The sequence below is a fragment of the Dipteris shenzhenensis genome, chromosome 5, assembly GCF_047967505.1.
Source record: "Dipteris shenzhenensis isolate YYH24624 ecotype China chromosome 5, Dip_SZ_1.0, whole genome shotgun sequence".
NCBI classification, from domain to species: Eukaryota; Viridiplantae; Streptophyta; class Polypodiopsida; order Gleicheniales; family Dipteridaceae; genus Dipteris; species Dipteris shenzhenensis.
Window position 1 is genome coordinate 6,512,683 of NC_141600.1, and position 72,089 is coordinate 6,584,771.

General features: G+C 41.8%; 2 protein-coding genes across 2 annotated transcripts; one reads left to right on the forward strand and one right to left on the reverse strand.

Annotated features, from left to right (window-relative positions):
- The first annotated feature begins 4,229 nt into the window (after window positions 1–4,229).
- Window positions 4,230–5,680, forward strand: LOC147901558 (signal peptidase complex subunit 1-like). The gene is made up of 2 exons (XM_087375238.1): window positions 4,230–5,031; window positions 5,172–5,680. Exons 1-2 carry the CDS (start codon window positions 4,733–4,735, stop codon window positions 5,257–5,259), a joined length of 387 nt encoding a protein of 128 aa, XP_087231364.1. The 5' UTR covers window positions 4,230–4,732; the 3' UTR covers window positions 5,260–5,680.
- A 36,915-nt stretch (window positions 5,681–42,595) lies between these two features.
- On the reverse strand, window positions 42,596–44,318 carry LOC147901559 (uncharacterized). Its single transcript, XM_087375166.1, has 4 exons — window positions 43,934–44,318; window positions 43,527–43,822; window positions 43,204–43,428; window positions 42,596–43,093 (listed from the first exon to the last, which is right to left on the reverse strand). Exons 1-4 carry the CDS (start codon window positions 44,313–44,315, stop codon window positions 42,596–42,598), a joined length of 1,401 nt encoding a protein of 466 aa, XP_087231292.1. The 5' UTR covers window positions 44,316–44,318.
- Window positions 44,319–72,089: the final 27,771 nt, after the last annotated feature.

The following is a 72,089-nucleotide window of genomic DNA, read 5'->3' on the forward strand; positions in this document are numbered from 1 at the left end:
AAAAATCAGCTACCATGACTTCATGTGCTTCTGCACTTCTGTAGACTACAAGCAATGGCTCAAAAAAAATTTAATCGCTATGCTTAGACAATCAGTGCCCCCTACTTTCTTCGTGACATTATCGGTAGCAGAGAAACTATGGATGCCTTTACTGTCATGCCTACATACATTAAACAATGATTTCACAACACAAACAAACAAGATCAACAAAATTGACATTTAAAATCTCATTCGTTCTGACCCAGTCACTACAACTCAATATTATGTCCATAGATTCCAAACGTTGAAACCTTTGTTGCATAGAGATGATGGTATTATTGGGCCTATCAACGACTTCTTCTTCATGACAGATTTCCCACACAGGGGGAACCAACACGACCATGCCCTATTGTGGGCTGATGGGGCACCAATGTACAGATTATTAGATGATGATGAGATTGTATCATATGTCGACCAATACATCACAACGGACATCACTCGTTTGAAACCAGCACATAAAGACCTACAAAAACATAGCCATGGGAAGACGTACCGATGAGTGCAGGTTTGGATTTTCAAGGCCACCAATGAGAGCAACTATGATCATCACACCACTTGGAAGCCCCACAATATTGAGTCTGTACAAGTGCAAGTACATGGAAGTTTCAACTTTCCTGGCCTAGTGTGCAACACTACTGCTTACTGTCAATGACTTAAGTCTTCAATCAAATCAATGTTGAAAGAAGAGTACATACTCTCACTCCGTTGTAGCATATCATAGCAACCTACAACACTACTGCTTACTCTCAATGACTTCGTCAATCAAATCAACATGTCGGAAGAAGATTACTTACTTTCACTCCATTGCAGCATATCGTAGCAGTCGACTATTTTCTTGAGATGAGAATCAAAAGACATGTACACTAACAATTTTAACCCAATGATTCTTAGGTTTGAGGCACTAATACAAACATTCATTTTATGCTAAACCCACATGGTGCTACATCGTATTGCATGTCATACATAGCAAAAATTGACAAGGAGACAAACGATGTAGTAAAAACAGCGTTGCAACAGAGCCTGGAACCAAACGCTCCCACAAATGAATACATTAGAAAAATTGGTAATGCAATCCTCAACACGCAACATGTTAGCTCTTAACATACCTATCACTATAACTCCTATTAAAACTAACACAACCAGGGAATTCATTAAATCAACACGAGCATGGCGAAAGAATGAACTCTCCTATTAAAGCGATGAGCACAACTAGAGGAGATGAACCCAAGCATTAATGACATTTTCTTCAATGACATCATCGCTAAATAAATGAAGCACAAAGAGAATCTTGCAACAATTTTCCTCAACTTTCGCAAGGGAATACATAGCAACAGGTTGTCAAACTCGCCAATGAAAAAACCCAAAGATAATACAATTCAACAACTACAGCAAAGCGAAGGACCCTAAAAACCACTACAAAGATCTCTACCTGCCTTTGACTACTATGGAAGAAACATTGACTGATGACATTTCCACATGGCACAACGCCTACATTAAAAACAAGGGTGCATGTATGCACAAAAGCATTGGATTTGGCCTATGCGGCTCTATCAATTAAGTCTCTATAGAAAAAAAAATTAAGGACAATTTCTGCATCATTTAGTTGAAAAAATTCAAGGTTACTTCAAAATAGATAGCCTCTACTTAACCTTGAGAGACCTGCTTATTGTCACTAACAACTCTCTATATTTCAAAGTTCCTTTTTGTCATGGAGCACATAACTACAATCTTAAATTAAAACTTGAATCCTACCGTTTGATGAAAATATCATAAAGAGAAAAAAAAGAATGAAAAAAATATAAACATGAGTCACGACATAGGTTTTCTGACAAAATGGAGCGATGGGGAGACTAAGAACTGAAGAAGTGGAGGGAGGGCAATGCGGGAGGGTGAGGAGAGGATGGAAGCAATGGAGATGGAGATGGACATGGGGGATGGACATTGTTGGTTGATGGCAGAAGACAAGCAAGAAGAAGAAGAAGAAGATCAGCAGCAGGGCTCAGGCAATCTCGATATCATAGATGGTATTATCAACGGTGCAGATGGAATATTCAAAGCCGCAGATACAAGCCGCCCATTGTTTGGATAGAATTTGAACAACGACAAGAAAAGAGGCGCACGCAGACACACAGACTTCAAGTCCCTTTACAATGCAAGCACACGGCCATCATGGACTTCAATCTTGCATATTCTTGATACTACATACTTGCAAGCAACATTCTTGACTCTGATCTTGCAAGAGAGTTTTAGATAGGGAGAAGCCATCTCAACACAATCTCAAGGAAACAATTCTCATTACAGCCAACAACTATAAGAACCATTCTCAAGGACTATCTATAGACCACCTAGCATTTGACCCATCCAATATCAAAGCCCATGGGCTAACCTACACTGCTCTATTGGGCATATGACCCAGCTAATCTATGTATCATGAGTAGAGAAGTGAAACACATCAAAGTGGACCCACAAGTACTAAAGGAAATATCCTGGCTAAGAAATGAGTCCACCTTGGCTTTTGACCAAGTCCAGCTACAACACCACGCTAAAACAACGGTAACATTGCAAAGCCTAAACAAAAGGTCGATGCCAAGTCACTGTGAAGACTTGCTTGCAACAGAAAGCATACTCCATGCCACATTCCTTTGCCTACAAGAGACACACGATATCCCCTCACAACATTTCCCGCTACCTAGTTTTCAATGTATCTCATCTAAACAAGGTGTTGATACCAAAACATACTTCAAAAAAACAGTGCAACTAATTCATCACAAGGAAGCGTGGAACCAAGGTGTCCAATGCCTATTGACCACATTCAAAAACGAACAAGCAAAGGAAATATCAATAGTAAATGTCTACAAGAGCAAAGGTAACAAGCTTCATCCAAGCATTGGAAAACCTATTCCAAAGCACCTGGCAAAATGTTTTAATATATTGCGTAGGCGACTTCAACATTCACTACAACATTGCTTCGACATCAACAACATCCCTTCAACAACCCATGACCAAACGACAAATGAAACAAATAAAAGACCTACCCCCTACGATCCATGGAACAACCGTCGACCACATCTGGATGAACAACAACACTAACAACATAAGAACTGGGACCAACTTCATTTATTGGTCCGACCACTCCTTGCTATATGCTACTATCCCCAATACCTGCTCCACATACAACTTCCAATAAAACTTCAAAGTATTTCAAGGGTAGGCCTAATGAATAAATTCATCTTGTTTGAAAAATGAAGGTGTGCTTAATGTAGCATATAAATCTAACAAAGAAAGAGATGTCAACTAGAGACCTCTTTTTTTTTTGGGGACAAAGGAGACGTGGAACTCTGAAACTTTATTTGTATAAAAAAAGGTTGCAAAAGAAGGCCCGCTAGGTTAGTCAATCGCTTGTACTTTAGAAAATTAAGAACACCAAACAATATTGGATTATCATGATGAAGAGGCCTAGTAAAGATGAACATGAGTGAAGGTGATATGAAAGGCAAGATAGATAGTTACTTAGGAACATTGAGACCTAAGGCATGAATAGGGTTAGCACGTAAAAATTGCTTATCATGACAAGAGCCATGAGCATCGTAAACCAAAATCCTTGAAAAACATAAGGGTAGTGAATTGGGCACCCCACTTTGAAACACGCTACTCGATGATTGGCTCTTCGGAGCAGACGATGAGCCGATCATGGTGCATGTCTTAAGACCTTTCATGGCAACTTCGGTGTGTAGTGGTAAAGAGGGTGTTAGGTGGAGAGGGTGTAGGCGGTGGGGTATAATTAAGGGCCTAAAGATATGTATAGGTGCCTACCGTACCTACCCAACATAAGAAGACACTCAAAAAACACGATGAATGATATGTATCATTCAATAGGCTTGTCCAAGAGGAGGAAGAAAGAGAGAGAAAGGAAGAGAGGGAGTCTGGACTCGGAGGGAGGGGCGGAGAGACAAAGAGAGAGAGAGAGAGAGAGAAGAGGAGAGGAGGGGGCTAAAAATGTGGAGAGAGAGGAGCCCAAGAGGAGGAAGAAAGAGAGAGAAAGGAAGAGAGGGAGTCCGCGGGTGAGGGGGCTAAAAATGTGGAGAGAGGAGACTCGAAATTTTTGGGCAAATCTAACAAAATGAGCTTCTTAGGCCTCCATATATGGCAGGCCAAAAAACATAAAAAACACTTATTCTTGTACGGATGCAAATGCAATGCGCACAGAATTTGGGGATCTGTCGCCCTTGCCCTCGCCCTCGCCGCCTCCTTATTAGTCCCTCCCCGCATTTACTGTTCCTCCGCCCGAGTGCTACACACCAGTGGCCACACTCTCTCGTGTCGCGAGTTGGATGCGCGCTGCGCGGTGCTTGTGTGCACATGCAGCCCACAGCACCCCTCCGAGCTCGCGGCCTCTGCCTCTCGCTTGCATTCAAGGCGTCTGCTCTTCGGTTCGCTCAGCGGAGAGCGAGTCATTGCAGCCGTTAGCTGAGAGACAGCCGTGTCGCGTCTGCCCTCGGCGGGACTTGGCACTCCGCTGGACTGCACTGGTGGTTCTTCGTGACGCAGGGTCGCTCAGAGTGGAGTTCAGGCCGAGCCCGTGGCTGACCTAGAGCGTCATGTTTTTCTGCTCACCGACACTCGTCCAGGTTCCGCCTTGCTAGCCTTGCGAGCAGCAGCAACGCGCCTGATTTAGGTTCCTGTGTTGCGTCGGATGATCGTTATGGACACCCGAAATCAGAGCTTCTATGATACTTTCCTTCAATATGCCATTATTTCTAGTGCCGTGATTGCACTGTGCACTGGCTACCTCACTTGGTCCTTCAAGCGCATGGTTATTGTTTACGCCATCGGAGTCGTTTTGACCATGATTGTTGTCGTCCCGGATTGGCATTACTTCACCAAGCGCCATTTTACAGAATGGACAGAGCCCATGGCTTCTGACGAAGAGAGTAGAATCTTGCAAAAAGCCAGGTTCCCCTTCTTGAAGAAGACTGCCAAGTACGCCAAAAGGTACGTCCTTTTTCTGGTCTGCGAGTTTTTTTGTCTTTTGTGTTGCTTCTGTTAAACGCAATTGGACGGTGCTGGTTTTGATTTTTCCTTGAACACTTGAGGTGGCTAGTAAGTTGAAGAATGCGTCTTTCTATGTGCAGGGAAGACATACACCCATTTGGGATTTTCTTCGCCTTAGCAGGCTTCTCATGCTCTGTATACTATGCTTGGAAGTTCGTCGTAAGCTGAATTAAAGGTCCCAAATGTTATTATAATCCTTGGATATGCATTGAATCTGACGTTTTAACGATTTGTTCCGTCTTAAGATCAGGACATCTGCAGCGTGGAGACAGACTGATACAAGTTGGAATGGAAGGTCGTGATGTAGTTTTTCCTGGTCGAAAAGAGCGCAGAAATGTTTAGATGCTGAGTGGAGGAGCAGCGTGTACCGATGTAACCATGCTTGCACAAGTGGTTCTCGTTTGATACAAGCTCGAGAGAAAGCTTTTTGAAAGATTTTTTGCAAGTTTGAGCTAATCTCGATGGCTCATAATTCTCGGTTTTGTAAGACATGGCTGCCACATTGTTGATGTGTTCTTTAATAAAGTGAGACGTCCCGTATGAAGTGAGAGAACTACAGAATTTTATTGATGAGTGGAATTTTGATTATTTATTTCAAGAAGTTTATCGCTTGCTGCAGCGCTCAGCAGAAATCTTCTCATAGTTACAGCGCGACATGGTACCTTTCGACGATTTGAATTTTGGGCTGCTGCAATGCTCAGCATTTTCTCATATTCCGTGCTTTGATATTCTTCTATTGTCTCCTTTTTACGTTTTTCTTGCTCAAAATTAACGACTCTCAATGCTCAGCTCATTGGAGATGTTGTCCATGTTCGTTAGGTGGGTCAAGGTTGTGTTATGTGGTGGAAGCATCCCACGATTAAGCGTGCACGTGAGACACCCTTTTTTTCTCTACTTATCTCTGTCAAGGCATGGACTGCTGTGTTGAAGTTCTATTTGGAGGGAGCATCAAGCATCGATCATTACCTACTGGTGAGAGCAGTTCAAGTTATCCGGAGTATTAACTCGACGGCGTTCATCATTGTATTCAAGGGAACGTGTGTGTGGGTATCGCAAACCATGCTTATGGAAAATGGTATGGTAACTGCTCCTAGTAGCGAGTTTTCATAGGGTAGGTGGCTTGCTTGCATGTATGGTTTTATGTGTCATTAAAAAACCGTTGGTGGTTGGAGAATGCAGAACTGCATTCTGCTAATGGATTTCCGAGTTTTTTGGTATATATATATATATATATATAGAGAGAGAGAGAGAGAGAGAGAGAGAGAGAGAGAAGGGGGGGGGGGGGGGGAGAGGGAAGGAGAAATGACATCGAATTATCTTAAGCGGATGCAAAAGCCCCAACAGCTAAACAAATATTATTAAAAACTGTAAAATTGTACGATTGGATATATTCTAGTCTTACAAGGTATATTTTTCTATCACAGTAGTGGACATGCAAATTCTTTGAATTTTCCTCCTAAGGGTGATCAGCTATTTAACTACATCAAACTATCTTACGCGGGTGCAGAAGCCCCAATTATAGCAAAAAATTTATTATTACAAACTTATTTGTACGATTGGATATATTCTAGTCTTACTAAGGTATATTTTTCTATCACCTTCGCAGAGATGCAAATTCTTTGAATTTTCGTCCAAGTGGTGATCGGCTGTTCAACTACGTCGAATTATCTTACGCGGGTGTAGAAGCCCCGACAGCTAAAATATTATTATTAAAAATTTCTAAATTTGCACAATTGGATATATTCTAGTCTTACAAAGGGATTATTTTTTATCACCTTAGTGGACATGCAAATACTTTGAATTATCTTACGCGGAAGCAGAATCCCCAACAGCTGAAAAAATATTATTAAAAACTCTAAATTTATACGATTGGATATATTCTAGTCTTACAAAGGTATATTTTTCTATCACCTTAGCGGACATTGAAATGCTTTGAATTTTCGTCCAAGTGGTGGTCAGCTCTTCAACTACATCGAATTATCTTACGCGGGTGCAGAAGCCCCGACAGCTAAAAAATTATTGTTAAAAACTCTAAATTTGTATGATTGGATACATTCTAGTCTTACAGAGGTATACTTTTCTATCACCTTACTGGACACGTACATTCTTTGAATTTTCGTCCAAGTGGTGATCAGCTATTCAACTACATCATATTATCTTACGTGAGTGCAGATGTCCCAACAGCTAAGAAATAATTATTAAAAACTCTAAATTTGTGCCATTGGATATGTTCTAGTCTTATAAAGGGGTTCTTATTCCTATTTGTGGTAGAGGATCTGAGAGAATTAGGGTCAGCTCCCTGTTTGTAAGAGCCCAAATGAGGAGAGCATGAGACAATAACCCCTGTAGCATGATAAGGGGAACATGGAGGGAGAGAGGCTGAGGGTTACGTATGACCCACCTTTTAGGACAGATCTGTCATTGTACAGACAGACATCGTGTTGACCATTCATTGGGCCACACATGAGCCCTGATTTAGGGCAGGTCCGCAGGCTGCACACAGGCCTTGCAGAGGGGCTTAGAGCACGTTCCCACGAGCCTGCTGTTTCCACTATTCGGAACATTTGACGTCACTCAAAATCTCCAGCCAACCGGAGAATATCGCCCATTCCAGGGGGTGCCCTTTGGCACCCTCTTGCACCCCGAAAATCCTACTCGCGAGTTTTCTCCAATTTTAGGTCCATGGTTAATGCGCTACCATGGTCTGTAGCACCTGCGCTTGCTAATTTTAGAGCGTTCACGTTTTCGAGATTTTGCTGCTACGAAATACCGGTCACCATGGGGACAAAGCATATTTTACTTTGCTCGGAGATTTCCAGCGGGTCTCCCTTGCTTCTCCGTTGCATGGGAACCTGCTCTTATTGACTGCAGAAGAAGTCTGGTGGGCAAAGACCCTGCAAATAGGCGCAGGTGAGGAGGTCTTTTATTATCTTCAAAGGCCTGGTCTTTCTTCAGAATGGCAGCTAAAATTTCTTTAGAACAACAAAAATCTGGATTTTCACGACTGGATATATTCTAGTCTTACACAGGTATATATTCAAAGGCCTGGTCTGGTCGGCCAGCATAATAGGCTGGTCGGGTATACAGCAGGCTGCCAGGTCTGCAGACCTGCAGACTGCTCGGTAGACCAGGCTTCCACTTGGTCAGTTTTAGGGGCATTTAAGCTCACATTGTGGGGGGAGCATATGCATCCATCTGCAGGCTGTGTTCCAGCCCTCCAGAAGTGTACAGCAGGCACTAGAGGAGCAGTAGAAGGCAGCCGCAGCACAAGTCAGGAGCAGCAGCAGCAGCAGTATAAGGCGGCAGCAGCAGCAAGGCAGTGGTTCCAACTCATGTTCCAGCCAGCAGCCAGCAGGAGTGCATTAGGAGTACATTAGAGCACTGAGCAGGTTAGCAGCAAGAGGGCATCAGAGCATGGAGGCTGAGGTAGCAGCAGGGTGTAGCAGAGGCACCAGCAGCCCTTAGCCTGTGTGGAGAGCTCCTGACCATTTCTTGGCAAAAACGGAGAGTTTTGGGCTCCTCCCATAGCCACTGAAGTCCTCAACAGAGGCGCACAGAAAAAGGAGAGAAGAGCGGATTAGAGCAAAAATGCAGTCATAACATGCTGTGGAGAGTAGGGTGCTGCCCACTAGTGCTGGATCTGAGGCCACAGCGAACATTTTTGCAATACATTTTGGCTTCAAGTATGGTTGTCATATCTTTCTGTCTATTCCAGATCTGAGCAAGATTTATACTTGTGTATGTGCGCACATCCCCAGAAGGATCTAGAGCTCTCAGGTGATCTTGTGAACGATTCATTTTTTGCTGTGTGTTCTAACATGGTACTAGGACTTGACCTAGAAGTACACGCTCAGACATTACTCGAACATGGTATTTGATCCAGTTCACGATTCAGATATGTAAGAGCCAAGAAGGTGATTGAGCTCCAAGGACTCACAGATCGACACAGGAGTGAAGATCTGAAGGCTTGGGAATTTGTGTTTCCAGGAAAGAAAAAGGTGAGGAAAGTTGCTATTGTAAGTTCCTTCAGAATCTGATGGCTTCAGAGATGATGCAATTATCCAACCTTAAGGACAATGGCAAGCTGGACAGAAGCAACTACCCGAGCTGGAATATGAAGATAACGAGCCACATGGTGGCTTGAAAGACTTGGAAGGTTGCCACAGGCGAAGAAAAATGACCCGAGGATATAGTGGATGCTGCAGATAAGGTAGTAAAGAAAGATGACCACAAAAGAATGTGGAAGAATGGGATGAGAAGGATGTAGAGGGGTTGTCTCCAATTACCATGACATTAGATGCAGTGATCATGCACATTCAATTGGCGGATTCTTCAACAGAGGCTTGGATCATACTGAAAGACTTCTATGAGACGAATAACGTTAGCCCGATTCTTATGCCAGAATCAGTTGTTTACAATGAAGAGGGATGAGGGAGAGTGGTAAGTGAGCATTTTATCAAAGTCAAGGTTGTTAGAGTTCAGCTTCTAGCGGCTGTAGGTAAGAAGGTCGACACAAATAATTCGAGTTGTTAAAACTAATATGCTTCCCAAGAGCTTCTGAGATTTGGTCGTGACACAAACCATTGCAGAGTGATCCAAAACCTAAGTTTTGAGGAGCTGAGCTCAATGTTTATGCAAGAGGAAGACGAGGAGAAGTTCGGGGATGACAGCACGCATGACAAGGCCTTTCTTGCGTGATGCAAAGGAAAGGCAAACAGGGGGAAAATTGGACAAACGCATGACAAGGTAAGCCCAAGAGTGATGCGAGTCTTTAAAAGAGACAGGCGACTCTTCAAAAAGTGGGAGCAAGGAGGAGGAGCAAAAAGAAACAAAGGAAATGCTTCCGTTGTGACAAGCCTCAACACATAGCAAAGATGGCAGATTGGCTGATCAACAGAAAAGGACCAGTCCCAAAAGGAAGAGACAACAGCCAATGTGGTGAAAGAGTTGTTTCTTGTGGTTGCCCCAAGACACCTCAGAAATAATATTTGCAGACAGTGGGATGATTGTCAAGAATGTCAAGCATTGAGTGCTGGTGCACTAATTCAGATTCCAGTGAGGACAAGGCTGTCAATACTGAGGGAGAGGTGTCACAATGCTGGAGATTTACAAAGCAGGCTCTGTCATAGACTTCTTGTCGAACGGCGAAGATAGCAGAGCAAAAGGAGAGTACAAATGTGATATCGGAAGATTTAAGTTTCGAACTTGATGATTGTTCATAGGGAGCATTGTTCCGGAGACAGACAGAGTTTTTGGGAGTAGATGTTGAGGTTTGGTCTACGGATGTTTTGACTAGACATAGAAGATGCCTTCGATGTGTTCCTCAGTGCTCAGTACATACTTCGAGAAGTGGTCTACGGATCAGAACGGCTTGTTGAGAGTGGGTGTCAGAGAATTAGGGTCAATTGACTCCCCATTCGTAAACCCCCAAATGAAGAGAGCATGGGGGATTGACACTTGTTGGACATCATGCAGACATCCTTCTTGGGTTACTTATGACGCACACTTCAGGGCAGATCTATCATTGTACAAACAACCATGGTGGGGATGTCATAGTAGCTAGTCCCTGCTATGCATGATGGAATTTACGGTTTTCAACCTTGTGAGTGACTATCATGAGATTGAAGCTGCACTATGGAGGATGAGTTTGGGAATGTTCCTGGATTCAGCAACTGACTAGGGCCGAATAGCAATGAGTTATTGCATGCGGCAGCAATGTAAAGGCTAGTGGGCCTACTTAGTAGACGTGAAGTGCAAGAGTATGAATTCTTGGAATAATCAAAGTCCAATATATATAATGGCAGCAAGGTTAGAAGGAACGTTGTAGCTCGCTTGAAGATTGACTAGTCTACCATATTTTTTCATAATATGTCTTCTTGCTTGAGAATCCCAAACGGCATGCTACAAAAATAAGAGATTCGCGTCTTTCTGGAGCATGGGGCTCCCTTCTTGAGCAAAACACTCCTTCTATAGGTTACTTTTTGGGCCAAGCGCACCTCTATACAGGTTGGGTAAGGGTTCTTTTAAACTATTCTATGAAGCCACAAACACCCGAGTGATAGCAAGGTCTTTTGGGGATTGAGGTGCATCCCTCTACAAGGCTGCACGATCGCTTTTTTGTGCGCACCTCTTCTTGAGTTGGGTGATCTCTTCTACGTGATGTAGGTTTGAAACAACAAGAGTCTTCGTTTTGGAGAACCTACAACCCTCACCCACCTCCTCAAATGTTGCGTTAAAAAAAACGTCTTCTCCATGTTGCAAAATCCTTAAACTACTTGACAATTGGGCTTTGCTCTTCCCACTTCATCTTCATTCTCGCAAGATGGGGATTCCATAGCCTTGCTAGAAGTGCTTTCCCAGTTCTGCTCCAAACGCTAGAAATCAAGCAACTCGTTGTGTTGATTTTGCTTGAAAGGGCAGGCAAAAACATCTTCATCTGCAAACATGGTGAAGATGGCCTTGTCCAAGCCCCAATAGACCTCTTGGCCATGCATATCCAAATGTTTGAGACTTTGTCAAGGCACTGAGCATGAAGTTATCGAGACCCACATTACCATCAACGCAGCTGGTTTCAAATTTTCGGACAAGGATTTCCTTACAGTAACAAGGGACACGGGGTGCCGATAGCACTACCCCCAAAGGAAAGAATAGAATTAAATTTCTTATAAACTTTTAACTAGTATGTTTGGCAAGGATGGGCAAGTAAGAGTTAACGAGCCAAACCGTGGATAGATGTGGATATTGTAAGTACGATACATGAAAGCACCTGTAACGTATTTATGGGAGACACAAAGAATCAAACTTGTTAGTTTCATGAAGTGATAAGTAGTTTTCAAATTCTAGGACTCGAGCAATGCAGAATTACGATTCGACAGTGTCTTAAAAAGATAGACTGTTTTATTTATAGTACTCTTCTTGTTTTCAAAAAATAATACTTTCGAGACTGTGCAGGATGGTCATTGAGAGTATTGTATCCTAACGGTCCAGTGGTACCGTTTTTATTAATGTAATATTGTTTGTGCAAGCTTTATCTACGTTATCAGAAGTTTCCAAAATTTTCACTTTAAAATTCTCATCGAATGGTTGATGTGAGTAGCAAAATCCCTCGCCATTTTTTTCGGTGGGTTCCTCTTATGTTGGGAGATCCTTCTGAAAAGCTCTGTCATGTGTCCTATACTGTCTACGATTCGGAATGCACGTAATGTTGTAAACTATGTGTTTCTGTTCGTTTGTTTGCGTTTGCGCTTTGTTGCGGGCTCTTCTTTGCTGTCGATGTTATTCTCCAGGTTCGTTTGGTCTGCCTAGAAAACAAGAGAAGCATGCATGAGTAAGGCGTCAAGTACATATTACATGAAAAAAGCGACATTTTTCATTTACTTGCCATGGTTTGTTTTCGAAGGTCTATATGGATCTATATCTACATCGAATCTTTGGTTGTAAATTATCTTGTTGAAAAAGTAAGTGACCTTCTCGATTGTGATAGGCGGGTTCGTGGCATTGTGTGTATGCTCGTATTGTTTCATTAACTGTTCTAACACTGCATTTCCTTGATGCCTTGTGTCCATCAATAAATCCAAAGATAGCATTGTATCCAAATCACAGTAGCTCACAAGCATATACAGATATCCCCTTTGTTTTTGAATCCAGTAGTTTTTGAGCCTCGATGTTATCGAGCGGTGCTTTGACTCGGCGAAGTCAATGTCTAGCTCGTAAAGTATTTCTTTCAAAATCCCTGTTACAATCACGGGTTGTGTTCAAATCGATTGTGTAGTGTTTGTTTCTATGGTGGGTACTAAGATTTGTTGTAATGAATATAAGTAATCAATGCTTGAAATGAAAATTGCAACATACTGTTTGCGTATCTGTAGCCTTTTGATTCCTGTCTCGTTCACTGTTGGTCGTTGCAATTGTCCATATACTCACTAAGCTCCCTATAATTGTTGAACCCATTGATGTACATGGGCGGGCGTTTGCCTGTAACATTGGCCAAACACATTTGTTTCGTTGTCAAATATTGTGTTTTTGCATTCTTTTTGAACACCTTGAACAACTGCAACATAGTGTAATCGTAAGTACAGGAGCGAAGTTAAAGAGGTTGTTTTTCTTTTTTGGGTGGTCTGTGGAAATTCATACCTTGTTTGTATCCATTTGCTTTTTATGTTGGCATCTTTTGATTTTCGGGCAACTAAATCCTGTAGAAGAAAAGAACAATAATGAGAAGATTATGTTCGAATGCAACATACAAGTGGTTATACGTGTTCTGCAATGCAAATGTGAATGTCTACTTTGTCATGAAGATGGTTGTCGTAGAATGTCTAGCGGGATCGAGGTGACGAATTCTGGATCTGGAAGCCCGAGGATTCGTAGCTTCGATCTTTCAGTTACACGAGATAGCATCACGTAACCAAGGCCCGGTGCGAACGCTTCGCGAAAAATGAGCAACGCTTTGTTTGTGATTGTTGCAACCTATGATTTGTGACCCGTGATTGCGTATGCGAGTGTCAAAGGAAATGTCGATTTGTGGTACCATTTGCCATTGATCGCCTTTCACTGATGTTTTGAATGGTGTATGGTAATTTTTGCTCTAGTTGTGTCAATGATGACAGTAATCTGGATTATGTTGCCTGTTGCAGATGTACTAAGTTCTTGAATCTCGCATGTTGCTCCGTTTGCAGCACCGATGGTGAGGTCAATGTTTTCTGTGATCATCGCCCTTGCTCCGATGCTGATTTTGGTGATCTCATTGAAGGTACCATCAACCAACCATTCGTGAAGTGCTAGTTCGTCAGTCGCGTTCGTGTGAAGGTATATGAACAACCGACTCTGGCAGATAGAATTTTCTAATCAATAGATCATTGTATGTACACACGTCGACTCTAGGCATGCATATAATGGTGGTTCTTCTGTCAATGAATCGAAAAGCTTCTTCTTCATTGATAATACATTGGCCAAGGCATTCTACAATCTCAAGCTCTGTAGGCTCTCTTTCTCAGATTGAGTGGAGGAAGGCCAATAACGGTAGGTCTTGTGCGTGATGCACAGAGAAATTCATTTGATACATATGTCCATGTGCCAAGTATGATGATGATGTCAGATGGCATGGAGCGCATAATTCCACCTAATGTCTACACATGGGCGGTAGCTGGGCCAGGTCGCCAAATAGTATCACTAACTTTTGGTTGAATGGGTCAAGCAATGTGCCATTGTTGACGTTTACTATTTGTCGTAGCACCAGATCGAAAGTCATCCTTGTTAGCATGGACATCTCGTCAATGATAATTGCATCGGCTTCATTGATAGCATTGTGCCGCTCGTCTGTCTCGTGGATGGATAGTAGGTATTGATTACTACGGATGGGAATCTTGAATTGGTAGTGCACTGTTGTTGCGATGCTACTTAATTGTATTGTTGTTGCTTCGGTCGACGCGGTCAATAGGACCGTCTTGTTTTGTGAGATCAGATGCGAGACGTAGTACTTTATCAGAAAGGTCTTTCCACTTCCTGGAGTTCCAGTGATGATGTGCAATCCTGTTTCTGATGTTGTCTTGTTTGACTCTCAGAAGGTTGTTGGTCAATAGCTGGTGTCTCCAGTGGATTGTCTCGGATGAATGTGACTTTATGTAAAATCATATTGATGAGTTGGTCTGTATGATTGGTTGCGAGTAGGTTTCGTTGTGTGTACTCTGTGATGTACATTTCGAGGTCCTCGTTATTCAACACGAGGGCACGTATTTGGCATTCAGCAAAGTACGATTCTGTAGTGTTGTTTTTCGATATGAGGTCGGCCTCATTTTGGAAGCTTGTTTTTTATAGAAGCACATTGTAGAAGAAGCCTTCCGGTTGATGACCAGGGTGGTATTCCATGAATCTGATGATCGTGTTGTTCTTAACCACATGATTACCAAAAACATCATTTTCGATTTTGTTACAGACATTTTGATTTGGTCTATGGGTCATGTATGTTCTGTGATACTCGTAGAACGTGGTATCCTCAAGGCATGCGGGACTTCCACAATAGAGGTCCACCGGATGGATGACGACGTCGTGGTTTCTTGAGATCATTTGTTGACGGAGTGCAGGAGGAGACGAGTCGACATAGAGAACGGACTCGCTCCTTGTGATAATTGGGATCTGCAAGCAATTGAGCGCAGCCTCTGTCAATGACACTGGTTTTGATAGGAGGGTTGTTGCTATGAGTTTCAATTTCAAAGTGTTGAGATTCTGCAACCCTAATCGTCTATCAATAATGACATGCTCTTGCCATTTCCCATATGGATGTATTTCTTATCAATGAAGCACCTTTGGAGTGTTGTCAAGTGGTCTAATGTCTCTCTAAAACATGTTGGTGATGTGTTAAACGAACCAACATCTTAAGGAAAGGAGCTTGAGCAACCTTATATTGAGGCAATGCCAATTTCTTCATTAGAAATTGACAATCGCATTCATGAAGGTTGGAATGAGAAAAAGGTTGTCTTGTGGGATGACAGCAAAACAAAGACCATGGGGGAAGGTGTGATCTTATATGTTTTCCCAGATGATTGTATAAACTTTGATCTATTAGGTAATGATTGCATTGGTGTGGGTATTGAGAAGAAAGAACAAACTGTAGGAAGTGGCTTAGGGTCTTCTATGCAAGATGTCGGTTGTCCTCACCTAGTTAAGTGGCCCATCAAGTAGATTACCTTATTGAATGGAAGCCTATTTCTACAATATGTGCCCATGGACCAGGATGCCAGCATACATGAGGTGGTCAACAATCAAATGTTGGGTAGGGCTCTCATTTAAATTTTGGATAATAACTCAGAGTATATGCCTCACAAGAGTAGAACTATATTGGATGGTTCTAGAGATACACAGCTAGTGATACCTGAAATATATAAGTAAATAGACATCCTGCATAAGGTCAACACTTTGCTGAAACAATGTGGCTATGAGAGCCTATCCACATTATATTTGGAATACAAACTTAAAAAATATAGCTGCCATTGCTAAGACAGGTGAATTCTTTAAATGTAGCTTGTGTAGTGGGATCAAGGCTCAATTGATAGCCATAAAAAGTCAAGAGGATCAAAGGCAAGGGATGACCATTGTTGCCAATAGGTTGTCCAGATATACTACCAATTGCTGAATTTGTGAGAGACTACTTGCAAGTATAATATCAGGGATAAAGGATTACATTAAGCTTTGGGAGAGGTAAGCAAATAGAAAGAATGCATCATATGAGTCCTATATTAGGCAGTGATAGATTATCGAAAAAACTTGATTGGTGAGCTCAAACAAGGAAACATCTCAGAGATAGGAGTGCACATATATTTTTGGCCAAGAACACAGTCACTTGATGAGGAGGATAATAAAGAAGCTCACATTAATGAGTTCCAAGGCTATGAGGAATGGAATGACAAGCCTCTAAGAGGTAAGAGGTAAGCTAAGGGAGGAGTTTAGACCAATGGTAGATGTCAAGCAAGGTGACTTTCTCTTTGTGAGGCCATCAGACCCTATATACCCCATATGGCTTGGGGTTGCGCTATCAAGTGTCAAGATGGATGCTACATCTCTTGAATACAATAAATTATTAATTCAATATTGGGCACCATCAGTTAAGAGAAAAGGTCTTAGTGATGCATGTGAGGACACAACAGAAGCTGAGAGGGAGAGAGGGAGCTTGAGAGACACAAGTTTTGGTGGGTGCATAACACCCTAATCTTCTATTTCATCCATATATATATGTGTTTGAGTATTGTATATAACCGGGGTTAAGGTATAATGGCCTTTAACCCCCACAACCTTCCACTTAAAGGCCAATGTTCCTTTAAGGGAGAACAACCAATGAGCATACTATCCAATGCCCATCAATACACGACAATACTCAAACCCCGCTGACTAGGTAGACTCTTTGTCAGTATATCTGCAGGGTTATCATCTGTATGAACTTTGACAAGCTCTATGCGCTTGTCCTCAAGTACCTCCCTGATAAAATGATATCTGACCTCAATGTGTTTGGTCTTTGCATGAAAGACCAGATTCCGTGCTTAGCTAAATAGTACTCATGGAATCACTATGCAATGTTGGTACACCTGTATGAATCCCCAAATCTACCACTAGCTGATCAAGCCATATAGCCTCCTTGCAACCCTCTGTGGCTGCAACATACTCGACCTCGGTGGTAGACAAAGCAATGCACTTGTGTGATGAGACATCCACGACATTGCACCACCTGTAAACGTGAACACATAACCAGAAGTTGATCTCCTGCTATGCACATGCCCTGCATAGTCAGAATTTGTGTACCTAAATACATGCATCTCTCCTTTACCAAAGTAGATACACACCTCCTTGGTACCCTTCATGTACCTCATGATGCACTTAACTACCTCCCAATGCCCTTTCCTGGATTAGCCATATACCGGCTAACAACTCTCACTGCAAATGCAATGTCCGGTCTAGTAGCTATTATAGCGTACATAAGACTCCCAACCGCTAATGCATGAGGAACCTTGGTCATCATGGCCCTCTCCTCATCTGATTTGGAACTATCTACTTGACTTAGTTTCACATATGGAGGCAATGGAGTACTTACTGCCTTCCCTCCTCCATATTGAAACGTTGCAACACTTTTCTAACATACTCCTTTTGTGAAAGCAAAAGGAGTTTCCTACTCTGATCATGCATGATGCGCATACCAAGAATATGACCTGCAGGTCCCAAATCCTTCATGTCAAAGGCCTCATGCAACTTGGCCTTCAATGCATCAAGCTCATAAGTATTCTTGCTAGCCAATAACATATCATCCACATAAAGTTCTAGGAGTATCAGGCTATTATCATGAGCCCTTTTAGTGTAGAGGCAACGATCAATTTCACTTCTTCTAAAACCCTGAGACCGAATGAAAGCATCAAACTTGTGATACCATTCTCTAGGCACTTGCTTAAGGCCATAGAGACTCTTTTTCAACTTGCAAACCAAATGCTCGTTGCCCTTTTCTTCAAAGCCTTCCGGCTGTATCATGTAAATTTCCTCATGCAAATCCCCATGCAAGAATGTTGTCTTGACATCCATCTGCATAAGCTCCATATCCTCTATTACCACAAGTCCAAGTACACATCTAAGTGTGGTCATCTTCTCAACCAGAGAGAATATCTCATCAAAGTCCACACCCTTCTCTTGATTGAAACCCTTTAGCAAACAAACAGGCCTTGTACTTAGGCACATTATCACCTTCATCTTGTAGACCCATTTACATGGCAATGCTTTCTTTCCATTTGGCAAAGAAACCAAGTCCCAAGTCTTATTCTTTATGAGTAAACTCATCTCTAATTGCATAGCATACTCCCACTTGCAGTGATCCTTGCACATCATAGCCTCTCTGTAGCAAGAAGGCTCCCCACTGTAAGAAAACAATACAACGTATGTGCTCAACAGATAACAGGATCTCATACGCAAGAGAGAAAAACAGATAGTATGGAGAATCAAAAATTTGATTACTGTAGAACTGATACAATAGATGGTGCTGCCTCCCAACCGTGTGCTCCTGTGAAAGAAGCTTCAATGGCATGTTAGAAATAGTAGAGGATGGAGGTTGGATGCTAAGGAATCAGGGTTGCTGTAGATAGTGATGAAATGGGCTTCACGGGCTCACTCTTATATAGCCACCAGTCATAGTCGGTTAGTCGGTTAGACCCAATTTGGTGACCGACCCAGTCCACCCAAACCGGCCGACTAGGGGTCACTGACCACACGATAGAACTGGTGCATAAAATAGAGCAACTAACCTACGGTTACCGTTCGGCCCAGAGCTATCCGGGATCATCTGAGGCTCCAAACGGGCCCTGCAACTCGAGAGTGGGCTACCTCGGGAAAATGCTCCGTCTACCCTCAATGCGATCAATCATGGGATGCCTTCCCGCACTTGCATGTAGCCTAATTGGCAGTGGGCCAACTCCGCCCAGCCATCAGGCCACACATGGCCCCCATCTGGTGTCCAAACCAGGACCTACCGGATAACCGAGCTACTCAAATGCTTTCTCCTCATATGGGGAGCTTACAAGTAGAGTTAGCTGGTTCCCGCGTAGTTACATGAGAGTGGAGCATTGATATCTAACACCCCCCCTCAATGTCCACCCACAAGTGAACTTACTTTTTCGGCCCAATGCCAAGTCGATGAAGATGCCTCTCTAGCAAGTCTCTTCCAAGAGCCTTCGTGAAGATGTCCGCAGCATTCTCTATAGTTGGACAGTACACCAAGTCGACCTCTCCATCCATGATGAGCTCGCATACAAAGTGATATTGAATCTCAATGTGTTTTGTGCGAGCGTGGAACACAGGGTTCTTTGCAATTGCCATGGAACTCTAATTGTCACATGATAACTGTGTAGGCTTGTTCTGCACTGCACCCATGTCCCCTAAAATCCTCCTCAAGCACACTACCTTGAAGAAGCAAATCATGCTGATTTGTACTCAGCCTCGGTATAAGAAAGAGCAACTGTAGGTTTCTTCTTGCTGACCCATGACACAGCTCCAGATCCAAGTGAGAAACAGTAACCTGTCACTGATCTCCTGCTGTCCACGTCTCCTGCCGAATCCGAGTCACAGAATCTGGTCAAGATGTTGGCCTTGGTATAAATGATGCCATAATCAAGTGTGCCTTTGATGTATTTCAGCACCTGCATCCCTACCCTCCAATGGTTCTCCCGGGGCTTATTGGAAAACCTGCTTAGTATACCAGTCGCAAAGCTGATGTCTGGCCACGTGTTGCACAAGTAAATCAAACTGCCCACAAGTCTTCTGTACTTTGCTTCATCCACCAGTGGTGATGAATCCTCATTTGAGAGCTTCACGTCAAGCTCCATAGGGGTACCAACTATCTTGCACTCAGCCATGCCAAATGCCTTCAGTATCTCTCCAACATACTTCAGCTGTGAAATGAAGATCTATTTCAGCTCTTGCCAAACTTCAATCCCCAAATACAAATGCATCAGTCCGAGGTCTGTCATTTCAAACTCTCTTCCTAGCAAATGCTTTGTCTGCGAGATCTTCTCTTCATGGTTCCCTGTTATGACAAGGTTGTCCACATAAAGGACCACGATCATACACTTGCCTCCTTCTCTGAAGATATACAAATTTGCATCAGATGGGCTCCTCCTGAACTCGTTTTGTAGAAAGTAGGCATCAATTCGCTGGTACCATGCTCATGGGGCCTGTTTCAGCCTGTAAAGTGCCTTCTTCAGTTTACAGACTTTACCTTCTAAACCGGGGATCCGGGGATCACAAAACTTGGTGGTTGTTCCATGTATGTCTCCTCCTTGAGATCTCCATTCAGAAAGGCAGATTTTACATCTATTGGAAACACGGGCCAACTTCCCTGGGCTGCTAAAGCCAAAACACTGCGAATTGTGGTTAGTTGAGCTATGGGAGCAAAAGTATCCTGATAATCAAAACCATATACTTGTGCGAATCCTTTTGCCACGAGCCGAGCCTTGTACTTATCCAACGTGCCGTCGGACTTGTACTTGGTCTTGTACACCCACTTGGTGCCGATTACCTTGCGTTTTGGTGGACGATCCACAAGGTCCCAAGTGTTGTTCTTCATTATGGAGCCATACTCCGACTGCATAGCCTCCATCCACCTATCATCACCCTATGCCTCTTCAAGACACTTGGGTTCATCAGCATGGATCACTTCTGTCATCAAAGCATAGTTGACCAAGTGTTCATGCGCCCTTCTTTGCTCCTCTAATCTCTTGGACCGGTGGTGTTTGGATGGTTCCTCCTCAATGGCTGGAGGTTCTCTGCCATCCAAAAGCTGCTTTACCCACTTCGGGAATGGCCGTTGCCGTTGTGGTTCTGCAGGCTCTTCTTCATCTTCTTTATCTTGAATCCTCCCAAGCACCGTTGGGGGAGTTCGGTCTGCTGTTGATGGTGGTACTGGATGGATATCCTGGTCCTGGTTGTCTGGGAAGGAAGCATCCTCCTCCAATTGATGCGGCTGTTCCAAGAAGACCACATCGCGACTTACTATTACCTTCTTGGTAACAGGGTTATAGAGACGGTAACCCTTCGCCTCTTCACTGTAGCCCAAAAAAATACACTTCCGGCTCTTTGGTTCCCATTTGGTCCTGTTAGCATCAGGGACATGCACAAAACAGTCACATCCAAAAACTCTAAAATGTGCAGCTGAAGGTTTCTTACCAGAAAAGGCCTACACTAGAGTCATCTATTCACAGCCTTCATGTAGCTATGATTCAGAATGTAAACTACCGTGTTACATGCTTCAGCCAAGAAAGTCTTTGGTAAATCTTTCCCTTTCATCATACTCCTGCCCATTTCGCAAATGACGTGCATCTTGCATTTTGCTACTCCATTTTGCTGTGATGTATGTGGCAGGGGTTTCTGCCTCTTGATCCCGTGACTTTTGCAGTAACTTTCGAATTCAGTTGATGTGAACTCTCCCCCTCTGTCTGATCTCAACTTCTTCACCTTCCTTGCCGTTTCTTTCTCGACCATTACATGCCATTCCTTGAACTTACTAAAAGCCTCGTCTTTAGTCTTCAGGAAGTATATCCATATCCTTCTACTGTAGTCGTCGATCAGCATCATGAAGTAGTAGGAACCACCCAAAGCTTCCATCTCCATCTTTCCATAGAGGTCCGTGTGAATGAGCTCTAGAAGACTCTTTAGGAAAGGGTTGCCGATGCTGCTTGCCCATCATGCAAGCTTTACATACATCGGGCAGATCTGTAATTTCTGGTAGGTCTGCAATCATTCCACTTTTATGCATCTCCTTTAAAGAACTAAGGTTTAGATGTCCAAACCTCTCATGCCACAGCTTAGTGTTCTTCACATCGGCTCGAGCACTGAAAGCTGAGAGTTCGTAGATGTTGTTGTGCCGTGTACCTCTACCAATGACCTTCCCTTGAAGATCCAAAATCTGTGCACCATTCTTATCGAAGTGAACTTTGAGGTCCCAATCCGTGATCGCAGAAATGGACAATAAGTTCCTCTTGATATCTGGCACATAAAGAACATCGAACAACTGCTTTACAACTCCATATGACTTGAGAGCAATCATACCTTTTCTTTTTGCTAGACATTTTGCATCATTGCCGACTGCTACCAGGATGTCATTCCCTATCGGCTATAGAGAGGTATACCAATCCTTCTGACTGGTCATGTGGCACAATGCACCACTGTCAATAATCCAAGGTTCATCCGCAAGTACATGAACTGCCTCCGTACAAATCTCCTCAATTGCTACAAATAGCTCTACTGGTACTGCCTACGTGCTGTTGCTGCACTCTTTCTTTACTCCGTTCTTCTCATCTACAATCTTCTTTCGGCACTCATTTAGCTTGTGCCCTGCCTTGTTGCAATAGAAGCACTTGATCTTCTTCTTTCTCTTTTTATCATCAGAAGAAGATGGGTTACCAGAGTCCTTACCCTTACCTTTCTTTGATCCAGCATAGAAAGCCGAATCTTCTCCAGTCCTCATCTTTTGATGCATCTCCTCCTCCAGAAGCATCACGCTAAAATCCTCAAAGTTGAGGGGCGGATTTCTATTCTGCGTATTCAGCGTCGTAACAAGACCATCGTACTTTGGTGGGAGAATCCGTACGCACCTTCACACTAGTTTCTCGTTGGTGATGGTGATACCAATTGCAGTCATCTGATCGTGCAGATTCTTCACCCTGATAATGAACTTCTCTGCCGATTCAGACTCAAACAATTTCTCATTCGCGAATTGAGTCTCTAGATTTTGAATCGGCGTCTGATTCGTGGTCTCATACTAATTTTGCAAGATTGTCCATGCCTCCTCTGTTGTGGTGACATGTTGAATTAACGCCATGACGGAATCACTTACACTGCAGACAATAGAACACAGTGCATTTACATTTCTTCTTGTCCACCCCAGTAGTAGTATCCCAAAGCTCGTATGCACTTAGGATGGTCTTCATCTTGAACTTCTAGAGTGGATAGTTAGAGCCATCCAACTTTCCGCTTTCATCGAACGGTGGGATTCGTAGTCTTATGGGCTGGGCCATCTCTCACAATCTGCTCGCAAACAAAAACACACTACCAAATCTTCTTGCTAGAGTCCAGGCTCTGATACCATGTAAGAAAACAATACAACGTCTGTGCTCAACAGATAATAGGATCTCGTATGCAAGAGAGAAAAACAGATAGTATGGAGAATCAAAAATTTGATTACTATAGAACTGATACAATAGATGGCGCTACCTCCTAGCGGTGCACTCCTGTGAAAGAAGCTTCAATGGCATGCTAAAAATAGTAGAGGACGGAGGCTAGATGCTAAGGATTCAGGGTTGTTATAGCCAGTGATGAAATGGGCTTCACGGGCTCGCTCTTATATAGCCACCAATCATAGTCAGTTAGACCCAATTTGGTGATCGACCCAGTTCGCCCAAACCGGCCGACTAGGGGTCGGTCCTGAAATAGGCCACCGACCACATGATAGAACCGGTGCGCAAAATAGAGCAACTAACCTACAGTCTCCGTTCAGCCCAGAGCCATCCGAGATCATCTGAGGCTCTAAATGGGCCCCGCATCCCGAGAGTGGGCTGCCCCGAGAAAATGCTCGGTCTACCCTCAAGGCGATCAATCATGGGATGCCTTCGTGCACTTACATGTAGCCTAGTTGGCAGTGTGCCAACTCCATCCAGCCATCAGGCCACACATGGCCCCCATCTGGTGTCCAAACTAGGACCTACTAGATAACTGAGCTACTCAAATGCCTTCTCCTCATATGGGGGGCTTACAAGTAGAGTTAGCTAGTTCCCGCATAGTAACATGAGAGTGGAGCATTGATATCTAACACCCATAATCAGTAAGCATCACATAGTCTATCCTTGGAACAAATCTCTCAGGTGGTCTAGACACTCTAGATGTTCTTCTCAAGGGCATTTTAGCTTGTTGTCCCGCTCGCATATCAGCCACATTTGGCTCATCATTGCCACTAATAGATGATCCATCATTTGCCCTTGATTGTGTACCTGTGGGAGTACTTGGTGGCACCATTTTTTGCACATTCGATGCATGGACAACTTGTTGTCTATCAACATATGCGAGTTGATTCACATCCTGGAAAGTGATTCTCCTCATTTTCACATCCCTCACGGGTGTCTTATGCATCTTCTTCTCATTGAAGACCACATCATGGCTTCATATGATTTTCTTTGCTTCTAGATCCCAGAGACGATAGCACATCTCTCCACTTTCACTAACCCAGAAAGATGCATTTCCTAGACTTAGGATCTAGCTTCTTTTGAAGCTCTTTTGGCACATGTGCATATGCCTCACACCCAAATATATGCAAATGAGAGTAAGAGGGCTTCTTGCCACTCCATGCCTCTTATGGAATACCACCATCCAAACTCGTGCTAGGGATCTATTGATCACATGCACTGTAGTCTTAATTGCCTCAGCCGAAAAACCACCACAAAGACTTGCATTGGAAAGCATACATTGCAACCTTTCGTGAATGGTGTGGTTCATCTGTTCTGCAATTGGATTCTACTCTAGAGTACGAGGGGATGTGAGCTCCCTCTTAATCCCATGTGTATCACAGAAATGCTGAAAGTCATGAGAGCTATACTCTCCACCATTATCAATCCGTAGGCATTTAACATTCTATCTGAAAGATTTTCAGCCAAAGCCAACCATTTATGAAATACCTAGAACATATCGCTCTTTCAAACATAGCATAAGCCCACACTTCCTAGTTGCATCATCAATGAATGTCACATAGTATTCAGCCCCGCCTAATGACCGTGTAGGCATGGGACCACATACGTCTGAATGCACCAAATCAAGCTTTTCAAGCTCTTTCCTTCCCCTTCTTTTATGGGGTGATTTAGTCATCTTCCCATAGAGACAGTGCTCACAAAATTCAAAATTAGAAAAACTCAAATGCGGTACATAACCCAAATGGCATAAGAGTTTCATTCCATTTTGGCTCATGTGCCCCAACTTGCAATGCCACAAAGAAGTACTTGGCTGCTCGGTTATTACAACAACATGATCAGACATCCCAGGATACAAAGTCCCACACTTGGCACCCCTAGCCAAAACCATAGAGCCCTTCTGAATTTTTCAACTTTGAAAGCCAAAAGTGGTCTGAAAACCAGCATCATCTAGCTGACCCGCTGAAATAAGACTCTTGGTCAACTTAGCACATGTCTCACATTTTTCAAAACAAATGCAAACCCATTTGCAAAAGAAAACTTTACGTCACCTATTCCCACTATGTCACATGCATAGTTATTTCCAAGATGCACATGTCTTTCCATTGTCATAAGTGGAGAACCATTCCCTATGGGGAGTAACATGGAATGAAGCACCAAAATCTAATCCTGGGAATATGCATCATCTGAAGTGGTGAGCAAGTCTGCAAGTAGATAGACATGAAGAGAATGTCATTGTCACTATCATCAATGATTACATTAATCTCCTCGATCTTCACTTTTCCTTTAGGACCCTTGGACTCTCTTCCTTCTTATTTGTACCACAATTTGCATTCTTTTTCTTATCATTTTTCTCTCTTTTTAGATTGTAGCAATCCTTTTTCATATGACCCTTCTTGCCATAGTGGTAACACTCAATGTTCTGTGCTCTGGATTTGCTACGAGACTTCCCTCTTTCTTGAAACTTCCCCCTGAATTGTGATCTGCCTCTTTGCACATTTAAGGCTGCATCCTACTTGTTGCCATCCATAGACTTCCATCTAATCTCCTCGGCCAACAAGCTACCCAAAATATCATCAAACTTCAGTACTCCACTAGGTGCAGAGTTACTGACAGCTGTACGGAAGGTATCCCATGAGGATGGCAATGAGCATAAGAGAAATATTGCCTTAGTCTCTGCATCAAAATTCATCTTTTCAGCTTGAATCTGGCTGAAAAAAATATTGAATTCATTTAAGTGAGAAGCAATGGAGACCTTTTCCTTCATCTGCACCTCAAACAACCTCTTCATGAGGTAAACTTTATTAGAGGTAGTTTCCTTCTCATAAGTGGCACACAATTTCTTCCACAAATCTTCCGTAGTTTGCCCATTTACTATTGTGAAATAAACTGACTCTACAAGATGAAGTCTAATAGTAGACTTTGCTAATGCATCCAACTCATTCCAATCATCCTCAGACATATCTGTAGGCTTAGCTTCAATCCCTGCCAAGGGTTTAATGTGCTTCTTTTGAATAAGCACATCCCTTATCTGTTCTTTCCACAAAGAAAAGTTTGTCCCATCAAACTTTTTAATGCTGAAAATTCCTTTTCAGACATGGAAGAGGATGCCATGATGCAAATGAAACAAAATCCCAAATGCTAGTACCTACAAAAGAGAAATCACACCAAATACCAGGTGCACCCAATATGTCTACTTTAATAAAGGATAGTGTCACCAAAACTCAAGGCTCAAAGCATCAAAATGCATATACTATGCATCCATATGAGCAAATCTAGCCCAAAAGAAAATGTCAACCCACAATGACAAAACAATGGCAAATATAGTGCCAATAAGAGCCAAATGCCTCAAGCATAAACATCGTCCATGGGCATAAGCATCAATAATGTCTCATCCAAAAGATCATAGCACAACCTGTGCATCCATTGCAATATGTCAAAGTTGTCCCTCAACATAAAATAGCATCTATGTGCTAAAACACCCATTAATAAAGCATCCCACAAGGCAATCTGGGCCTATCAGCGCATCCAACAAGGATCACAATGCATCCAAATGGCCTGTAAAGCATTTATTGCAACCCAATGCAAACCACAAATGAGCGCACATGGCTCAAACTGCAACCAGAGTGATTTGCATAAGGTATATCCAAGAAATCATGGCCTTACGGCAATGACCACTAGCGAAAGTAGAACCTGGGATGTCGCAAAACATTTGCATAATCGAACTCAGCAAGACAATCTGCAAATATATCTCTTCTGTCACAACTCCAAAATCTCATCCAAGGATGGAGCAAGAGCGAGTCAACCCTTGCATTTACTTGCAAAAATGAACCTTAGGAAACTTAACCTTAGCCAAAATGCCACATGGCAATCAATGAGAAGGTCTTGGAAACTTTGAGAAATTTCCTTCAAAGAGACGATGGAAAAACATAGAGAATCACAACTCCCTCGATTCTTCATGGAATGGCAAGCATATTTGTAGACATATGTTTCAAGCAGGTCCCAGATCCAACAGGACAAACAGCTCTACAAATGGAGGTCTGGATATTGAGATCCCACTCACACAGAAAATGGCAAAATGAAGACATTGGAGTAGACAAAGATTCACCATAGCTTAAAAAGTTCACGGAACCAGAAGTAGCTTCTCAAGTAGAAGTTTTGGACCACTCTAGATCCACTAGGAGTGTCAGAATTGCAAATGGTGGCCTGGATATGAAGATCCAACACATGAAATCCTTGCAGGAAATGAATTTTGTCACTTTTTGCAGGAGCTGTAACTTTTCACTGAAAACTCGGATGATAGAGATGTTAAAAGTGAAGATGTAGCTATCAATATGGTCTACAACTTCCTTAAAGACTTCAAGTCGAAATTCTGTCTCTAACTCCGGATATTTTTACCATTACATATGTGTGTCTGAGAAGATTTTCTTATATCCTGCGCCTTCAACTTTGCAACCCGGCAAAACAAATGCCCAAGTGGATTTTGTCCCTTTCTCTCCAACTGCTATAGCAGCTCCAAAATTTGCAGCTCCTCCTATTGAACAAGGATCTTTGGGATGCACCACTCTCTCTCTAGGCTAGAGGCTGCATCGGGCTACTCACGCTACCGCCAGGCTTTACTACCAAGCTCTGATACCAGTTGTGAGGACACAACAGAAGCTGAGAGGGAGAGAGGGAGCTTGAGAGATGCAAGTTTTGGTGGGTGCATAACACCCTAATCTTCTATTTCATCCATATATATATATGTGTGTGTGTGTGTGTGTGTGTCTGTGTGTGTGTTTGAGTATTGTACATAACCGGGGTTAAGGTACAGTGGCCTTTAACCCCCACAATGCAGATGTTTATTGTTGGAACAAGTATTGGGCAAAGAATGGTTCGGATCCATCGGTATGGAAGTCTATTGATGGGTGGGCCGGTCATGGACGTTAATAGCCATAAATTGAGCCAAGAATATTAAGATTCCCCAGAATGTATGTGTCAAAGCACAGGAAAGCTTGCTTGGTATTGAAACATAGAAAATAGTGATGATTCTCTCCTTAGAAATGTTGATCTCCCAAACTAAGCTTGAATGTAATATGTTCTCTCACGTATAATGTGATGTTTCTCATCAATTTTGTTGTGATCTTCAATGATGTGGGTTAGCTGGCTTCTAGGTTTCGTTATGTCTACTCCAATGTCATACTATGATGGGTAGATGGAGTTGTTCTAGATGTTTTGGATGAGTTGCTACTATTATTTTTTTGGAGTATTATCTTAGTGAATTTGCCTCTATTTTTCTTGATGGTTGTTATATGCTCGTGATATGCATCTGTCCATGTTTTGCCTACTATTATTATTGTGTTTTTTTATTTTGAAAGGGGACGTAACGGAGATAGTTCTCTTGGTAGAAGCGTGTTGGGTATTTATGTTGGTTGAAGTGCACAAATCATATTATTTGATATTTATGATAAAAGTGTATCTCATCATTGCAAAGGATATGTTCCATCGACTTTCTATAAATTCACAGATTCTACATCCTATGTGAAAGGATGTTTAGCCACACACATAGTAGATCGCCTTGATCTCATGATAGTTTAATATACAGGTTTGATAGGCTTCCATGCCTTGTCATTTTTTCGGGCCTCTTCAATAGAGCATAGTATCATACTTACACCTTCAATCCAACATTTATGCAGCCCCTAGATCAGCCTTGCATCATATGACATAGATTACTCTACTATAACATACCTCAAATGTGCCATAAGTTCTTTTGGGTTGGTGACACCCTTGTTTTGTCACAAACCTACTGGATTATTTCTTCATGGAGGCTACATTAACTAGTTCCACATTTGGATGCATCTTTGATAGAGCAGCTTTTTCACGAGGGAATGAGTTTGAACTTGTGTGGGATAGGACCCTGGAAAACTAAGGGGCAAGGCCACGGGGTGTGGATGTGCAAGTTTTTCCCCTAGGAAATTGTGCCTTGGGTGTAAATGAGAGGTTTAGGCCCAAAAGGGGGTCAAGAACCTTAGGATCCAAAGTTGGCCATTGGTTCCTAAAAAGGTCCCATTGGAGGGGGCATGGGGAAAATGAAGGGGGGAATGCCACGTGGCATTTAGATGCATCTGGCAAGGTTCATGGTGGAGGAAAGGGCTGGGAAATTCATGATTTACATACGAGAGCTGTAGGAGAAGTTTTGGTTGCACGGACGGGCTGTGACGATTTTTGACACATAGACTACCTCGGGGACTATGCACAAAAGCTTGGGTCTTTGTGAGGTTGTTTGGGAGTCCATACAAAAGGCTCCATTTTTAGCTCCTTGGGCTGCTAGTGCAGAGAATAGCTAGTGTAGTAATTGCTTAAGGACTGTCTGCTTCAATGCTTGAGGGCCTAGCTGCTCACAGGGCCTAGTACAAAGGCCACAAATTGCTTTTCGAAGGGGGCTGGTCTCGTTCTATTGTCTCTTTCTCTTCCTTTTCCTTAGCCATTGATGTTGTATGAGTAAGCTAAGCTGAATTATAGATGGAGCAATGCATAATTGGGGCTGAATTGCTCAAGCTTGTGTATGAGCTTGTTTGGATGCTCCTTGATTGATTAGGGTAAGCTAGTTGTCTTCATTTTATCCTTGCTCAGCTTGTGAGCTGGCAAGGATGATTCACAGTGAATGCTTGTAGAGCAAGTTCATGCTTTTAAGGATTGTTGGCAGGCTACATAATTATGCTTTCACCCCTTGTTTGGGTATTCCGGTGAGTCTGTGACACTTGTGGCTATCTGGGAGGCGTGTGGTCTCCTCCATGGGCTGCCAGTAACAGCTCCTAAGTTTTATGTAGGTGTTTGCACTGAAATGGTTGCCTATGGTCATTTGGGTGTGAAAGTAGGGACCAATAGGCTAATGTTTGGAATTTTAATGCCTACTGAGAGTGGGAAGAGCATTGAATGCAAGGGGGATCGAATTCATTGTGTATCCTATTTGTTGGCTTTGACAGGTAGCATGTTCTATGTGGGAATATGTTTTTGGTTTCTCTAGGAGATAAGTCACATGCAAGCAGTGGTTGCTAGGCAGATGACACATCTTTGGTACAACCTTGTTGTTGCTGAGTAGGAAAGGGTCGGGAATCCATGCTTGGAATGGGAAGTATACTTGGAACCACGAGAGGGATGGTACAAGCATGACTGCCATAGTGTTTGTTGTGTTGTGATGCCAGTTCTCGTACGAGGGAAACATGTTGAAGTATCATGATATTTGCTGCCCATAGGGTGAGAGACTATTGGTAGTGGCAGTCGTGGACAGTTGAGAAATCTTATGTATGCTTTCTTTCTCTGCATTGAGCAAATGGATGGCTAATTGGGCACTGGTGATATCTATGGAGAACTGTGTGGCCAAGTGTGGTTACTAGTAATAGTTCTGGGCTGTGTGCAAGCTCCTTGGATTAGGGATGAAGACCTACTAACAGGAGTGGTGAGAGCAGTGGACCGTAAAGGCTATGCCTACAGGGTATGTGGATGCCCAATGGGATGTGGAATTACCCAGATGTAAGAAAGTATGTATCCTTTATGTAGCTTGGAGTTCTAGGCCTCTCACTTAATTAAAGAAATACCGAAGGGATGCCAAGGTCTACCGCCAATCTATGTCTTTGTCTTGGTGCAGGGGCACTCTAGCTTTTAATTTATTGAAGGCTGTTTTTAGGCTTCATAATTCATAGAGAGTTATGACACATTAAGCTTTGACATGTTCAACATGCGGTCATACATGTAGTCATTTTTATCGACCAGTCTTTGATCTAGGAGGACTTATATTTTCTTCCTCTCCCCTTTGGCCCATTTTTAGGGTTTTGCTCCCAAAAACGAAGGATGATCTGCAACTTGAGAGGGAAATGCACATGAAAAGAGGGTGCTGCATAGTCACATAGACTCACACATGTAGATACTCCTTTGACTTTTTTAGTCTTTTTTTTCAATTTTGATTGTTATCATATGCACCCAAAAAATTCAAAATTAAGGTCTTGTACATGCTCCCTTTACTTACCCAATGCAATTTAAGAGTGGGTGTTAAGAATGGTGTAAATTGCACCATGCCATATAGGGTATACGGTTAAACCATGACCCTAATTTTTACTCTAAGGGGTTCATGTGTATATTCATGTTTATGATCAATAAAACATAGTGTACAATGAATAGTGTACAGTGTACAATTACCTATCTTGTGCACTCTGATCCTCCAATACCCCCCACCCTTCTATATGCTCTCCTTGATCAAACACATCCAAGGCCAATGATTAGGTTACTAAAATGCAAACACCCATGCTCCTACCCACTATTAGGAGCCACGCCTTTTGTTGGGAGGAGATAATGCCGTTTGCCTGATGTCATGTGCTCTTGAATCAAAAGGATATCTACCAATTGTGTCCCACCATAGGCCTCTGCAATGCCTGACAAAGAGTCAGCTACTAGGGCTATGAATATCCCCACTCATGAAGGCCATGCACTTTCCAATGCACCACTATCCAATCCATTTGGGGGGAGGGGGTTGTCTAAGCATAGAAGCATATGTAACAATTGTGGACTTCTGTAATTTCAGAGGAGGCTTGTTGGTGAAGGGTTCGTATCCTTGTGGTGGCGCGACATAGGCATAATTGGCTCTATACACACCTTTAGCACCCATTGCATCAAGAAAGAGGTCTCCATGCCTAGCTAGTTGAAACATTAGTTCAACGGCTAGTGTGCAACTTGCCTGAGCTACTCCTTAGGTCCTAAATGGATCACTGCCATTGTAAGAACTAGGTCTCATCTAGCTCGAGAGAGAGCTAATTAGAAAGTTGTCCTATGTCGATGTGTGATCCACAAGTCCTCCCCTTGCTATCTGAATCACTCCATCATTCTAAACATCTAATCCCCCATCATCAAGTCAAAGAGTATGGAGATCCACTACTCCTCCCTTGTGGAAGCAAAGTTGAAGCCCCAGAAAGGGCAAGATGGGCTCCCATCTATGCCAATTGTACCCCCTTTTTGGGACTGCGAAATCAGGAGAGGATGCTACTACAGCAATCGGGTAGTCATTTGGAACATCAAGGTAGTTCCAAGGGGCCCCAACCGCTAGAACTCCCATGGGAGGGGATTTCCAGATGAGGCTTCGGCCTCAGAGTCTATGAGAAAGGGGCAAAGTTTTGTGCTGGTCTGAGTGAAGTCCCCCTTGAACCCATGAGGAGGAAGGCTAGGATTGAGTTGACAAAGCTACACTCTAGCCTAGGGCCATAGGTGGTACCAAATAGTGCTCTGTCTTGGAGGGGATGGACGGCAATCTTTACTTGTTGTTTGTCTTCTGTGGAGAGAGAAGGGGTAACCAGCAAGATTCCACTTCTTGAAAAAGTGAAGAACTGACTTGCTAGGTATGTCTATCTTTTGTTTTTCAAAATTTTTATGTTAGCTCATTTTTCTTCTCTTTCATTTTCTAGAATTTTTGACTTTAGATCAACAAAAATCTGAATTTGTATGATTGGATATATTTTAGTCTTACAAAGGTATATCCTTGAAAAAGTGAACAAATGACTTGCTTCTGCAATGTGGAAGGAAGGGGAAGCAAAAGTGGGAAATAGAAGGAAATGAAGGAGAAATGTGTGTAATACAATGCATGAAACCAGAGAAAAACCAAGAAAAAACCCCAAGCAAGGGATTTCAGCAAGGCAGGGATGCCTTGCTTTAGCCCTTTGGTGGGGCAAAAGCCTAGCCAAAAACTACTTCAATGTAGCTCGAAGCAAGAATAAAGCGGAGAAGACCCCCTCAAAGGCTGAATGGAAGCATCAATAGTATGGGGGAACTAGAAAAATGCCGCGCTTGAGAGCTCGGGCTCATGTCACAATAGAAAGTGGGATGGATAGTTGAAACGTGCCCTGGGCATGATGGAGAGGAAGGCAAAATGCTAGCGGGGGAGAGGGGAATGAGGCAAGGGAGTGAAAAAGAGGTGGATGAGGGTAAGGTGATCATAATAGGGGGAGCGAGAAGGAGAGGTTGTCAGCTACAGGGAGACCCCAGGATTAATCCATCATCGGTGCTTCATTCTTGACATGATACATATTGGCTAGAATGCTAAAATGACATAAAGGAATGCTGTTGAGACAAATTGATAATTCTAGATGACACCACAAAGTTGCATCAAATATGGATTGCAGAAAAGAGTTATGAATGTATGTTGGAACACTGCCATTCCACAAGTGGATAGAAAGCAATTTACCTGACTTCCTAGAATCCCTATCATCTACTTTGTGTTTTTGAATAGCGAGAATATAAATGGATCCCATTGTCTAGTTTGTTTGCTCACATTGGTGTCACTCTATGGACTGCATTGCACAGCTCTACAAGCCGAAAGGATGGACTTAGTGGCCTTTCAATAGTGCTAGTCCAATACGGATGGAGGCTTTGGAAATTGCCAAATTTCCCATAGTGTAGGATAAAGTGTTTCCGCTTGGATCTCTAACCACTAGTGTTATGGTAACGATCCTATGAGATGGGACTTTGCAAAGCATAGCCGTGGCCATGGTCCTAGCACTTGAGTAGGAGGGTTCACTTTGACCACTTCGACCTTGAAGGTTCAGCAATGGGCTATCCTAGAGCAGAGTAACTAGCACTTAATGTATGCATGTAGCATGGGTAAGCGTAGTACATGGTTTTGCTATGTGTAGGTAAATAGGTGTCTAGTAAAATAGGGTGACAGATTGTCCCTGCCAGTGGGCAGGGATGGTGATACTAGACAAAGAGTCTTGCATGAAAGGAGACTGCACAGCTGCCCTTGGGCTACGTGGGACTAGCGTTTAACACGAATTGGATGTGTTTAGATGTTGGGGTTCAAGGAATGAAGTAAATTCGACTCGGTTTGTAAAGGAGGAGAGAGTCTTTATTTTCTTTCTTAGTAGCATAGCAAGTCTTGGCAGGAGGCGGTCCACGACAATCGAGCAAAGCAAGACAAGCAAGCTATGCAAATCAAACAGGGGACAAATTATTTGATTTATGTAGTGATAGGATAGTTCCACCAAAATCATAGAGTATCATGTGTTCCCCCAGTCGAAGCATTTTCGCCCTTGCAAGGATGAAGTAGTGGGCGATTGTGAGGTTTCACAAGCTACACAAATCAGATTTACCAGGGGGATCTAATTTGCGTAGCGATAGGACAGAGTTCTAGTGCCGAGTCCAAGTACTGTTTCGAATAAAAATAGATTGTTGGAGTCGATAGCCGATTATGCCTTCTACATTGGATGGCAAATCAATTTGATTGAATAATGTGTAAAAGGATATATTACATTTGGTGCCCCTTTCACTTACTCGTGTGATCCACTCGGATCCCACTGGATGGCATTTGATGCTTTCGAAAACTGGTCTTACGAGGGCTCTACCTTGGGCTTTATCAATTGTTCACTTGAAACCATTTGCGGAAGTAGTTGCGCATTCATTCTGTGCCTGCTTCTTAACATGTTTGTTCCATCCCTGAATTGACTATTGATAGGCTTTGCGCATGCTATAACTATTCTTAAAAGCAATGGATGCACTTTACATTGATTCCCTTTTGTAATGATTTTGAGATGCTTTACTATGATGGTTGAATCAATTTTTTCCCCATTGTAAACATCTCTGTCTGGTAAGGTCTACAAAACCAAAGAAGCCCCCCAATCAAGTTGGTTGGCTTGTTCCTAGGTAAAAATGGCTATACAGGGCCGTACCGACGAACCATGGCCTTTTGCCAAAGCCAAGGCAAACACACAAGACCTGTGCCAAAAGATGATAATCTACGTTTGCTTCTTTACTATAGCATGGATCGATAATCTTCGTTTGCCTTTTTCCTGCTTTCCTACCGATGAACTGCAGGACGGAACAAATTGTAGGAGAGATCTATCATGAACTTTCTTTGAATTGACCTGACAGATCCATAAAATGGCTAGGGAGACCGTAATTCTCCCAATTTCTTAATATAATTGATCCTAATAGTCAGTGTAGAGCTTTGCTTTGCAAGCTTGTTGTCATGGGACATAGGAGTTGTAAAAGGATTTTTTTTCTTACGATGCATTGGGTCTTGTATTCCATCCTTAGGTGTAGATTGGCTAGACATCACTAGGTAGATATTTACTCGTGCATATATTAGGACAACTTCTTTGCCACTTATGAATGCCGTTGGCAAGAGGTTAGCACAGTTTTCGAGATTCACTATGAAGGATTATGCATGATGAGATTGAGAGACATCCAATTATTTGGATCTTGGATGGTCATGGTAGACATTTCATGTGGGACAAAGGTGGAGACACCATGGTCTTCATGGTGCAATCTAGGAACCAATTTTGTTAGATCTTTGGATGAGGATGCTATTTTGGATGAACACCTTGAACTGGTTAGAGTAGGGGGCCATGTGGAGTCTTTCTTTTATGCTATTGGATGGTATGTTGACCCCTGTTTGGAGGATGTCCCCCTTCATATTTAGAGGCTATGGCTTTATGGGGGAGTTTCCATTCTCTAAATATTTTAAATGAAGTTTGTTGAAATACAATAGGTATGTAAATTCTATAATTTGATGAGGCAATTCAATATACTTGTTTTGGATGATATCATCATTTAGAGGTTGTGCTTATGCTAGGAAAAAAAGTTATTTTTTGAATATGATAGCTAAGTGTATTTTGTTGTTCAATGAGGCAATCAAATATATTTCTTTGGGATGATATCATTGTTTATAGGTTGTGGTGTGCAAGGAAAAATCTAGAAACAAAGAAACATGATAAGATGTAAAAATTAGGCTGGTAGTGGTAGGCTTCCATTGGAATCGTTGTGGGTACTAGCCAAGCTTCTGTGGTTGGTTGGGTTACAAAAGTGACTACAGGGATCGAAGCACTAACTATTGCTGGCGCACTTGCTGAAGGTCTCATAAATCTTGTGGGTCCTATCGATCCTGCACGTATGACTCTCGAAGGACTAGGGTCTCTCTATGGTGGTGGTCTTACACTCGTACTAGATTTAGCATGATAAGCCATCGAAGTAGCTCCCCTGTGCACATTTATTTCATCCACTAAGATTCCGAGGATTCTCCTCCTCCTAACCCAACTCGAGGGAGACACGAGTTCTCTTAGGTGGTATTAAATCTAGACGGATGGAGCTTGTAAAGGCTTTTTTGAAAAATGATGCGACTATCGAGATTATCAGTGAACTTGGTGATCTCTCTTCTAGAGCAGGTAGTCTGTCAGGATGGTCACTAATTAGCATTTTGATTTTGGTCTCTACTATACAAATCTTTAGAGGAATCCATCGTATCACTCGATGTATCATTTAAAGATTAGAACTCCTCCATTTACACTAGAATTTGTGTCGGTGGTAGGTATTGATTGCGAATGTTGTGATATTAGATGTTCTGAAGGGTCTCTAGTACTCTCGATTCTCATGCTTGGCACTCCGTAGCCTTTGCCACTTCTCAGGTAATGCCAGTATGTCTCCAGTATGTCAGATCTGGCAAAAGTTCAAATTTCTAGAACAAAGTCTCCTTATGAATTTAGCACGACCTTGAATGTCTATGCAGAGGAAGGAGGTCATTCTAAACCACAGTGGGCAAGGTTACACTATTTCTGGTGGCCAGGGTCGCATCATTTCTAATAGTAGGATCATCCAATGGATTTAGTGCGATTTTGGCTTAAGGGATCGTGCAAAGTATTTAGTGCGATCTTGGGATTAGCACAACCTTGGGCAAAATTTAGTACGATTATGATCGAAGTAGTTTTAGTATATGATCCTGAGTGGCAAGATCGTGCTAAATTTTGTAGTGCAACCATGTAAGTCAAGTCGTGATAGAAAAGACACTAAATGATAGTACACCCTTGGGAATGAGGATCATGCCATGTGGCTCTTCAGGAGAGTGCGGCCTTGAGGATGAAGGCCATCCTATTTCCACAGTGCGACTCTAGTTGATAGCATGTTAGTGTGAACTTGCTATCGAGGGTCGTGTTATGAAGCAACCGATAAGGTTGTCCTAATAGCACAACCTGCAACTTGCAAAAATCCTATGACCAAAACAGAGAGCAAATTGATATGTGCAGTTGGTCACTGTGCTTTTAGGGAGTATATATGTGCAAGAACCAAGTGGAAATTCCAAAACCTGCACAAGTTATGGTCAAAATGCCTATTAGCTGAATACTCCCATTTCTGCAAGTAGTCCAATTGAGGATCAACTAACTACACTAAACCACTAACCAATGAGTAACCAATGTACCTATCTGGACTATCAACACACACTTAAGGCTAAAACACGCTTAACCCATGCAAATCAAGGGGGGTTTCAGGGCAATTAAGCCATTTTTTGACTATTACAACTAAAATTGAAAATCACACACAAACCTAACCTAAATCTCCTCTATTCACCAAAATCAATGGAATCCAACCTTAATGAGCAATGGGTACTCCGTTAACATGATTCTACAACCATCGCGCAAGTTCCTAATTCCCTGGAAATGGCGCCCATGTTTAGCCACACCCTTCCAACCACTACAAAAAAGCAGCTAGAGCAAGAGCTTCAAGGGTTCTTTCTGAGGCTGACCTATGGTCAACAACCTATTGTTTTAGGTTTTCATTGCTATGGTATAATCCACAGCTTGTACTTGTCATCTACATCCATGTTGTGCCATGGGAAGAAGCTCAAAATCGAAGACTGAGGAGGCTTTGAAGCTTTTACCAGGCTCAATCCTACACTAAATCCTACAAGAGAGGACCTGTTACAAACAGCTCGATGTAAGGAAGTCTTAGGAAGAAGAGGGGAGCACCCTCCCTACTCTCAACACTACCTTCCTACAAACGATAGCAAAAACATCTATCTTACCTATGATCATGAAGAGTGTGTAGTCGTAGTTGCGATGGTGCTATCCATCAAGCTCCTGGCTCCTTTATGAAGGCATAGAGAAGAGAGAAAGCATGCACACACCTCACTCACACACATGTTCATTGTTGCAGATAAGAGAGAGATAGGATAAGAGTAGTTTCATTCCAAAATGGAAAAGGCCCTTACAAAGTGAGTTTTATCCCTTATATGCTTAGGGTTTTCACTCTAAATTGACCTATGGGTGGCCGAGCTAAGGTCGCTACAAAAATACACTGGCCTAGCACACTAGCAGGCCTTCTATCTAATCATGAGGTGGTGCACAGGCCTGTAAAATTACAACTTGTGATGCACGGGTGTTATTATGTGCTAGGCATTTGCTTGCACTTTTTTTTAGAACTTAGAAGATGATAGTACAAGGCGCATCACCCATTCTTTTCATGCCACCTTAGCAACACCAAGAGAATCTAAATCTCAATTCCTCATCTGAGCTCCATCGGTAGCTCCATATTTATGGAAAAGAATAGAAAAGGCTGTAAAGATTAGCAATGATAGCCACCCAAAAAAAATCTAAGGACCAACAACCACCACCTTCTCCTTTAGATCCCCAAGTAGCTTCTACATCAACAACCCCTCCTCTGACCACCATAGCACCTGACCCTAGCCCTCTCGTAACACAATAACCTCCTCTAACAGATCATCAGGACATGTTAGAAACTTCACAAGCCTCCGACTACTTAGAAGAAGATCCCATCGAGGCCATGGATGATACCAACCTACTAGAGGTTTTGCTAAACCCACAAGCTTACCATCCACACCCTCCTTCTCCAGCCCCATCTACAAGCACTTCCGTAGCAGGATGAGGTATCTTTAGAGGACATGTAAAGAGACCTCAATGAGAACTACGGAGTAACTTATGGCAGTTGCCCAAGCGTGTCCTAAGGGTATTGACTCTCCACAAACTAGCCACTTTGAATATAACAACCCAAGCTGCTTCTACCAATTTTGTCCCAAGATGCCTCTCTATATGTATACCAGTGACAATAGATGGCTTAGATGTTCTAAGCAAGACCCTCACAACTGCATGCAATTCTAGCCACTTTGGAGATCACGTCTCCTTAAGGAAGGTGAGATCCCCTAGCAGACCTGCTATAGGGCACCCGCTAATGTAAGAGCCGATCCATCTTTTTGGCCCCTTCCTCGCGTAGGCAATGTTTTTTAAACTAATCTCCTAAAGCACATGGTAGGTTTAATTGGCCACCCTACACTTGAGCATACACTCAGCTTGTACTTGCCTTTACAAAATTCATTCTCTATTACCATGACACTCCTGACCCCTCCATTCTTACCACTGTGAACTGGCTTAGATTTATTATCACCCGCCTACTAGAAACTCCTCATCATTCGGTCGAGAATGCCCTTTCAGCTACACTAATTTGCCTTTATCTGCATGCCCAATTTCTACCATCTAAGTACATATCTCTTTTAGAAGACATGGTAGATTCAAAATTCTCTTCAATCTGCCACCACACTTTCTTTTCCTCCACTACACTTGAAGGTTGCTTCCACATCCGCGATGGACTTTCTCACAACCAACTTCATTCGCCACTTCTGTATCACTCCGCCACAACCACCACCCACCAACTTCATCTACCGCTTCTGTATCATTCTGCCACAACCACCACCCACTCCGCCGCTTCTATATCACTCTGCAACAACCACCACCCACCTAATATGCACTTAAGGGACCCCAAGTGCAGGACATACCCGAGAGCTTTGACTTGCACCAACGTTAGACCTAACCCCTTAATTCACTTTTCCACTGCACACCATGCTAGCACCTAGGGTCCTCAAGTGCAGGACATGAGCCTCGAGGAGCTTTAATGTTGGACTTGTCTACTTCCACCTGCATTTGCACACTAGGCACACAACATTCATCTCTTCTTTTTTACTGACTTCATGCCTCATCGCATTATCATTCCCAAGTGTCTAGGCATGCATTTCAACTCTTTTGCAGTTACCCTCCAACAATCAAACTTTCGAAATGCCAAGGGACTGGTACTACATTAGTGCGCTTTCGAAATGCCAAGGGACTGGTACTACATTAGTGCGGGGGGTAATGTTCACCACATTGCCATGCCGCCAACAAGAAGCATATAAAGCAGCAAGGAAGGGCCAATGAGCAAAAGCGAAGCCCAAGGCAAAGGAAGCAAGTACTACGGTGCCCTATCGAATAGCGAAACACAGTTGTGTAGGCATCCGTAAAGCTTTACACGGGCACTGCAGTGTTTGGGCGTGTTGCAGGCCAATCCCCTTCATGCTCAAAACTCAAAGAATGGCTTCAAGCGTCTCTCCTCCTCAAGGCAGACCACATTTCGGAGGCAGCCCTCATGGTCCTGGGCATCTTCATGGTGCGCCTCTCCTTGGTAAAGGCGCCTACATGCTTCCTTAGCGAATCACCATTCGCTTTGGGTGATGGCTTGGTGTGGCTCTTCCCTTGGTAACCCATGTTCTGCGTTGACAACTTTGGGGAGACTTACAAGATTCCTCGCTTCCCTGTGACATTGCTATTTCCTAGCTTGGCATCGGAGCTTCTCTCACTTGTCCTGGACTTTGGTGCACTCTTTGGCTTCCCATTGGCTACCTCCTTTGCGGATGCAGTGGTTAAGGCCGGAGTGCCCGAGGGTAAAGTGGCGGGGGATGACCCAAAGTCTATCCTAGCCATGTTATAGATAGTGATAGCTCTCGGCTCGGTGACCCAACACCTTGTGATGGGACAACGAGACCAGTGCCTACGTTGTCATCATTTCAGGCATCGTATAGCTAAGTGCCCTCGCTTTGGCAAGCAATCCTATGATCAGAGCCTGTTGCCGGGCCTAAGGGTAAGGCCCCAGAGCTTGGATGTGTGTTAACCACTCTAAGTCGTGAGCAACTAGAATTACTCTTGAACTAGGGGGGCTAACGGCATCGGGTGGGAGATATACCTTAGATGGTGGAGGGTCAGCTATTATTTTCTCCATTTCACAACCATCAAAATTGTAGTCTACCATGGTTTGATCTACATGTACAGTACATTTGATGAATGCTCTCTCATTCATGCCCATATGGAGTCTCTTTCTATATTTCCTTATGACAACAACGTTGTGAAGGAGGCATCCTTGGTGTGTCGGGGTCTATTCAAATTTAGGACTCTTCAAGAGCATGCATGATCAATGGGTGCAAATCCTTGTCCTCCTCACCTTGAATTTGATATCCTAACTAATGGATGATACGTTGCAATTCCACTCTTGAGGTTGGCCTTATAGGTTCGTGATTCATCATGGGTGATAAGTGTTTATCACTCATATAGACATATTCATTATCCTGTAGGATTACCTCATTGGGATGCAGTAGAACAATGCTAGTCTCCTCTTCCAATTTGTTACCATCTTCACTGGTCTTAGCCTTTCTAGCCTTGTAAGACATTGTGCTTCAAGCAACGGTGATGCAATGATGTCCATAACCATTCTTTGCTCTCGAGAAAATTCATCAACGGTTGAAGATTTTCCTCTTGGTCATCTATAATGTGTTGCCCCAAGAAGTGTACTTATCAATTATGCTTCGGCTTGGTCTAGTACCTTGTGTGCCATTCGAGCGAAGGAGTAGTTCTCACCTGCAAATGAAGCAAATCTTGATCATATTAACAGGTATACTATAAGAGTATTTAGCTCATCTTTATCAGCCCATGGTAGGTGATCTACGGTAGCCAAAACATGCATCCAATCTCTTTCCTCAAGAGTGTCAGTTATGAATTGTGTAGGTGCTGGAATGTTGTACTGCCATGCAATCTTTCGTCATGCATGAAGTAGGGAATAATTTAGGCTGGTTGAAATAATCAAGAATACGATTTCGCTGCAAAATCATCTCCATAGCGAGCTTCTGTGTGAGACAGCGTTAGATTAGGTTTTGCTAATAAGGCGCATCCCCCTTTGTGTAATCGAACTCCTGGTTTATCATCGCATCTCTGAGTTCTTTTTAGCCCACATACTTTCACAGAAGATGTAGCTGAGGAATGCAATTATAGGCAAGGGACAATCGCATGATGCGGCGATGAGGAAGATCGATACGGATTGGTTGTGAGTTATGTGTGTTACTAAACTAAAACTCTCAAAGAATTACATTTTGCTAATAGAAATCATGGGTAACAGTTCCTAACTTCGACAAAACAGTACTAGATGTGATGCCAAACGATGATATGCAGATCAATAGATTCGCTCCTTCGCTGTTTAAGATAATTTTATCTGTGGATGTTGGGACCTTGGGAGCCCAGTCGTCTGTGCGTAGTGAATGGCGCGCAGATTGATGGATGAGGAGTTGTAACACATGGAGTCCGGTAAGAAGTCTATGGGATGTGACGGGATGAGAGCTTGCAGCACAGTGGCGCGCAACAACGAGGAAATAATGGGATCAGGCCACCTTGCAGCATACGGTTTCCAGAGGTGCTTGCGATCTTCGCAAGCTTTCAAGCTGCGCTGCTAGTTGTGAGCTGGGAGCCAGCGTTATCGCTCCAAGACACGGAACGTCGTTTGTTAGAGGCTTTGTGGGCAATCGCTGGCGGTGGGGGAGGCAGCTCGATCAGCTGTTCAGGCCTTGAGCAATTGGATTCAGACTTGTGCATGTGGGTCGATGTTTCTTGCAAAGAAAACGTAGTGTCGGAAGCATCAGCAGTGCAGCCGCTCGATGTCGTTACCTCTTGACCTGCTGCTCCCTCCCAAACCATCAGATGAATGCGCGCACATTTGTTGGACTCTCGAAGCACTGCGAGCTGCTCTCGTATGGCTGTTGCCCCGAAGCAGTGAATCGACCCAGAGCACGACACCAACCACGGAACCACTTTCTCCTCGCCCACTCTCGATACCACAAGTAGCTTATCTGCCTTCGTCGCTGTTTCCAGTAACGTTTTCACCCCGGCTCGCTCGCCTGCGCTGTGTTCATCCACCGAGGTCACATAGCAGAAGCCCTATAAGCAGCGATGCATTTCAGCTGGAATGAGTGTCGATAATAATTGATTGCCTTCTCTAATAATTTATCTATCAACGCGTACACGTCAATACTTTCGTCCGTCCTCACCTCCTCAGTGCTGCCTATGCTCAATCCAAACCTCGGCTCCTCCGCCTGAAGCATCAAATCAATCGCGACCTCTGCAGCTGCCGGAACATACCACAGCCGCACTGCTCTTACGATGTCTATGATTGTGGTCTCCGAACAGGCCATCTGGAACCTCCCACTGCTCGTGACCTGATGAATCGCCTCCTTCCCCGTCGGGTTAAAAAAGGCCTTCGGATCTTTGCAACCCTGAAATCCCACAATACATCGCCAAGTAGTAATTTCGGTTGATCATGTTAAAGATCTAATATCGTACGAGAGTGATGAGACTTCTGCACCTTAGATACCTCTTTGAAGATCAGCTCTGTCTGGAAGCTGACAAAGATCATCGGGACTCCGGAGGCTTGAGCTGAAGAGAACCACGCCATGGCCCTGGCTGCCGTATCCTCAGTGTCTTTGCATACAAAGCGGTCTGGTGAAGGTTGAAAGGGCATGAATAGAACCGAGAAAATCATCGGAGAGCTTTCGACGGGCAGGAATGCTTGCATTTTTTGTGCCCAAGGATATGAAAAGAGGTTGTCTTGCTGTTTTAAGTTCGATAGTTGTCGCCTTACGAAATTGCGCAGAACTTTGCGAGTTGATTCTAAAAGGACACAACGAAAAACTTCGAACGATTCATGAAGAACTGAATCAATTCTTCGCGCGAAAGCCACAAATTGAGCAACCGAGCGGATACAGAGCAAATGACGCGTACCTTGCCAACGCATGCATTCTTCTTCTGTGCTGTCGACTAGCTGCACCACATGTCTGAAATCGTTGTAGTACCGCATGGTGTAATGCTTCTTGGGAATGACAGACTCCTCCGGTATGACGCAGGCCTTGAGCTCCAGTTTGGAGTGGGCGCCGCGCTTCACCCAGACAGAGAGGTGATCGCTTGCGCGGAAGATCTGGCGAAGCTCGTCTTCAAGGCCAGCCTTACCGCCAACGAAAGGAGAGGCGATGCCGAGGCCATCGACGGAGGCAACACGTTCGATGATATCGCCAGGGAGGAGGCGGTCTTCGCTCCATTCGTCTTTCGGAACAGAACTAGCGACCTCTTTGACAGCAACGACGGGGAGACGGGGGGTAGCGCCCATAGAGATGATGGAAATGAGGAGGAAGAAGGGGGTGGTGGAGAAGAAGAAGGAAGGAGGGATGGATGGGGTGGAGGAGTAGAAATCGAGGGCGACGATGGGCGGAGGAGGAGCCTATGCATGCGACTTGTCGCCACCCTCCTCCCTCGACGAGGCTCAGCCTACTTCACTGCTAAGCCTTCCATTATCCATGCCTTCTTACCACTCGTCCTTGTCAAACTTCAATTACCTTTTAACTAAAGGCTAAGCTCGTTCCATTAGAGCGGTATGTTGATCATCCATTTCTTCTTACCCCTCATCCTTTTCACATTAAAACCTCCAACCTATCTACCATCAAACTTCAAAATTTTCAAACCGAGAGCTCGAGTACGAGTAAATGGTTTATGCAACCTATATAGTAAGAACATCTTAAGGCTACGGTTCAAGATGGTGGGTGGAGGGTAATAGCCTAACCATAGTGCTCCATGTTTTCAAAATGTCTCCATTACCACTACGTTAAGAAGGGTAGTGCTAGCAGGAGGTAACAATTATGAGCGTAGAGTGGAAGGGGACAAAAGCTAGCATGTGTGGAAAAAATAAAGTTCTGGATAAGAGGAGGTGGAGATCACAAGGAGACAAAGTTCAAAGAAGTGATGAAAGAGGAGAGACAAGTGCTTATAGAGAAGTTTTATAAACAGAGAAACCTTCAACTTTGTTGTAGTTAATCCTTAACCGAGGAAAAATGCATTTCCTTGCAACCACTACGCTGGTTCTTGGAACTATTTCAGACTGCTTGCAGTTGATCTTAAAACCAAGAAAAATATATTTCCTTGTGCACCAGTTGCTTGTGCAACGACTGCAACCAGTAACGACTCAAACTCCTTAATTGCAGACTTGATATCATCAATGATCTCATTAGGACTCAGACTATCTATTCTCCTCTTGTTGAAAATAGCTCTATTCCTCAGATTATAAATCTTTCTAAGGAATGAACATAGGCCTGTCCTCCCCTAAAAGCCCAGCTGGAAAGCTGTAGAGATCTTTCTGGGGATAAGTCACCATATAATGACCTTAATTGGCTGCAGCGGTCACATGAGACCTACTTTGGAGTCCTAGAATGATAGGGTTTTTTTGTTCATATATTTCACATCGAGGGGTCCCCTTTCATATTGATATGGCCCTTGAGGGTTCCCCTTTACGAGCAAGGGCCATATATCCAGTGGCATGCGACATATGTATATCCTTGCACAACCGCGGTACTGCATTGGTTCTTGAAACTAAGGAATATGTATTTCCTAAACCAGGATTGAGATAGCAATGCATTTGAGACGACTCGTATCTCTTTCATTAGGGAAAAAGGGAGCTCATTTTGGGGCCTTTTGGTCAAAATGAAAAATAGCTCTCAACCAATGGTTATAGGAACAACGTAATGTGGGGAAAAGTAAAAAAATGTGAAATTTTTTTGGAATGTCAGAGCAAGAAATAATATTTTATGTATGTACAACTATCAATAACAAATAAAAATTTTGGTCGAGGTACTGACAATGTCTTATTCAAAAAGATCACCAACTGAAATGTGTTTTCCCTCCCAAACTACTCTCCCCTCCCACAGTACTCTTCTCTCTCTCTCTCTCTCACATGCGCGTGCATGGTCGCTTCCTCGTATGCATTCCTTCAAACTATAGATTGGGTTGCCTTTTGCGAGTTTTCAATGGCAATGGCAAACCAATAACTCGAAGTACCTCTAGGAGCAAGGTACAAGAGCGAGCTCTTTGATTTGTCAATCTCCTCTCAATCTCTATCTTTGAATTTTCATAAGTTTGCAAGGAATAAGACTGTGCTTTTGCAAAATGGTGTGTTTATCAGAATGCTGCAGACTAGAATGTAACTTTTGCATGTTTTTTGTGGGTATGGCAAACTAGTAATTGGATTGAGGTCTTTGAGAAGCTTCCTTTATCAAAATATCAAGGAGCAAGGTACAAGAGCGAGCTCTTTGTTTTTTCAATTTCTCTCTTCAAAGTGTTAGGTTGGATAATATTCTTTCAATTTTTGATGAACACGAGTGTGCTTTTGCGAAATGGTATATTTATGAAGATGCTGCAGACTAGAATATAACTTCTGAAAGTTTTTTGTGGGGACGATAACCGAGTATAACTGACTTGGCTCTATGAGAAGCATTGTTGATCATAATATTGAAGAGCAAGATACTAGAGCGATTGTTGCTTTATCAATCTCTCTCTTTGATAATATTCTTCAAGTTTTCATTAAGAAGATCGTGCTTATGCGAGATAATGTGTGCTCCTTGATATGTCCATTGAGTTTTCAAGTTTTCGAGTATAAGTTCGGATACTAGTCTCAATGGCATGCATCGATAATCGAAACCGTTCTTGTGCAAAACGTCGTGTTGATCAAATGTTGAAGATGAAGCTCTAGACATGAGCTCCCTCCCTCGTCGACCTCTTTCCTCTTTATCATCTATCAAAGTAACCAACAAGGTTGTTGTGGATGGCTGTTGGCAAAGGTTGATTATATCAAAAGGAAGTTGGGTGCTCATGCAACCAAACAGAAGGAAGAAGCCATGTTCAAGTAATCCCTTTTTGGCATCTTGGAAGGGTACCTGTGTGAAAGATTTTAGAACCAAGGAGGGGATGAAATCAATAAAGGAAATATTGGCTCAACATGTATACATGCATAGAGAGCTTGTGTTGTGAGAGAATTAGCCAAATTATCTTCCACAACATGTTCTATGATCATTTTTACCAACTATTAGATAAAGCCAACACACATGGTGTGTTGAAGAAATTGGCACTCCCAACATGGAATACCATTGATTGGCCAATTCCTCATGGAATACCATTGATTTCAGTATTTGGGTGGGGAAGGGGCTCACAATCCTCAGGTCTAGGCTCAATAGTTTGAAGGGCTTGACGAGGGTCCTCATGTCCAAATCCAGTAGTAAGAGGAGGAAGTTCAGTGGATGGTGGAGGCTCTTAAGGTTGGGCCTCAGGGTCCTTAAGTCCCGTCAGAGAGTCCTCATCCTACTCTCGAGTGACGTTCTCCATCAATTTTCAGCTTTGTCACCGATCTAATTTCTTAGAGCTTTCCTCGTCCCCTCTTTTTGCTTGTGCTAGAGAGGAGGCATATCGAAGAAGATCTATGATCATCCTAGCTTTGAAGTTGAACACATATTGATAATCATAGCTTTCCTCTGTCATTTGCACAAACACAAACAAAACTTGAGCTTGAAGTTCAGTGTTAAGATTAATGTTATATATAAAATTTACAAAGCTCAATAATGGTGCTTATAGAGGCTAGTGTCTCCTCTATAAAAAAAAGGTCTCAATAATGTACTTGGTGTTTATAAGGACCCTCCATCCATAAGAGTAGGCATCATATTGTTGAGGTATCTGTGAACCATCCAGTAGATTGTAAGTTTGAAATTAAAAGAAGTATTGATAGCGCAAAGGATTTTATGTCTTACCTCCAAGTGCACCAGTCCAATTGCACCCAGCTTAGATGTATTTTGTGGACAGTGATCGATTGCAAAAGCTAGTCTCTTCAGAGCACTGTAAATTGCATATGTCACTGTCAACAGCTTTTTACAAAATAAATCCTTCACTATTTCAAAAAATTATGATACTTTTTTAGGGCAATGCAAGTTCACTTATAGATCGATCTCTTGATGAGTATGTGTAATTGAATTGGTAGAAGCATGCTTTTGCTCCAATGTCATCTACATTTGACAATTCCTATAAAGATTAGAATGTGTGGATTGAAAAGGACAATTTAGCTCCTTATGCAATGTACTCTAATAATCACTTACTCTGAATGGTATAGGATGACAATTATGCACACAGATTCGAAATTGCAATATGTGAACCACTTCGCAAGCTAGTTTACTGGCTCCCTAGGATCCCTTATTTTGAAGGAGATATGTACCATACCTTGAAACTCTTCATGTAACTTTTTTTTGAGTAAGCTACAAATCAACAGAGTAGTTCAAAATACTCTTCAAAATAATTGGTTGTCTAAAAAGATATATAAAAATAAAAACTTACAAGAGTCCTACCAAGATGATTGTGTCAGTAACTTGTCCTGCTCTATTTTTTATTGCTTTCATACAATCGTCTGTTAGGGTAAACTCTCTTAATGACTCTGCATCTACAAAATGTATACTTACACCAGGTCCCAGTGGATTTAGACGCTCCAAAACTTGTAATTCTAGCTGTGGTCACCATGCATAAACCTCAATTGGGGGCAAGGAGTGGAGGCAATTGAGCACCTATTTTGCAGTAAGAGGTGCAGTTGATTCTGGAAAATCGACCTATCGGCAAGTAGCAGTGGGTGCACGAAGGGCACACTCAATTAGAAGGCACTTCTTTAGATAGAAAAGTTATAACATGTGAGGAAGAAAATAAGAGATAGAGCAGTGTGCCAAGTTCTCATCCTCTGACTTGAGTTGTTAGGTTAGAGATTGTTCATTGCAAGCAAACGTGGCTTGATTGTATGAAGTAACTTTGATTCAATGAATGGAAAATTAACTTTCTCCTTAGTTCTACTTGTTGCAATTTTTCACCATGTTAAGTGTGGGTACTAACTCGGCATTCACTTGTCATCACATGGTTCTTCGCCGTTAGCTAGTCTCGACCTAGTTGTTGGTACTTGGTCTACACCTGAGCACCCCTATCTTAGGATTGCAAGAGCGAACATCTTCACCGAGTGCAGTATCAGGTTGGGAATTAAGCCGAGCATTTCTGAGTTAAGGGGGTGAGTGAATAGAACCATCAACATTTTGGCGATCTTGCTGGGGAAGGTAAAGTGAATTGTGAGTTGACAAGTTATCAGGGTAGAAAATTTAGAGAACCAAGTTGGTGAGCTTTAGTGGGAAAAAGGAGAGAGTTCATGATAACCCGTAATGAAGTAAAATAGTTGTTGGGAATCATGGGTTACTATAGGAAATTTATTCAAGTGACTCTGAGTGAGTGGCATCAATCGATAGAGTGTTTGAAGATCGGGGTGTGGAGTGCAAAAAGTACTTGGATTACTCTTTGATTGCTTTTTAATTTAAGAAACGGATGACACATGCTCAAGAAGAAGAAGAACATACACGAATACACATGAAGAATATCTAAACCAAAGGCAATGGCTACATCCAACTATGTGAGGCGAAGCAATATCGGAACCAGGGTTCAATGCTCGAAGGAGGCTAGTAGTGGCAACTATCCAACAGAAGCGATGAGCATGAGAAGAGAGTTTTGACTATGCTTCTCCTTTCGAGGCTTCATTTTTTTTTCACATACATAAGAGCTTTACTCCATTTCTATTAATATAACAATACTGAGCATATTTTCATTCCAAATATCAAAAGCTTTAAAAAAAAACTTACCGTGCTTCTTGGACCTATCGCTTGCACCCTCCGCATTGGGAAGTTTTTTTTAAATAATCCTATTGCCCAATGGGGTTGCTTTTGTTCTTGATTTCCACAACTTCTCCTTTATCTTTATATGTTCTTCAATTTCATTCTATAGTTTCTCTTTCAGTCTAGAGATTTTAACTATCTATTACATTTTTATGGTCGCCTCTTGCTCTTATAAACACGTATACGTATGCACAACTTCAGATTGAGCTGTGATATATATCCATGCATTCCTTTACTTCCATCACCCACAAACTTTAGCAATGTTTTTAGATTTGAAAATGGAGGGGAGATACATTTTGGATAAATGCTTCCATCCCACCATATGTCTATATGTTATAAGCCTTCTCTCCTCATGTTCTCTCTTTGCATAGCACCAATGTACCATTGTTTTGGTAGAGGTGCATATTCTTCCATAGGCCAAAGAACTCAGGCCAAATACTAGGTTGCCATGGTGGCATTTATAGATGGGCAAACTCTATGTCTTCGATTCTTCATCTCTATCTTTGATTCTCTATCCCCACAAAGAACAAAGAACAAATCAAATCATTCAAATCTAGTACCTCCTCCTTCCATCGTTCAAAGTTTTCTCTACCTTGAAGAAACAAAGAACAAAGAATCAACTAATCCTTCTATGTTTCCAACAGCGAACGAAAAGCCTCCGTTGCTTCATCCACCGTCCCAATTCCTAACGGTTGCATACCTATTCATCAATATCATGTATGGTACTGGGGTTCAGCTGAATTTTTATTCTTTCATCGAATTGATTAGCTCCTAAAGGCCCTAAAAGTCCTATGCACGGGCTAAGATTTCGATCAGGGAGTAGTAAGTAAATTCCATATGGGCAAAGCTCAACTGCTTTCCTACCATCTGGGCATCCGTTTGATATTTCAACACCTAAAATAGTCTTCAGCGTAGGGCTCCATTGATGCTCCCTATTGCTGATGATACTGCAAATGGTTTCAATGAACTTAGCAAATGCAAAACTAAAAGAAGTAGGAAAAAATCAATATGAAGATGGTGTTGTCATCTCTTGTTAGCTTGTTCTATAGTAGTGTTGTAGTTGCACGCTACCATTTTATGAGCAATGTTGTTCCATTGCTTTACAATCTCATGGCCTTTTCATAAAGCAAAGTGTGGATGATGGCAGTAGGCTTTGGAAAGTTTGAAAAACAAGGATATGGTGAGATTAGTTATGGTGTCCTGACAGAGAAGCTAAACAGATCGTAGAGTTGGTTGCAAAATCATTGAGAGAAAGGCATGGCTTGTAGGAGCATTGAATGCAAAAGCTCATGGGATATGAGTATTGAATCTAGAAGAATATATTTATTCCTCTATCCTCTGAAATGTTTACAGTATTTATGTATATTTTAGTGATTATTTTATTATTTTTACATATTTTAGACCTAGAAAAAAAGAGAGCCCCATAATGAGCTCCTTTTTTCCTAATGCAAAGCTACATAATATGGAGATAGCATATCTAATAAGGATGTTGATGAATTGTGCTAACAAGTAGTTGCATTAAAAAAGGAGAACTCAGAGCCGCAAAATAAAAAGAAGCCACAAGTCTAGCAAATGTGTGTGTGTGTGTGTGAGAGAGAGAGAGAGGGGGGGGAGGGAGGCAGGGAGGGAGCTAACTCTGTGTGTGTGAGAGAGAGAGAGAGAGAGAGAGAGAGAGAGAGAGAGAGAGAGAGAGAGAGAGAGAGAGAGAGATTAGATTATAAGTTAGAGAGCACAAAGGAACATGTGTACAAAAGAAAGCAATAATGGAGGGTTGGGAAATTTCTGACCCTACATATCACTTTCTTTTGTACACTCTCTGGTGTCCAGAGAGAGAGAGAGAGAGAGTGGAGGAGTAGGATATACAAGAGATTTGATTGTAGCCATAGTAATGATTCGGAGGATCAGCATTTGTTAAGAATAGTAGCGATTCAAAGTAGGAGCAAGGAACTCAACCCACAAGCACTGTGAAGCATCATGCCTTTCATGAGAGAGAGAGAGAGAGAGAGAGAGAGAGAGAGAGAGAGAGAGAGAGAGGGTACTTAGGATTTATTTTTTGTATTCTTTAATGTGCAATTTATCATCAATTATAATGGTAAGGACGAAGGCTAATGCCAGGAAGACAGAGAAGGTTCCACCCATAGCAAAATTAGCAGCATTAAGAGACACATCCAAGAAAAGGAAAGCCAATACATCTTCTCAAATGAGCAAAAAAGGAAAATATTTACACAAAAGGTCAGTGTACTAATGGAGATAAGAAGGGCCCAAAAAGCCATGGGAATGTGTATTCCCAAGGATCCTTTTCAAAGGCTAGTAAAGCAGGTTTGTGACGATATGAACTTTGGAAGCCTTGGATACCGGTGGCAAAGAACAACCATTTGCACATTGCAGGTGGCTGTCGAGGACCTTTTCATAGAGTTTTTCCAGGATACATTTCTTCTTATAGCCCACAGCCATAGGGTGACAATCATGGCAAAGGATATGACTACTTTAAGGATGGTTAGATGGAGATATGACAAACTCCTCAAGGCTACAAATATGATAGACATGAAGATGAGAGACATTTTGCCGATACCACCTCCACAAACGCCAAAACAAGATGTAGTACTATAGAGGAACTGACTCAAGTGACTCATGGAAAAGAAACAAGAGCAAAAATAGCCTTCGAGGAGGTGCAAAAGCTAAAATATAAGGACACTAGGCGTGTTTGTACCTCTTCCACCAATCTAGATACTGCTCTGCCACGTTAGCAAACACGTCACCTGTGCCACATCATCATTACTCAGTTAGCTATCACCTCATCAGTGCCATGTGGCACTCTGACTCCCTTGCTAATATCACCAGACCCTAGGTTAGTCAAACAGACCCTGGGTTAGTCAAACAAACCTTAGGGTTATTCAACCAGACCATGGTTAGGTCAATCTGACCTTGGGTTAGGTTAGCCAGTGCCACTTGAGCTGTCCAGTCAACACTGACCCTTGCAGGCACAGTTACCTCTTCACAGGCACTTCGTGTGACGACTCCTACCACCTCAGCATAGAGCTCCACAGGCACAGTCCCTGCTAGGCACAGTCACTACATGTGACTCCCTGACTGCCACATCATCATTGAGCACATTTGCACTCCTTTTGCCCCTCCACCTAGATCAAGTCGTATCTCTTGATCCAGGAAGAATTTAAGGGCGCTCCACTTGTAGTTTGCAGGTAGGGCAACTCAAGGATAAGCTCAACCTTATTCTCATAAGTGGAGATTCCATTCTTGGACACAAGGTGTCATATAACTTTTCCATGCTTAACACAAAAATGGAATTTAAGGGGATTGAGGTAAATGCAATTCAAACTTTTTAATTACCTTCTTCAAGCAGTGTAGGTGTTCACTCCAGCTATCTAATTCATCTAAATATTATCTAAGAAGACTTCAAAGAAGTCCCTTAGATATTCTTCAAAATTTGTATTCATTAGCTATTGGAATGTGATTGAGTCATTAGAGAGTCCTCTTGACGTGGAAATACCTCCACAATGATAACATTACAAGGACTACCACCCCTGCAAGCAATAACTATACATAATGGGGATATCTAGGAGTGTACTAACCCTCCCATTGCCTTGAGACTATCCATTTGTGACTCATTACTCTCCACTCAACCACTTGTTCATATCCCACTTCTACATCCTAGAAGTAGTATAGTATACAAGCATATTAGCTTCTTGATAGATGTTGTTACCATGATGAAATTGTTACTATTGTTACAACATACATTGTCACTATTGTTTTTTACCAAGTTGTCACTAAGGCATTGATAGGTTGATACCTTGATATTGTAAATATTGTTGTTGATATGCCCATATTGTTTCTATTGGTACTGTGGTAGGTTTATTAGTAGTCACTTCACTATTTTGAGTAACATCTGAAATATGTTATTTTAGATATTACTCGAAATAAATATGTTGTTATTTGTTATTTTGGAATAAATATGTTGTTCAGTTATTATTAATGTTTCTTATCATTGCTTTCATCTTGTATGTTTTCATATGTCAATGTTCCTGTCCATATATATTGTGAATAAGTAAGAGTAAGGTTTAGTATGCAATTGCATGGTCTTTAAAGACTCATGGGATTAGCACATGAATAGTGAATAGTATACAAGCTGACTTATGAGGTTTTTGTGAATGTGTTTCAAATGGTTGTGTTTGGATAGCCTAATAAGTGATACTATTGGAGTAGTATGAACAATTTTCTATTGCTGGTGTCACTGTGAATGGGCTTGTGGTTTATCTTATGTGAGCCTAAATCATCATTTGACCATGGGAAGTCATTTACATTAGATTTGAATTGTGTGACATTTTGTATGATGTCAGTGTCACTGACATAATTAGTGATGTATGTATGTGGGAGAAGACAAGGCATCCTCTCCATGTAAAATGAGGTATCGTGTACTTGACCAACTATCAATCAAATCAAGTTCACTTGCCTCCATCATGTGGCTTCCTAGATCCTCAATATAATTCAGCATACCAACCAGCACAAGACTTACATTAGCATGTTCAACACAGCATTGGAGAAGCTTAAAGATGTAAAGGACTTGTAGTCTATTATGGAGATCTAGAGCGCAATAAATTTCAATGGAGGAGGTGTGGCTTGAAGCTATTCTCGTTTTTCTTCCCACCTTAAATTAAGCTGCATGATTTTATATCCCTACAACAATTTTTTTGATTGTGAGCTCTTTGGCTTGCTTTGTACAATTAACTTTAGACTCTCTCTTTGCTTTTTTGACTAAACATATTTCAAAGACCTACACAAGGTCTCTCACTAATAAGGAAAGCACTCTGTCTCAAATGTGGCGAGGCTAATATAGGTAATCAAATTGTGTAAATGATTCCTTTTTTTGTCTAGAAAGGAGGAGATATAGGTGCAACATTTCACGGATCAGGTTGGGGTGGTATGGAGAGTTGATGTGCATACCTAAAGCATGCCTATAGTCATGCTTCTCTTCTATTCGAGAGTTATTTGGCTAATTCTTTCTTCACTACAATGGCTTGGGCTGAATAAGGAACTCAAGCAACATTTTGTGATTCTCTGCTAGTTCCCCTTGACAGGCCTAATGAATGCATATTGTTTGGGTGTTGGCTTTCATGAAGAAATATTTGTATACGTGCACATGGACCTTCCTTTGACCTCTCTCCTCTTATATCGACATTGCTGCCTTGTCTCCTTTGATTTCCTTTATCATTGGCCTCTCTTCTTTGATTTTGGCATAGTTGAGCCCTAATGACATGGTGGGAAAAAGGTTTTAGTGGGAAAAGTCAATTCCTCATTACAAATATCATATTGTTTGGTGGAAATGTGGAATATCATATTGTTTCAAGCTTTAAATGCTTCACTAATTCTCTTTTGCCACAAATCCCTTGAGCTCTGAGGCTAATAATCTATCTATAATCTACATGTAGTGATGTGTGAAAGGTGGCTTACCTCTCTGTGAACTATCCATCTTCTTCTTGTGCCTGTCTATATTGATTTCTTCATGGTACTCATAGGGACTAGATGGAAGTGGAGACGAGGGGTACCATGGATTAGGGAGGGCAGAGACTTGCAGTCAAAGATATATTGTGGCATGGGGGCCATGTGGAGGATGACAAAATGTGAAGCAAAGCTGTGTAGACTAGGGCACGTGGACGATGACGGCAAGGGGGGAGGGTGGTACTTGGATGCTGAGGGCAAGTTCCAATAGGCTTGTGGATGATGTGGAGTGGCTAGAGGGAGGGGGGAACGTGGGTGAGGTAGGCTATGGGTTATATGAGGGCATAGGGCTCTAGATGAGGGGACATGAATGCACACAAGCGAGCCTACCTACTCATCTTAATATGCACGTGTGACCACATGTGTGACCAATGATGTCCAAGATGTGACCTACTCAAGTGAGCCTACCTACTCATTTTAATACACATGTGACCACATGTGAAACCAATGATGTCCAAGATGGAGCGCATGTTCCAAGGGTTGGCAGACGACTAAATATAGCAATACCTTCTAAATATGGTCATTTTTGTGGTCCAACGAGCATCATCTCATTCTCCACCGCCATCACGATTCCATCCACCTTCATCTTTGTCTCCATTGCCTCCACCGCATGTATTGTGCTCCACCATGCAGGTATCCCTCCAAAGTGTTGACCACCATTATCTTCTTCTCCAGCTCCACCGCCTACATGCTCTTGTCAACCACCACAAGTACCCCTCCAGAGAGTCAACTATTCTCTACCATATCTCAAGGCAGTTGGTTGGTGGGTTTGGGAGCATGATTATCTCCTTTCTGTGTTGTTTGATTTCTTTCAAGAGTTTGTGGATGTCTTTGCTTGGTCATATAAGGATTTAAAGGGAGTACCTACTGAGTTCATGGAACATCGCATCGATCTATATACAGAAGCACACCCGGTGATCAGGGGACCATATCGCATGAATCCTAACTATGGCAAGGCTGTCCATGATGCTGATATTCAAAATATGGATCAGGTAGGGTTGATCTACCCTATTGACTACTCTGAATGGGTCAGTGGCATTATGGTGGTGCCCAAAAGAGAGACGGGCAAACTCCGTGTTTGTGTCGACTATAGGAGTAGTTTGAATACAGCCACACGTCAGGATAGGTTCCCTCTCCCCTTCACTAATAGGGTGCTAGAAACTATAGCTGATCATGCTCTATACTCCTTCATGGATGGATATAGTGGGTACAACCAAGTTTGGGTGCGAGAGCAAGATCAGTTGAAGACCACCTTCGTCCCCTAATGGGGAATGTATGCTTACTAGATGATGCCCTTTGGTCTGTGCAATGCACTGGCAATGTTTCAATGTCTTGTCACCAAACTCTTCTAGGAGAACATCAGAAAGTTTCTTGAGGTATTCTTGGATGACTTCTCAGTGTTCAATGGTAAGAATGCATCTCACCTCGACCCTACTATTCAAACTAATCACATCAGTAAGTTGAGGTGGGTTTTTGATAAGTGCAGAGAAGCTAGGTTTTGCTTAAATCTCGACAAGTGCTTCTTCCTCTCCTTGTTGCAAGGGGTTCTCCTTGGCCACATTGTCTCGGCTAAGGGAATGACCATGGACCCAACAAAGGTGGAGGTGATACTAACCTTGCCTATTCCTTGCACACCCTAAGAAGTCAAGTCCTTTTTGGGACATGTGGATTATTATAGAAGATTCATTTGGTTCTATGCCAACATAGTGGTGGCGCTGATGGAACTCCTTTGCCAAGAACAATCTGTAACTCCTTTGCCAGGAATAGTCCTTCATCATCTGGTCTGCACCTCAACAACTGGCATTTGACAATCTCAAGGACCATCTAGTGAAGGCACCCATCTTGTGGCAACCTCAATGGGATGTTGTTTTCCATGTACATGTAGATGCAAGTGGGCTGGCAATTGGCAAGATATTGGCTCAACCGGATGGAGAGCACAATTGGACCTACCTGTGTACTTTGCAAGCACGCAACTCAATGGAGCAGAAAGAAACTGTAGCACCACTAAATGCAAGGGCTTGGGCATGGTCTATGCCATGAAAAAGTATCGGTAGTATCTCTTGGGCAATAAGTTTATTATCATTATTAGTCATCAAGCTCTCAAATACTTGAACAAACCCACGCTTGGGGGGAGACTGAGAAGGTGGATAGAATGTTATGTTGCATACTAATTACCTTTTAAAATGCAAGGTTTCAATGCATTTGAAATGTATGATTAGGCAAAGTACACTTATTCAACATAAAATAACAAATGCATTCACATAATAAGTATTCTTTAACATGGGTAAACACAAACAATACTAGCATTATGTCCCCAAGAGAACAAAAATCAATTAGTATTAGCAGATGTGAATGGGAGAGGGGTGTTCATAAAGGCTAAAATATTAATGATTAATTAGGGGAAGGGGAGGGAGGTGGAGCAAAAACCTCCACCACATCCCACGTCCTCTTCGTAGTCGGCTTCCCCCCCTTCTTCCTCTACGAAGCCTCGTCTCGTTAGACGCTTTGTTTTTCCTCTCTTCTAGCCCTTGCTCACTTTGGCCCTAGTCTCCTCTCCTCTATTTTCTCAGCTTCCCCCCCTCTCCACTTGGCTCAAAGTTGATTTCGCTACTCTATGCGACCATTTCAATAATTCTTTTACAAAAACTAGCCCCAACTAGCATCAGGGTTTGCAAGTTCTTGAGTTAAAATAGAGTGAGTGACAATCTCTCAAGGGTTTCACTAACCAATTTAAACAGTTGCACTCTCGATGCAAAGAATCAAAGAAGTTGTCCAAAAATATGATAGTTGATCGTTTCATGATCAACATGGAGAAAGCACATGTGTACAACAAATTGTTGGGCAAGGGGCTCACCACCTTAGATGATGTGTGCACTGAGGCAATCATCTTGGATGATAACCTGATAGTGCCATTGGGAGAAAGTTCATATGATACATCCTCCATATCTTTGGACATCGACACCTTAGCAAGAAATGTGATGAGGATGATGAACCAGTAGTGTCAAAGATGACAAGATTCGAATCAAATGTACTGCACGTTGCAAAGTGTACTGTCATTTAGAAAAGGATTGTCCATACACACATGTATGTCTACCACAAGTACTTGTAGTAGGAACACACTTCTGCAATTCATGCCAAGGTTTGGAAATATCTCAGGATGACGGATTGCTTTTCATAACTGTCAAAAGCCATGACAAGCTCGTGCACACATCCTATCATGATCTTCTTGTAGGGTTACTCTTTGGACTTCCAACAGTGCTTCGAAAAAACAACACTCACCGTGGCTGCTATAATATAATTATACATACTAGATGTCATGTATGAGAGATTATATAGAAAGTGTGATCAATCAATATTTGACAATGACTCTATATGTTTTCAAATTAGAAACTCCAACCAAGGCAGCATATGTTAACACAGTTAATGGGTCTATGCACTTATAATAGGATTACTATTCAAAACAAGGACCTTTATTCAAGAGAATTTGCGTCTTTCTTAGATTTTCATTGCAAATTTAAGGTGTAGGCTTAAATGCTTGTGATAAAGAAATTTTTGGCAAAAAAAGTCTCAACAATTGTGTTTGATAGTTAAGTCATGAGGCTTATTTTCCATCATAGATAGTTGTCTTCATGATTGCATTTCTTATTGTTGTACACTTATGTAGTGCTTTTAGGCTTGTGACCTAATAAAGTATCATTATAAAATATTGTACTACAAATGTCCTTGGTGTTTTCTATATTCAACGTTTTATGCTCCTTGTGTAGCTAATTGTTCAAGTTCACATTCATTTGCTCCCAAATTCTCTCTATTGTAGAGCATTGAGTCACATGTATAGAAATCCAACATTAATGTACTAAAGAAGAACGTCACTTTGTTGAAATACTTGGCAAAAGGTAATATCCATACCTAGCATCTCATTCACATGGCCAAAACTTTGAGGAGTGATGTTTAAAGTATCTAAACTAGCAAATTCTTAAATTGCTAAATGGAAAAAATGTTTCCACTCTATTTGAGTTCTCAAGTTAAGATACTTTATTTACAATTCCTTTCTTCTTTGCTTTTAATTTAGGACATGATATCAATGATCAGCCATCCATTTAAAAAATTTACAATCTACTTAAAGTTATTTGTTATTGAGTTAGTATTCCAATAGTTAATACTCTCATCCAAGCAATCTATTTTTAATTCATTTGGTTTGCTTTTAATTTTGGATATGATATGTTTCAATGATTATCTTCATCACACAACAATTGTGATCTTAGAGTGGTAATTGCTTACAAAAAGGACACAATTGCATTCAAGGGGAATATTTACCCAATGCTACATGTTCAAATTACTTAGAGGAATCAAGCACAATTCACATATGATTCAAATCATTCAAAAGATTTGTACATGATTCATGCAACAAAAGCTATACATGATAGAAACTCAAGGGAGGTAAACCTTTCTTTCATGATAGTGATAGCTTATTACCCAATAGTCTGAGGCTATGTTATGAACTTAAAAAGACAAGTGCACTAGTGAGAACCTATCCTATACCATAGTTCAGTTCTTATCTTGATGCCTTACTCTTTGTTTGTCCCTCATATGTAGAATACTTTTTGCTCTCATCTCAATAGTACTCATCAATGACCAAGAATCCATTTGGAAAAAATTTCAAGTTATTTGTCATTGAGTTAGTATTCCCATGTCTAGCAGTCATCCACTAAGAACAATCTTAGTCTATCAAATCATCTATCAAGAACTTTATTAGTTTTGCTATTTAACCATGCATTTTCTTGGTTGTCCATGTCATTCTGGCAATAATATAATTGATTGAGCCCATTCTTGAACAATTAAATCATTTAACAAGCACTTACTTGATAGCCAAACTAGTGCTTGGTTACAAATTAGGTGGTGCCTAGATAATCAACTCATTATCCATGTGCATACTTTGCCAATGATTTCATCAACTACACAAATTGCTTATTTGCCTTTCATGCCTTTTTGAGACATAGGTTGGGATGATGATCCCATAAAGCTAGAGATTTTTTTGTCAAAGACACCAAAACCAACTTATGATAACACTACATGCATTGCTTATTAACTATTAAATATTTTATGATATTTATGAATGCTCTACAAATCTTTAGTACGATTTAATATTTTAAGGCTTGTTCACATATAGTATATTGGGATGTTATATACTTGAAACCCTACTTTTAGTAGTGTAATCTTACTTGACTGACAAAGTATGACAATATTGGTTACTCTTTGAGGGCATAATTATTTTAGTCATTGTTTTATTGCCTTTGGTCTCATTCCAAATCCTTATTCCATAGTTTTTTGCTCTCATGTTCAAGTTTGGAATGTGTACTACAACTTCAAGATAAAGTTTACCAAATTTTGTTGAGCAGCAATGCATAAATTATGGGTCATGCTATTACGAGAATTGGAATTATCCCATTAATTTAATCCTTCATTATTTAGTTCAGTGAGATCCAGCATTTTTGTCGTGCAATGGATGCATGTGTGCTCGTTGTTCCATAGTGATACATGTGTGCTCCTACATGGTTGGATATATAGCTGCGCCTGTATGATTGTGTAGCATTGTGTGCACCACTTAAGCAACGACGGTATGTGTAGCATGTGTGCACCATCCATACGATTTTATTCATGTATAGCATCAGGTGCACCATGAGATGGTATGTGTCACATGTGTGCACCATTCATCTATGATTTATTGATTTCGCGTTGCTATAATACTGAAAGGTTGATTGATTGTGATGGATAATTCCAAGGTTATCTTATGCTTCAAATATTTCATTACTATTCATCGTGTGAATCCAGGGGAAGAGTAATTGATCGAGCGATGGCATCTGGAAAGCATGATCTGCCATATTTTGGGCGCGTATGCGCAACTCCAGTGATGCGGGGATGAATAAGGCTTATGCCTAATTTTTTATATTACAAAAGCTTATGTACATATTTGAAATTTGGAATATTAGTGGCTTGGCTAAGTGTATAAATTAAAGTTAGAAAAAGCTTTATTTTTAGAAAAAGCTAGCTATTCTAGAAGGTGGATGGGCTTTTTGTAAAAGGGTGTATGGAGGAAAGCACAGAGGCTTTTCTATGATTTTTGCTTGGAAGCTTTTTGGGAAATATACATAAATACATAGGAGGTGGAAGGAGAGCACCATTCCTATGGGGGGAGATTGTACCCAGCACGCTTGTTTTGTCTCTTCTGTTTGTGAGTTTTGAGAGTTTGTGCATATTTTCGAAGAGTGTTGCTGTGTTTTTCAAGGATTTGCAAGTTCCATCAGCATTTCCCATCATAGTGGTATCAGAGCCAGGGCTCATCATCCATAGCATGGGAAGCACACACCCTACATCCTCGAACAAGAAACCGCAGCACGCATCAGATTGTGGATACCGCACACTAAATAAGGCTTATGCCTAATTTTTTATATTACAAAAGCTTATGTACATATTTGAATTTTGGAAAATATGTGGATTGGCTGTGTATAAACTAAATTTAGAAAAAGCTTTATTTTTAGAAAAGGCCAGCTATTCTAGAAGGTGGATGGGCTTTTTGTAAAAGGGTGTATGGAGGAAAGCACAGAGGCTTTTGTATGATTTTTGCTCGAAAGCTTTTTGGGAAATATACATAAATACATAGGAGGTGGAAGGAGAGCACCAGTCCTATGCAGGGAGATTGTACCCAGCATGCTTGTTCTATCTCTTCCGTTTGTGAGTTTTGAGACTTTGTGTGTATTTTCGAAGAGTGTTGCTGTGTTTTCCAAGGATTTGCAAGTTCTATGAGCGTATCTTGTCATAGTGGTATCAGAGCTAGGGTTCGTCGTCCATAGCACGAGAAGCACATGCACCCCACGTCCTCAAACAAGAAATCACAGCACGCATCAGATTGCAAACATCGCACACAAGAGCGCAACGAAGTTTGAAGCAGCAAGAGCAAACAACATAGAACAGCTCGCAAGTAGGAAAACGTGCGGCCAAAAAAAAAAAAGGGAGGTGGAAGGAGAGCACCACTCCTATGGGGGGAGATTGTTCCCAACACTCTTATTCTGTCTCTTCCATTTGTGAGCTTTGAGAGTTTGTGCGTATTCTCGAAGAGTGTTGCTGTGTTTTTTAAGGATTTGCAGGTTCTGTGAGCATTTCCTGTTGCAGATGGATTTGGCATTAGAGTCAAAAAGAAAGCAAGGAAGAAGCTTTGCTACTCGCACCCCTCGAGCAAAGAAGCATGCTTCGTACTTCAAGCAAGAGGGTGTAAGTGGTAAAGTTGGTAGATACGATGGTAAGTCTAATTGGAAACTTGTTAAGTTACGTATTAATCGAAGAATCAAAGAACTTGTCACATCTTACGAATGCAAAGAGAAGGGACACTACTCTTATGAATGTCCAAAGAATCCACTCGCTACACACAAGACAGGTACCCAAGCAAAGAATGCTACCAACAACAACAGAGGCAATGGACGGAGAACCAATGGATGTACCAACGGTAATAGTCAGTGCAATAACTCCGCACAGATCAACTACATTGATGATGGATCCCACGATAAATCTTTCAAGCAAGAGGGCGAGTATGAGGACAATGACACTGAAGATCGCAATACACCCGTTTCGGTAGGTGTTATTCAGGTAAAAGCGCATCTTATTTTCGTTCTTCTTTGTTACATATGACTGCACTATTGCACAAAAAAGAGCATAGTGTCTTATTTGATAATGGAAGCACCCATGATTTCATTTTGCAATGTTTAGTTGAAAAGTTAGGGCTCACAACCATCAAAACAAAATATAAAGTCAAATTAGCTTTTCAAGGATCCAATTATAATTGTTTGCAAATGGTTAAGGATCTTGAGGTGACTTTAGGGCCATTAGTTGAGAGCCGTGATTTCTTAGTCACTCCTTTGCATGAGCAAGATCTCATTCTAGGGATGCCCTGGCATGTCCATCATAATGTCAAACCTAATTATCTTGAACGCACCATTACTCTGACTCAAGGCACTGAGACTATGACTCTAGAATGTGACAAGAATCTTCCCTCTTGGCTTATATTGTCACATACCCAAGCTAAAAGAGCTTTGCACAAACATGAGAAGACATATCTGGTTATGGTCAATAAGGTTGAGGCTAGTCTTGAGACTAAGAAAACTAAGCAAGAGCCTTTGGATCCTTTTCTACCTACCTATGATGACTACTTTATGGAAGACTTACCCCCTGGCCTACCTCAATCTAGACTTAAGGATCATAAGATTGACCTTATTCCAGGTAGCGCACCACCATGTAAATCACCATATAGGCACAATCCTACTGAGCAGCAAGAGATTCAATCCCAAAAAGAAGATCTTTTGGCTAGAGGCCTAATTCGACCTAGTAGCTCACCATTTAGGACACCCATTCTTCTTGTCAAGAAGAAAAATGAAACTTTTTGAATGTGCATCGATTATCCTTCCTTAAATAAAATCACAGTGAAAAATCGATACCCCATTTTGAGAGTTGATGATCCACTCGACAAGTTGAAAGGATCCACAATCTTTAGCAAGATCAATCTTAAGTCTGGATATCATTAAGTGAGAGTGATCGAGCCCGATATTTCAAGACTGCTTTTAGAACCCAAACTGGTCACTATGAATTTCTTGTTATGCCTTTTGGATTGACAATGCACCTGCCACATTTAGTCGGATGATGAATTATATCTTCCTACCCTATCAAGACTTTATGGTACTTTACTCTGATGATATCATGATTTATAGCGAGAGTCAAGAGGAACATGAGAAACACTTGGATCTTGTTTTCTCTCTCTTACGTGAGAACCAACTATATGCCAACCCAGAGAAAAGTTCTTTTTTTTAGAGGTCACAAAAAATACTATTTGACATGTTACCTGCTTACATGTCTGGTTAGCCACGCAATTGGGACAAATTTATATTACAATTTGCCTACAACAACACTAAGCACTCTGCTATAAGCAAATCTCCATTCCAAATTGTCTATGGAAAGACCATTCCTACTCCATTGACCCGCCTTAAGCACCAAGTACAGCTTGCTGATTGATTTACTAAAGATTTCTCTAGCATTTTGGCTGGTGTCAAAAAGAATATCGAGCATGCTCAAGCTATATATACTAAACGTGCAAACAAGGGTAGAAAGAAAGTTGTATTTGCTGAAGGTGACCTAGTTAGGTTACGTATTGAGAAGTGTAGACTTAAGAGTATTGAGACACACCTTGTAGTTAAGTTTGCTCCTAAATCCTATGGTCCCTTTAAAGTTTTGGAGTGCATTAATGACAATGCCTATCGGCTCGAATTACTACCCGATTGGAAAATTCATAATTCTTTTCATGTGCACCTCCTGAAACCTTTCCATGGAGACCCACTAGTTTGACCTATTTTAGATGATGCACCGTTGCTTCAAGGAGAGACCCAGCTCTTAGAGCTAGACCAGATCATTGATCAACAAATCACTCAAACGAGACATGGAAACTCGTATCCTACTTATCTTCTTACATTTAAGAACCACCCCATTGAGGATGCTAAGTGGATGCCCGAGCGATATTTTTGCCAGTACCCTAATTTATTGACTACTTTTTTATCGCGCAATTAAGGGCAATTGCGATTTCAAGCAAGAGGGATGTTACGAGAATTGGAATGATCCCATTAATTTAATCCTTCAGTATTTAGTTTAGTGAGATCCAATATTTTTGTCGCACAGCTGATGCATGTGTGCTCCTACATGGTTGGATATACGGTTGCAGCTATATGAGTGTGTAGCATTGTGTGCACCACTTACGTGATGACAGTATGTGTAGCATGTGTGCACCATCCGTATGATTTTATTCATGTATAGCATCAGGTGCAGCATGAGATGGTATATGTTGCATGTGTGCACCATTCATCTCTGATTTATTAATTTCGTGTTGCTATAATACTAAAAGGTTGATTGATTGTGGTCATTAATTCCAAGCTTATCTTATGCTTGAAATATTTCATTACTATTGATCATGTGAATCTAGAGGAAGAGTAAATGATCGAGCGATGGCATTTGGAAAGCATAAACTGCCATATTTTGGGTGCATAGGCGCAACTCCAATGATGCGGGGATGAATAAGGCTTATCCCTAATTTTGATATAGAAAATTTGATACCCCATTCCAAGAGTTGATGATCTACTGGACAAGTTGAAAGGATCCACAATCTTTAGCAAGATCGATCTTAAGTCTGGATATCATCAAGTGAGAGTGATCGAGCTCGATATTTTTAAGACTGCTTTTAGAACCCAAACTGGTCACTATGAATTTCTTGTTATGCCTTTTGGATTGACCAATGCACCTGCCACATTTTGTCGAATGATGAATCGTATCTTCCTACCCTATCAAGACTTTGTGGTAGTTTTCTTTGATGATATCATGATTTATAGCGAGAGTCGGGAGGAACATGAGAAACACTTGGATCTTGTTTTCTCTCTCTTAATGTGAGAACCAAGTGTATGCCAACCTGGAGAAAACTTCTTTTTTCCAACTTGAAATTGAATATCTTGGACACATTGTTTCAGCTAAAGGCATACGAGTAGATCCCAAGAAGGTAGAAGTGATAGTAAACTAGCCGTAGCCTAAAGATATCCATGAGTTATGATCTTTTCTAGGTCTATGTAGTTTCTATTGCAAATTTGTTAGAAACTTTGCACATAAAGCACATCCATTGACCGAACTACTGCGTAAGGCTCGTGCTTTCTGTTGGGGTGAGCAGCACACTTTAGCTTTTCAATGACTTAAGGGTGCAATGACACACACACCAGTTTTGACCATGCCGAACTTTACGAGACCCTTTTTTGTCATGGTTACTGATGCTAGTGGATAGGGTTTTGGGGCTGTACTCATGTAAGATAACCATCCAATTGCATTCAAGTCACGTAAATTAAAACCAATAGAGCTAAACTATTCCACGTATGATAAAGCACTAGCCACTGTGGTGCATGCCCTTAAACTTTGGAAACACTATCTTATGGGTTCCAAGTTACTCATTAAGACTGATCACCAGAGTCTTAGACCTCTCCTTACTCAGTCGGTGATCTCAGATCGGCACATTAAATGGGCTGCCTTTATTGACAGCTTTAAACCGATGATCCAATATCAACCAGGCAAAGACAATGTAGTTGCCGATGCATTGAGTCATCGACCTAGCATAAATAATATCTGGATCAACCAGGCAAAGACAATGTAGTTGCCGATGCACTGAGTCATCGACCTAGCATAAATAATATCTCAGTCATCGAGTAATACCCTTTTGAGCCTATGAAGGTAGACTATCCTACTGATCGAGACTTTTCAGAAATTTGGCATAAGATTAAGCAAGCTAATAGCACCCCTATGGCCTCGTATTCCATTCATAATGACTATCTATTCTATGAAAAGTGCTTGTGTGTCACTGCACCATTTCGATGCTTGGTACTAGAGGAGGTACAGCAGCCACCCTACATGGGACATAGAGGCGTCGCTGCTATGTATCAGGTTGTAATTCAAGATTTTTTCTGGCCTAAGCTTAAAGTTGATGTTGCAACTTTTGTTGCATGTCTTATTTGTTAAAAAGTCAAGAGCTACAAGGGCAAATATCAAGGTTTACTTATGCCTTTACCAATTCTTGATGGCCCATGGGAGCAAATTTCTATAGACTTTATTATTGGATTTCCTACAACTAGCTCAGGTTTTTATATGATTTGGACTATCATTGATATATTTAGCAAGTAGGCTTACTTTATTCCTTGTAAGAAGACCTTGACCACAGTTTAGGCTACTCATTTTTTCATCAAGCACATCTTTATACACCATGGCCTTCCAAAAGTAATCGTGTCAGTGTGGGATAGTAAATTTTGTAGTAACTTCTGGACCGCACTCTTTGACAATCTTGGTATGAAGTTAGATTTTTCCACTGCTTTTCATCCCGAGTCTAATGGCCGAACCGAGGTCACAAAATACTACTTGTGACATGTTACATGCTTACGTGTCTGTCAACCAGGCAACTGGGACAAATTTATACACATTACAATTTGCCTACAACAACACTAAGCACTCTACTACAGGCAAATCTTTATTCCAAATTATCTATGGAAAGACCATTCCTACTCCATTAACCTGCCTTAAGCACTAAGTAGAGCTATTGATCGATTTACTGAAGATTTCTCTAGCATTTTGGCTACTATAAAAAGGAATATTGAGCATGATCAAGCTGTGTATACTGCACATGCAAACAAGGGTAGAAATAAGGTTGTATTTGCTAAAGGTGACCTAGTTATGTTATGTATTGAGAAGCGTAGACTTAAGAGTATTGAGACACACCCTGTAGTTAGGTTTGCTCCTAAATCCTATGGTCCCTTTAAAGCTTTGGAGCGCATTAATGATAATGCCTATTGGCTCGAATTACCACCTGATTGAAAAATTCATAATTCTTTTCATGTGCACCTCCTGAAACCTTTCCATGGAGACCCACCAGTTTGACCTGTTTTAGACAATGCACTGTTGCTTCAAGGAGAGACCCAGCTCTTAGAGCCAGATCAGATCATTAATCAACGAATCGCTCAAACAAGACGTGGAAACTCATATCCTACTTATCTTCTTACATTTAAGAACCACCTCATTGAGGATGCTAAGTGGATGCCCGTGCGATAGTTTCGCCAGTACCCTAATTTATTCACTACTTTTTTGTCGCGCAATTGAGGGCAATTACGATTTCAAGCAAGAGGGATGTTACGAGAATTGGAATTATCCCATTAATTTAATCCTTCAGTATTTAGTTTAGTGAGATCTAGCATTTTTGTCGCGCAGCTGATGCATGTGTGCTCGCTGTTCTATAGTAATGCATGTGTGCTCCTATATGGTTGGATATACGATTGCGACTGTATGTGTGTAGCATTGTATGCACCACTTACGCGATGATGGTATGTGTAGCATGTGTGCACCATCCATACAATTTTATTCATGTATAGCATCAGGTGCAGCATGAGATGGTATGTGTCACATGTGTGCACCATTCATCTGTGATTTATTGATTTCGTGTTGCTATAATGATGAAAGGTTGATTGATTGTGGTCATTAATTCCAAGGTTATCTTATGCTTGAAGTATTTCATTACTATTGATCGTGTGAATCCAAGGGAAGACTAATTGATTGAGCGATGGCATCTGGAAAGCATGATCCGCCATATTTTGGTCACGTAGGCGCAACTCCAGTGATGCGGGGATGAATAAGGCTTATGCCTAATTTTTGATATTACAAAAGCTTATGTAATATTTGAATTTTGGAATATTAGTGGCTTGGCTAAGTGTATAAACTAAAGTTAGAAAAAGCTTTATTTTTAGAAAAAGCTAGCTATTCTAGAAGGTGGATGGGCTTTTTGCAAAAGGGTGTATGGAGGAAAGCACAGAGGCTTTTGTATGATTTTCGCTCGGCAGCTTTTTGGGAAATATACATAAATACATAGGAGGTGGAAGGAGAGCACCACTCTTATGGGTGGAGATTGTACCCAGCACGCTTGTTCTGTCTCTTCCGTTTGTGAGTTTTGAGAGTTCAAGTGTGTATTCTCGAATAGTGTTACTGTGTTTTTCAAGGATTTGCAGGTTCCATGAGCATTTCCCATCGCAGTGGTATCAGAGCCAGGGTTCATCATCCATAGCACGAGAAGCACATGCACCCCACGTCCTCGAATAAGAAATCGTAGCATGCATCAGATTGCCAACACCGTGCACTGAATAAGGCTTATGCCTAATTTTTTATATTACAAAAGCTTTTGTACATATTTGAATTTTGGAATATTAGTGGCTTGGCTAAGTGTATAAACTAAAGTTAGAAAAAGATTTATTTTTAAAGAAAGCCAACTATTCTAGAAGGTGGATGGGCTTTTTATAAAAGGGTGTATGGAGGAAAGCACAAAGGCTTTTGTATGATTTTTGCTCGAAAGCTTTTTGGGAAATACACATAAATACATAGGAGGTGGAAGGAGAGCACCACTCCTATGGGGGGAGATTGTACCCAGCATGCTTGTTCTGTCTCTTCCGTTTATGAGTTTTGAGAGTTTGTGCGTATTTTCGAAGAGTGTTGCTGTGTTTTTCAAGGATTTCCAGGTTCCGTGAGCATTTCTTGTCGTAGTGGTATTTGAGCTAGGGTTCTCGTCCATAGCACGGGAAGCACACGCATCCCGTGTGCTCGAATAAGAAACTGCTGCATGCATAAGATTGCGGACACCGTGCACAAGAGCGCAACGAAGTTTGAAGCAGCAAAAGCAAACAATGCAGAACGGTTCACAAGCGGAAATACGTGCGGCTTTAAAAAAAAGGAGGTGGAAGGAGAGCACCACTCCTACGGGGGGAGATTGTACCCACGCTTGTTCTTTCTCTTTCATTTGTGTGTTTTGAGAGTTTGTGCGTATTTTCGAAGAGTGTTGCTGTGTTTTTCAAGGATTTACAGGTTCCGTGAGCATTTCTTGTCGTAGTGGTATCAGAGCCAGGGTTTGTCATCCAAAGCATGGGAAGCACACACACCTCGTGTCCTCGAACAAGAAACTGCAGCACGCACCAGATTGTGGACATTGCAACAAGAGTGCAACAAAACGTGCAACGAAGAAAAAAATTCGCAGCAAAAGTTGTTCGTACATAAATAGGTCGAAGACTATGAACACGCACCCATGCCTTAGCTCCTCGAAGCATATGACAAAGGCAGCGACCAAGGCATAGTCCAAGGCATACCAAGCATTGAAGGCACTGTTGGCTACATGCAAGGATGCCTTGGGAGATTGCTCTTAAAACTTCCTGGGAGGTTCCCCATCCCGGTACTGTTCTAGCTCAGGTCCCCTTAACAATTGGTGACTATCCACTAGATCAAGTCACCTTGTTACTCTATTCTTTGAGGTTCCTAGTCATAAAGATATCCTTCAAGGCAAAAGTGCAAACAAGGGAGCAACCCAACGGATTTTGGAAGAGGAGAATCTCAAAAGCAACTGTTCACAAGAGCAGGAGGCAGTCTACAAGTGCTATTCATCATGAGCTTTGCATTGTACCTTGCAACGTGGATTGACTTGTTGGAATCATGTGAGTCCGAGAGCCCATAGAGATATTATTGGACAAATAGCTACTTTCAAAGCTTGGAAACTGAATTGAGATAAGTCTTGTGTTTGTCTGTATTTCTTTTCATAGTGATTTCTTCTTTGAACGGTGCACATACTTAACTATGTCTGGAAGGCGTATTCCATCAAAGATAGATTATCCTGAAGATCTACATCATGATGAGGATGTGGAAAACAATCACCATCGGTCAAGAAGAAGTTATGATGAGGATGTGGAAAACGATCACCATCAATCAAGAAGAAGTTCAACACCAATGACACTTATTGAGGAAGAATGGCGAGAATGCTATCAGCATGAGAAGCAACAACGTCAAGAGATTAAAGATGCTCTACACCAAGTGACGATAACTTGGAAGCCACCTATATCGATTGAGAAGGAGGAACATATGCATGCATCAGATTCACTGGATGCATGGAAACATCATGCACGAGACCTTGAGTAGGAACTTGAGTACATGCACAACATGTGCGACATGCATAAAGCCAATGAAGAACGTGCAAATCGAGTGTTAAAAGAGATGACTGAAGTCACAAAGAAGCGTATGAAGGATAGAGATGATGAAAAAAGTGAAAGCAGCAAATTATCAGACACTAGTGATAGTGACCATGGAAGAAGCAAGACGAGACATCAAAGGAAGAAGAAGCGACATGTGAAGACTTCACTACGACGACATCATGACACTACTCCTTCACATGAGTCCAGCGATGAAGACAACATGGGAAAGGCCATCTTGAAAGCACTCAAGCTTCGTGACAAAAAGAAGTCTGGTAAGATTAATCGCAAAACTTTTTCTTTTCCAAAATATGATGATAAAAGAGATGGACAAGCTTTACTTGCGTGGATTAACTCTTTCAGTCAATACTTTTTGGGAGAACGGTACAAAGAGTTCAAGAAAGTAAAACTTGCTGCAAGTCACATGACAAGCAGTGCACAATTATGGTGGAGTGTGGTTGCAGAAAGCACTCATGTTCCAAAGCCATGGGAATCATTACAAGATAAAATCAAAAAGCACTTCCTACGTGCACAATTTGAAGAGGATAGTTGTAGGCAATGGTGAAGATTGAGGTAGTTGGATAATGAGAGTGTGGACGCATACATCGAGAAATATCTTTCCTCTCTACTTCAATTGCAAACTATTGAGAAAGTGTCTCAAAAGGAGCAATGTCGTACCTTTGTTGGGGTTTATGCCCTACTATTCATGCTGATGTACGTATGCTTCGACTATCTACAACTTTTGATGCTATGGATTTGGCATTAGAGTCTGAAAGAAAGTAGGGAACAAGCTTTGCTATTTGCACCCCTCGAGCAAAGAAGCATACTTCGTACTTCAAGCAAGAGGGTGTAAGTGGTAAAGTTGGTAGATATGATGGTAAGTCTAATTGGAAACCTAATAAGTTACGTATTAATCAAAGAACCAAAGCACTTGTCACATGTTACGAATGCAAAGAGAAGGGACACTACTCTTACGAATGTCCAAAGAATCCACTTGCTACACACAAGACAGGTACCCAAGCAAAGAATGCTACCAACAACAACGAAGGCAATGGAGGGAGAACCAATGGACATACCAATGGTAATAGTCAGTGCAAAAACTCCACATGGATCAACTACATTGATGATGGATCCCATGATAAATCTTTCAAGCAAGAGGGTGAGGATGAGGACAATGACACTGAAGATGCTTACTACACCCCTTCAAGTAAGTGTTATTCAGGTAAAGGTGCATCTTATTTTCGTACTTCTTTGTTACGTATG

Bases quoted from the DNA above. Each gene is read 5' to 3' on its own strand.
- LOC147901558 (XM_087375238.1), top strand. From the start codon at position 4,733: ATGATCGTTATGGACACCCGAAATCAGAGCTTCTATGATACTTTCCTT. The intron at 5,032-5,171 runs GTACGTCCTTTT...TTCTATGTGCAG, and splicing joins ACTGCCAAGTACGCCAAAAG to GGAAGACATACACCCATTTG.
- LOC147901559 (XM_087375166.1), bottom strand. From the start codon at position 44,315: ATGGGCGCTACCCCCCGTCTCCCCGTCGTTGCTGTCAAAGAGGTCGCT. The intron at 43,823-43,933 runs GTACGCGTCATT...GTGTCCTTTTAG, and splicing joins AGAATGCATGCGTTGGCAAG to AATCAACTCGCAAAGTTCTG. The intron at 43,094-43,203 runs GTGAGGACGGAC...CGCTGCTTATAG, and splicing joins GCATAGGCAGCACTGAGGAG to GGCTTCTGCTATGTGACCTC.